The following is a 56630-nucleotide window of genomic DNA, read 5'->3' on the forward strand; positions in this document are numbered from 1 at the left end:
CTTACGGGCTGTTTTTAGACACTAGCACAGGAAGGAGAGGAGAGATGACCTTTGCCACTTCTTGCCACATGGATCACATCAAAATTAATTTGGAAAGGTTTCTGACTAATAAAAGTGATTCATCTATTGGATGAATAGCAAAATAAGATGTCTCATCTTCCTGTCTTACTTCTCACAGAAAAATAGGATGTCAGAGTTGAAGGTTCCAATGCAACTCTGTCATTTGGTAGATGAGGTGCCTGAGGCCCAGAGAGGGGCAGGGACTTGCCCAAGGTCACACAGCACACGAGGGCCAGAGGCAGATTTTGAAGCCAGGCTTCTGTATGCCCAGCCCGGGGTTCTTTTGCATGTCTTTCTTTTTCCTGTCCCTTTCACATCGCCTTTTTTTGGCTCCAGGAAATGGGGGAGGATGGTTATTTTTAGTTTATTTTAAATGAGTAATGCTTTTCCCCCATATATGAGATCCAAAGTGCATCTGGGTAAGAGCTACATGGGATAAGAAATGGCTTCGCAATGAAAACAAAGATTCCTTTGAATATCGAAAGCTCCGGGGTGAATCTTGAACTGGGCCTGAGTGACCAGCGATGAGGGCCCACTCCCCTCGCCTTTCTGGCCAGAGAAGGCTGGGGAAGTTGTGCGTGTGCATGTGTGTGTGACCAGGCTCCCTCTGTAGGGCGCTCCCTCTGAGCACCGGGCCGAGCAGCACAGACCCTAGACCTTCCTTCTTCTTCTCCTCCTCTTCCTTCTTTTCGTCCTTCTCCTTCTCCATCTCCCTCTTCTTCTTCCAAAAATATTTTATTTTAGAGCAGTTTTAGGCTCACAGAAAAATTGAGCGAGAGGTTCAGAGATTTCTCAGGTCCTGCACGGGGGTGGAACATTTGATTCCAGTCGGGGAACTGACCGACACATCCTTACCTGAGTCACCGTTCACACTAGGCTGTCCTCTTGGTGTTGTATGTGTTATTGGTTTTGACAAATTTATAATGATGGGACACTGAACTTCCTCGATACCTTATTAGTATTATTGTGAAATGCATACACAATTTCTCATTTTAACCGTTTTACATGTATATGGTTGTACAGACATTCGTGTTGTCGTGCAAACATCACCACCGTCCATCTCCAAAGCTCTTCCCATTTTGAGAAATAGAAACTCTGTCCCCCTTAAAACTGAACTCTCCATCAGCCCCATCTCAGCCCGGGCAGCTACCGTTCCTCCTGCTGTCTGGATGAAGCATACAGCCTCGTGACCCCCTACTTCACCCTGAGCTCCTTCCTCTCTGCGTGAGCTCCTTGTCCTCCAAGTCTGCCCTTGGGACTCCCTGCTTTTGTCAAAGGCCTTGATTGTCCGCTGAAGAGGAAAAATGACCTCTGGGGAGAGAACCCTTCAGGATGTATTGGCATTCTCTCTTTAATGCTAATCAGCGGCTGATTTCCTGAGATCAGGTTTTGATAGGGGTAGGGGTAACCCTGGCTCCGTAGGAGTAATAAGAGGGAGAGACATTAATGACAGAGAAAAAAAATTTTTTCTGCTCAAAACAATGTTGTTGGGATGATTGTAAGTGAATCTGTGTCGTTAGTGTTATAACATGGTCATGTTCTCAATCTGTGTGTCTGGGTCTCTTGACCTCATGTCTTGTTGGACTTGATTCCTTAGGGAATCATGGCTGAGAGGACCCCTAATGACTGCTAGTGATAATCACAACGATGCTCTTGTATTGGGGTTAGATTTTACACTTTTGGAACAGGCCTTACCTCCATTTTTGAATGGGCAAACTGAGGCTCAGCAGAGTGAAGGGTCTAGAATCACTGGTTGGTAGAGCTGGACCTAGAACCCGAGTCTCTAGCCCATGGCTCTCCCCAAGGCTCCACGTTTTGCTGGCATTTATTAGCTTAAAACATGAAGGGTAACATTTATTTGGAAATGCATGGTCCTCACTCCCTGCCCACCCAACCCCACCTCTCACTTGAAGTTAGACCTGATCTTTCCCCAAGAATGATGGGGAAAGAATGAATAATTTAGGCACCACCCCGATGCCTAAATTAGAAACCCAGGAGTCAGTCATCCTTGACATTTCCCTTTCTCTTGTTCCATATCCAATTCCCAATTAAGTGCTGTGTTTTTTAACTCCTGAATGTGTTTCCAATCCCCCTACTTCTTTGCTGTTCGGGAACCCTGTAGTCCAAGCCTCTGACTGGAGGCTCCAAGCCTGGAGTTGGCCCTTCCCATTGTTCTTCTGTCCTTTCTGTTCCTCTGCAATTTCTTGGGAAATGTGGATTTGAACAAAGCTAAATGAGTTTCTACACTGTAAGATTTCTCAGTCTTTAGCATGTTAACCGTGGTCACAGTGACTCCTGAAGGTGGGGCATTGTGCATTTTGCACGTGCTAAACCTACTCAATCATTCCGCGGCTCCTGCAGCCCATCTCTGCCCTCTCCCAGGTCCGGTCTCCGCACTGAAGCCAGACTGACCTCCAGTGATTGCCAAGCTGATCGTGCTGCCCTCCCCACAATCCCACTGCCACACTGCCGTTCAGGTTCTGGGACACGTGTAGGACACACCAATGGTGCTCCCCCTGCCCCCAACCCTGGCCCCGCCACCAGCTCCCCTTCACCAGGCTTCTGGACCCACCTCCAGCTGCAGTGGTGCTGACTGCTGATGCTCTCAGCTGCCTCTTCTGGGACGCCACCTACCAGGCTGCTCCCCTCCACCCTCCACAACCAGTGATGACTTGGCGGGTGGCTCACAGAAGGATGCGCACCCTCGCCTGGAGGTGTCCAAGATCCCACAAACCTGGTATGTGTCCAAGATTTGCCAAAGGAAAGTTAGAAAGCACTGTGAATAAACAGAGTGCAAATGAAACGTATTTGTAAAATATGGCAGACAACAAGTTACCCTCTAGAACATAATCAAAGCTTTTGCCAGGAAGAAGAGGCAAACATCTTAATACAAAAAAGAACGTGAGCAGACAACTCACACATATAAATAGAGATAATTGCTAACATTTATGGGAAAGTATGTTAATCAAAAACTAGCAGCCTTGGCTGGTGTGGATCGGGTGCCGGCCTGTGAAACAAAGGGTCACTGGTTCGATTCCCAGTCAGGGCACATGCCTGGGTTGTAGGCCAGGTCCCCAGCAAGGGATGTGTGAGAAGCAACCACACACTGATGCTTCTCTCCCTCTCTTTTTCCCTCCCTTCCCCTCTCTAAAAATAAACAAATAAAGTCTTTAAAATATTTTTAAAACTAGCAAAGTAAAACAATAATTGAAAGTATTTTTTTGACTATTAGGTTACCCAAAGTTTATTCTTAAAAGATCATCACACTGGCAAAGGCGTGAGAATCAGGCATTCTCATACATGGCTGCTGGGATGACAGGTCGCTACCGTCATGAGAATATAGCTACCCAGAGCACACTGTTTGCCAGGACGACACCTGGCATTTGGGCACCTGATTATATTTGTTGAACAAATGGAAAACAATTTGGCAATATCTACCAAGAAAGTTTTTCATATCCCTTGGTTTAGTAATCCTACTTCCTAAAGAAACCCTAATGAGAGTGGGGCAAAGATATCTCTACAAGGTCATTCATTCATAAAATCAGAAGACTGTAGACAAGCTGTGTCTACCGTCTGTGGACCATGTAATTTGATTATGGCACAACCACACTGAACAACCTAAATAACTGGTAAAAATGACACGCGTGAAGAACGCTGGGTGTATAGGATGAGGTTACTGATAAATGCTGAATGAAAGAAAAGACAAGATTATATGTACAATACCATTTCATTTTTTGTTAGAAAAATTGTTCGTGGTGGGTTGCAGTGCTTTTTATTTGTTTACCTCTTTATCTTCCAAAAGTCCAACAATGCATATGTATTACTTTTACATTTAGAGAAAAAACTTTGAAACAGATAGTGTGGTTAATTACAAAGTTGTGGGCAACCAAGAAAAGTAGGAATAACTTACAATAGTGCTTTTCCCATTCATACTCTTAACAGATCATTTAACAGTGGGTTGAAGAACACAGTCCTGTGCTTTGACCAGCCTGTTTTTTTTAAAGATTCTATTTATTTATCTTTAGAGGGGAAGGGAAGGAGAGAAGGAGAGAAATATCAATGTATGGTTGCCTCTTGTGTATCCCTCGCTGGGAACTGGCCTGCCACCCAGGCCTGTGCCGTGACTGGGAATCGAACCGCAATCCTTTGGTTTTCAGGCCTGCACTCAATGCACTGAGCTACACCAGCCAGGGCTTGACTGGCCTGTTTTTATTTAAACAACGATGAGAAGTAAACTTTGTGCTGCTGGAGGCACTTTGCATTGTTTTCCTGTTCTTGGTGTATATTTTTTCCATCACCTGAAGAATCTTTAACAATTTCATGACTCCTTTGACTGGAACTGATTTCTCCTGTGGCTCCTGGGGTCTGTAAAAGTCATCAGGATGCAACATGACATTGACCTTTATTCTTTGCCTGGCCCAGAGAATTTCCCTGTGGTTGGCTCAAGGTTTCCAAGAGGAAAGCAATCAAGTGACCTAGTACAATTGCATGGATTCTTGGCCCTGGGCTTATCGTGATTAGGAGGAAGTAGATACAAATTTAGAGCACAGAAAGGCCCAGATGTTTAAGACTCTCACACAGAGACAGCCTTAGCACATCAGGGGTTTTGTCCTGCTCGCCACTTTTCACATATCTGGTTGTACCTACCTTGACACAGAGCAAAGGAACTTTGGATTCTAGCTTCCTCTTCCCAGGGGTTCTTTCCAGTCTTCTAAGTCCATGCAAAGCTCGTTTCCCTGCAAAGTAATGAAAAGACCCAGGGCACATTTGTCAGCTCACGTTAAACCTTCCACTGTCTATCCGTAAGGTAGAGCCCAGGATCCCAAGTCTGGTGGCTGAGGCTCTTCACCCTCAGACCCCTCCCTCCCACTATGCATCCCACTGCAGTGAGAGAACAGCATTTCAGAGGGCAAACTCCAGAACTAAGGACAGACGTGGGCCCTGGGGAGGCAGGAAGCAGTCACTGAGCACACCTCTGCCTGGGATCTGGGTTTGAAGACCAGATAGACTCTTACTGGCTCTGTAGTGATGTTGGAGACGGTATTTCATGCCTCTGTGCCCTATTCATTTCCTCTGTTAAAGGGGAGTATAATAAGAATAGCAAATTCATATGGTCTATGTGAGCTTTACATTGTTCGATGTGTGTAAAGCACTTAGTACAATGCCTGCCATATAGTTAGTGCCTAAAACCCGCAGGCTCTTCTGTTCATTTATTCATTCACTTGGAAAAATTTTGTAGGGTTCTGACCAGGCTCTGGGCACTATGCCAGGTGCTGAAAATTTAGAAGGGGATAATGCACAGTCCCTGGCTTGACCCCAAGCAACCCATAATTCAGTGATGGGGACTCAGCGGGAAGAGGCCAATGTAACAGCTCCAGGCTCCATGTTCCAGAAACCCCGGACCCTTCTCCTTTCCCAAACACCATGCGGATTCATGCTTTGCGCCTTTGCTCATGTGTTCCTATGTCAGAAAAGCTTTCCTTCCTCCTCGGCCATGTGAAGACTTTCCATATGCAGCTTAAATGTGATCAACACTGTGAAGGCTTCCCTGACTCCCAGACCAGGATCCTGACCCTGCCTGTGCTTCCAAGGTGCTTGGTACAAATGATCAGGGCTGGTTATATGGTGGGGTCTTGATCTTGGGTTTATACTTGACCTGTGTTCATGTCCCAGTGTCTGACACAGGGCCAGGAACATGGTAGGTGTTTAGAAAGTATGTGTTGGTTGAACAAATACGTAAATGAAAGGGCATCTGATACTATGATTGAAACTTCTGCATCTACAGGGGAGAGGAGGGGAAAAGGTGCTCCCTGTCTGCTACAGTATTTCAGAGACTATAAAATTTGCTCTTCAGATAGTTGGGTCCCTCCTGTTTGTTAATTCCACCCACAGCTATGAACAAGGCTAAGTTTACATAGTTCTAGGGAGCTTGGAGAAGGTGCTTTCTCCTAGCAGTGTCTGCCGGAGGGGGCTGTCCTGAGCATGGCTTTCAGATTGCAAGCCTTTGAGACCCTTGTCCTGATGCCGGTCTTGTGCCATGACATCTGCGTTTCACTGCATGGGTGACTATTGAGTTGGAAGTGGAGTTACTCAGGCCCTTAATTGCAACAGAAACAATCAGAGGTACTGCATGTGGGTTTTGTGGCCTGGGACACAGGAACTTAACTTAGTTCTGTTTCCACACTTATTTGTTGGGTCATCTAGGATGCTCCCTCTCCTCTCTGGACCCCATCTATTAAATAGTGATAGTAGGCCGTAGGAGTTAGGCTAGTGGGGCCGATGAAACTCCAAAGTTCCTTCCAGTTCTGATAAGTCACATCTGTAAGTTACGTGTTGAACGATGGACAGAAGGCCCACTGACACGGAGTTGCTGGAAAGGGATGTCAGTGGCGCTCTGGAAGACGATCCCAATGCTCATGAGTTCAAGGCCATGGTTTAGGAACCAAAAGTTCAGAAATACTCTGAAGCCACAGATGGCCAAATCCACCCACTGGAGGTTCAGCACATACTTACTCAACTTTATAAATTAAAGCAGACTTTTTTTTGAGTTGCTTGGAGCCTGCATGGCAAGATGGAACTTGGTAGTTGGGTGTATGGGTAGCTTATCCAATTGGGAGAGGCCCTGTGCCGAGCCAGCATTATAAAGTGAGGAGGCGTGTCCTTGGTGACCCCACCCTGGCCATCAGGTTAGAAAGACCCTTGGAGTAAATTTTCCCCAGACACCGAGCTGGGATGATGCCCTAAGGGAGTTTTTAAACTCACCGTGCTATAGCAAGAACAGCAGGGTCAACTGAGAAGAACTGAACCCACCAGAAAATTGAGATATGTCACATACTGTGAAATTCGCCTTCTTAAAGTGTATAAATCAATGGTTTTTAGTATAGTAACAAAGTTAGGCAGCCATCACCACAACTTCCAAACCATATTTATCATGTGCAAATGAGAATCTTGCATACATTAGCAGTCATTCTCCATTCTCCTCTCCCATCGGTCCCCACCAATAATTAATCTGCTTCTGTAGATTTGCTCATTCCATTTGCTATTGACTTTCCATAATGAAGAACTCATAGGACACATGGCCTATCCGTCTGACTTGTTTCACTCAGCATACTATTTCTGAGGTCCATCCACGTTGACCATACGCTTTCCAAACAATTATAAATTATGTATTTATCACCTTGCAGCTATCATAAAGGCAAAACTGTGGTGTGAGTTTGATTTGCTCTACAAATCCCTTAGTAGACTTGGTGAAGGACTAAGTTAGTCTAATTCGTTCCAGGTCCTCTTTACTTCATTATTGCAGTTAAATCATGGCCCTTTAAAAGCACTATACAGATCTTTAAAATTAAAATTGATTGATGTTTTAATTTTTTGTTCCATCTCTGCTGGCAGGTTTAAAAATCTTTTCCCAGTCCAAGATTATTTAAATAGACATGCAGATTTTCTGGTCAGACTTTTGTGGTTTCATTTTTACATTAATAGCTTTAACTTATCTGGAATTTGTGAGTGGTGTGAGGTAGGCGTCTAATTTTATTTTTTTCCATGTGGTTAGTAAGTTGCACCACTGTACACCCTTTTCTCATTGATTTAGAAACAATAGCATTAGAACTTACTTTTTACACATGGTTGGGGCTATTTCTGAACTGTCTTTTGTGCATTAAACTATCTGTCTTTTCTTCTTCTGCTAGCATAATGTTAAAAACCTTGCCCCTTTATAACACCATTTAATATTTGTTAGGATTAGTTTATATTAATACTCATTTAAAAAGTTCCCTGGTTGCTATCATGTTAATTTTTCTCGTTCAGCTTTATTTGCAAAGGCAATGCTATTGTTTTATGTACTATGTATTGCCGTATTGTTTAAACATTGAAATTCTGCCTGAGAGAACAATAAAAGTAAATGGCTGTGTGGCACGTTATAGGGAACTGTAGTAGCGTGTATGTGGGCTGGACACAGGTGGGAAGGGATGGAAGGACAAAGGGAGCACAAAATGCTTGGGAGGCCTGGGACATGGAGTCTGTGTGACACGGTGGGCACAGCGGCAGCGGGAGAGCCACCCCCGAGCTGCCTGAGCAGAGAACCTCCAAGGCCTGGGGCTCCAGAGCCCTGCAGTGGCTGCTGTGCCAGCTGGTCTGCTCCCTCCAGCCTAGGGGAGAGTGGAAGACGCTGGATGACGTGAAACAGAATGGAACCCTCACTGCCACCACCCCAATTTCATTTTTGCATTTGGATGTCTGGAAGAGAATTTGCAGAGCAGTGTGGATAATACTGATGGGAGTGGGCATCCTCTGGTCATGGATGTGAACGGGAACGGCTCTCGTATTTCATTGCTGAGTGTCCCGTGGGGTTTCGTTTTACGTGAGTACATTTGTCACTTGCAGAAAGTAAAAGTCTTTTCTCTCGATAAGGATGATGAGGATGGTGAAATGTTGAATCTTCTCAGATTGTTTTTGTCATCTATCTAAGTTATGTGGTATTTCTGCTTTATGATACCGATAAGATGAATTAGACTCATAAGTCTTTCTAAAGTTGAAACATACATGCAACTTTATTTTTTTTCTCTATCTCCTCAGTTCTCTTGTCCTATACGTAGAAGCTCTGTTGTAACTCTTGGCTTACTCTTCAACTCTCCTTTCAGCATTTGTATCTCCTTAACCATTTCCTTTGAGTTCTGAGAGAATGGCTCACGTTTGTCTTCCTACTTGCTCCTCAGTGTACAAGTCAGTGTGCAAGGGACCAGCAGTATCAGCCTCACCTGAGAGTTGGTTCGGAGTTCAGGTTCTTCCCCTGGCCTGTGTGTCTCAGTTGGTTGGAGTGTCATCCTATACCTGAAAGTCTGCTGGTTTGATTCCTGGTCAGGGCACGGACCTAGGTCGTGGGTTCACTCTCTGGTCTGGGCATGTACAATCTCCGTCCTGGGCATATGGAAGGCAACCAATCCACGTTTCTTCCTCATATGGATATTTCTCTCTCTCCCTTCCTCTCTATCTAAAAGCAATGAAAAAAAATGTCCTTGGGTGAGGCTAAAAGAATTAAAATTAAAATTAAAAGAAATGTGAGTTCTTGGGCCCCATTCCAGACATACTGAATCAGAATCTGCATTTTAACAAGATTCCCAACAGTTCACATGCACATTATGATGTGAGCAGCACTGTGAAATTCTGGCCAAAAAGGGAACTCTTTCCAAGCGCTCAGGGCAATGCAGTATTTTCCCATTATCATAGCAGTTTAATTATGTTAGTGGAAATTTGGAAGGAAAAGCAGTTTAATGCGGGCTTTGGATCACCATCTGGCGCCAGAACCCACAGGGTTTTCATGGTGGGACATGGGGAAGGGCAGTCGGCTACTGTGTGATGACATGAAATGAAGACGGTGGCCCAAATGTCATCAGAGTCACCCACCACCAGGCATCATTAGACTGACAAGAAAGAGTCCTTCTGTTGCATTCAGTGTGGATCTGCCAGAGGGCTTTGCCCACACAAATCTATAAATGCCAACTGGTACCCACATGAAAGCCTCTTGACCTCAGCTGATGGAAGGGGAATGGAGGGGTTCTGGTGGACTGGTTTGGGGTCAGGCACGCATTTCCCTCTTTTCTTGGTAAGTACAATAGAAGAAACAAAACTCTGAGGTCAGGAGGAAGTAGATGCTCTCCGGGGCCCAGCATTGTGCCTGGGGGCTGTCTGGGAGGAGGGGGTGTTTCCAGATCTAACTTACATGAGTCTTAGCACATGGAAAGATAAATTATTTTCAGGAAAAAAAATCAACTGAGTAATACCCATTCCTCCTCAATCACAGCAGGATTGGCAGGGAAAAATCTTGGGAAGGCACAAAAAACTATTGAGCCGATGTTAAAAAGAACTAAAGTCTTTAGGACAAATTGGCTCATTCTTTCTTGCTACCAAACCCTTTATTCTCTGGAGACTGTTGAAACAATACCGGCACATAACTCTCCTTGTGGAATCGACAAACATCCTATCTTTCTTAATAGTTTTGTGAAGTTGTTGTCTCAACAGGAAATTCTGGTCATTGTTACACATTCTTCTTGTTTATTATTAGTAATAATAACCCTTTGCATCACGGTTGTGCTCTGAACCTCTCAAGACTTTTGCACACTAAGTAGGTCATTCGGGCTTTCCTGAGAATCCCATGAGAGAAGAGGGGGAGCAGGCATTAATGCGCTCATTTCATAGACGAGGAAACTGAGGAAGGAAAGGACTTTCTCAGGGGCACAACGTGCGGCAAATAAGTGGCAGCCCCAGACTCCTGTTTTCTGGCTGCGGGGAGATAGGTTTCTAAGACACATTTTCGGCTGAGTGCCTTTGATTCTTAAGCTTTCCAGTCTCCTCAGTTACCTGACCTTCCTGCTGTGCCTGTGCACATGGGAAATAAGGAGAACAATCACATTCTGAAGGAAAGATCCCTCTCCACAGTTTGGTGCTAAAACGCAAGATTTTGTAACCTCAGTGAGGTTACAATCTCCAGGTGAGATTCAAACGGTCAGACATCTCCGGCTCCCTCACTGCAACGACAGACCCGTGTTAAACTTCTGCTGAGGACCTACTGTAGCACTGCATAAGGTGAGGTCCATTAAAAATCAGTGGAAAATACGTACGTTATTTTTATTTCCTAAACGTGAGTTATCTTGCTTGATGGGGGGGATGCAGGCATCTTATTTCTGCTGTTCCATAAACTATTACCCCTCCTCATCTTTTTTTCCACAGGTCTTCCCAAATTTCCCCTAATGTTCTACTTGTTCTCCTCTGCACACGTTCTTTTTGCTTAGGACACCCTTCCCTTCTGTACTCCCCCATCTTCTTCACCCTTCTTATCCTTAATGAGACCCAACTCAAAAGCTATTCCTTTGTGACCCAAAGTTCCAAGTACCCATTATCCTAAAAGCACTTTGAATGTATCTCTGCCTTACCATGAACCTCCTCCCATCATGTCCTGAAATGCATTTCATTTAGATCCATATGTACAGGGATTTCAAGTAGATTGGGCACTACTTTAGGGTAAAAATCCTATCTTGTTCTTTGTCATACCTTGTGGGCTTAGAACCTGACAACTGCTAGAAATTCACCAAGATTTGATTTAATTTCTTCCACCTAATGGCTTTAGTGTGCCAGGAATTCTTTTGGACCAGGTAGCTATCACTTTATTTTCTGCAGTGTAGAGGTTAGGAAAGTCTTGGAGCCAGAGAAAACTGTCATAGCTGATCCATTTAAAGGGCAGGAAGTAGATTAAACTTGACTCACTGAGTTATCTAATCTTCTGTTCCTTTCAGCCCCCCAGGTTAGAGCTGTTTTAGAGTAGGGTTCCTTTATCAACATCCTTCACGACTTTGTCCAGGACCAGTCAGTCTTGAGGAACTCTGCATTTCCTTTGGTACCAGGAATGGCCCCCCAGCTCCCTCATAATCAGGGAACTAATGCTCAATACCTTTCGGCATAGATGTGCTTTGGAAACACTTAAGGAGCTCTGAAAATATTCACACAAAATGTTCATGGAATCTCCTGAAGTCTCTTGGTGAGTAGTGGATGTGCACACAGAGGGAGGCCATGAGAGGCCTGGCAGGAAACGGCTACGGGAGTCTGTAAACTCGCCATGGATTTAAAGGATGAGATCAATACAAGAATTGAACAGATTAGGAAATAGCAACAGAAAAATAAAAACAAAGAGAACCAACTAGAAACTCTAGAACCCCCAAATAATCATATTTGAAAATTTAAAAATTAACAGATTGGATAATAGCAGACTAGACCCCGCAGAGGGCAGAGTGAGCCATAGAAAAGGTAGCTGAATAGGTGGGCGCCCTGAAAGACTGTTTTTCCTCAGGACGTAAGCCAGGTGGTTGAAGTGGTCGTCAACAGGCATGAGTCATGTTCCTAGTATAGAGCCTTGATATAATGTGCAGAGAATTACACTTCAACTCTGTGGTCTTCCTCCCCCAAATCCTTCACTCCAATCTAATCTTGAGAAAAACATCAGACCAACTCCCACTGATGACGTCTGAGAAAATAACCAATGATCCTCAAAACCGTCAAGGTCATCAGAAACAAGGGAAGCATGTCACAGCCAAGAGCAGGCCAAGGGGACATAATGGTGAGGTGCACTGTGGCATTGTGGGTAGAACCCTGGGGCAGAAGAAGGACATTAGGTAAGAACTAAAGAAATCTAAGTGAAGAATGGACCTCAGTTAACAATAATGTACCGTCAGTGTGTCACCACCTGTAACACATGTCCCACACTACCGTGTTAATGATCAGGGAAACCGGGTGCAGGAATTAAGAGCTCTCTTTACTACCTTTGCAATTTTTCTGTAAATAAAAAGTTCATTAAAAAAATAAACCAACAATAGCGAATGCTGGAAAGGACGTGGAGTAACTGGAACTCTCATCTACTGTTGGTAGGAACGTAAAAATGTTATAGTATGCAAAACAGTTTAGAAGTTTCTTATACAGTTAACCCTATACTCATGAAGTAACAGAGCAACCTCACTCCTGGGTATGCAACCAACTGAAATAAAACCGTATGTCCTCACAAAGACTAGTAAGTGACTGCTTACAGAGGCTTTATGCAGAGTTTCCGCTAACTGAAAGCAACCAAAACCCACTGATGAATGGAGAGATACGGAGAACACATCTGTAAAGTGCAACACAACTGAGCTAAGAAATAGGAGCAGAATACTGCCACATACGAGACGTGGATAAATCTCAAAAGCATTATGCTAAGTAAAAGAAGCCAGGCACGACATAATGTATAGTGTGCCATTCTATTTATATGCAGTCTAGAACAAGTAAGACTAATTTAAGGTAAAAAAGAAAAGGTAGAACAATGGTTTATCCTGAGCTCTGAAGTCTGAGGATGGTATTGATGAGAAAGGGCAGGAGGGTGTGTCCTGAGACGATGCAGATGCTCCGTGTCTAGGTCAGAGTACAGGCTACATGGGTGCGCACATTTAAATAAACACATTCCCATGTGTAGTTAAGCTAGTTAAGCTCTAGAAGTTTCAGAGGTATGTAAAGTATACCTATTTTTTAAGGTAAAAATGCTAATGTCCGTGTCCCACCCCAGAGACTCTGATATTAAGGGTTTCAGGTGTAGGCTCTGGGTTTTTCGTAGTGCCATGGCCAAACCTAAAACCACGGCTATTGATATTTGTCTAGTGAGAGCATCCTTTGTCATTTCTGTTTGTTCTGCAAGCGCTTCTCTGGCTTTGATGTGTGGATCCTGGAAGCTGGCTGCATGGGTTTACATACACGCTCAATGGCGGGTCCAGCGGGGGGGTGGCTCCCTGACAAGCTCCGAGATGCCAAAAGGCTCGAGAAGAAGATAGGAGCAGGATGAGCCCCCAAAGAACCGCACCAGCTTTTCCCTTTCTGCCTGTTCTGAGAATGGCCCTGTGTATTCAAGGAGTAGATTGTCAGGATGAAGGGAGAAGTAAACTGGGAGGGGACCAGGGGAGGTATTGTTACGGGGTGGAGGAATTCTTCTTGCACATAGTACAGTTAGGAGTGTTGCTTATCCCTCTTCGGTCAGCTGGCATCACCCAGACAACAAGGTTCACTGGATTCTGCAAACTGTTCGGGTCTTCCTCATGATTTTGTCCCCTTGGTGACTCTGGGCATGCTGTCAAAACAGATCGAGCAGGATGCATGCCTGTGCTGAGCGCACGCCACGCACTCGGCTGGAACTTTGCTTCTCTTTCCACTTCCACATTAACTCTGTAGCTACACCATCTTCTTGTTTGCAATTTTTCTTCCTTTGAAGCTGACAGGCAGCCCATTAACATTTTTAAGGCAAAAAAAAAGCTTTTCTTAAAACTTTATCCAACGTTAATAAAACTGTGCAATAAAAACTGAAATTATAAGTCGTAACAGTTATCCCATGGATGCTCTTTGTCTGATACTCATTTCAGAACACAGGGCCAGGGTTTCTGAGAGCTCTCATTAATAAAGAGAACTTGGACTAACAGTTTCATCTAGGGCACACCAACAAATGAAAGCGTGACGTTAGGCATTCCCAGTTGAAAGGAGTTTTGCGGCTCATTTGGGCCAACCCCCATGTCCAGCGCCCAGTCTCTGCTTGGACACCTCCCCTAACAGGGCACCTACAACCCAGTGTATCTATGAGCAGTTCCAACAGAAAGGTTTTCCTGGTATGAAGCCACCTCTGCTTCTCTGTGACTCTTACGCACAGAAAACATCAGATCCCTTTTCTTACTTGTTGCCCACAAGCCTTTTCTGCAATAAGTTGAACATCTGTAATTGCTTAAAACATGCCTCCCATGATTTGGCTTTGTCTGCACCCTCCGGCTTGCTTTCTCTTTCCCTCATGAGTCCTGGCCCATTTCCATTCCAATCCAACACAATTTACTTAAATCCGTGTTACCCAAGCACCTCCCTGGTGCCAGGCACTAGACCAAGTTCTGTGGGAATGGCAGGAGCAAGTCAGACTTGACCTTACAGGAGAGAGAAGGCTTGTCCACAAAGTCCCTGTGAGGTAGGCTGTGGTACCCTGGGCAGGAGAGAGCGCACTGATCTATTCCCCTCCCAGCCCTAGCCCCAACTTCCCAGACTCTGATCCTGAATACAAGCTGTGCAAGCTCAGGGCCTGGTTGGAGTAGGCTGTTCATCAAATGTCTGATGAATGCAAGTTGGTTGACTAGGTCTCTGTATTCCAGGTTCCTGAGAGAGACAGTCTGATTGGCCCAGCTTGGGTCAGAGGTTCACCAGGCTGTCTGCCAAAGGGACCGGGTCACCTGGTATTGAAAGCCACACTTTCTGGGCTGGGAACAAGGAAAGAGCCATGAAACATAAACTGATTGGTAAGAAACAATAGGCATCTTAGAGATATAGAATGGCTATAACCTCCACAAACCAGAGTGTCTATAGGTATATATCAATAATAATATCTATAAGCATCACTCATGACACATGGGTGCTCTCTCCATTTTATAGCTAGGAAAACAGATTCAGAGGGGTGAGGTGACTTTCCCAAGGTCACTACTTGCTAATGGCAAAAGGAGGGTTTGAATTCAGCCAGGGCTGCCACGTTGTCTTTCTTCATTTCTCAATAATTCTTTCTGGAACTCACTTAGTCATCTGCTTATTTATTTGTTTATTTATTCATTGAACTAGAATTTCTCCTGCAGCAACCACGTGTCTGGCATTCTGTGAGACACGGGGACAGAGCAATTAGCCAGAGAGATGTGATTGGAGGGACACCCACCAAGAGACTGAGAGGATTCGTGCGTTGCACAAACATGGATTCACTGAAGAGATGAGACAGACAGGCACCATGAGTTCTGACACGGTTGCATGGAATGACCCCAGGAGTGACTGCGATTGCAGGGGCAATAGGGTGTGAGACAAGCAGGACCTCAGAGGACTGGAGTGGTTGAAGGGGCCTCCTTGGAGGTGGAACCTGGATCAGGAACCTGAGATAGAGAGAAGAGGCAGGAAGACATCCCAGCAGGCAGAGAGTGGTGCTGATCCTGCCGTCTGAGTATCATTCACTTACATCCACTTACATCCACTCTGCGGGGCCCTCCCCTGGCCTGGGTCACAGCACCCCTCACAAGGACACAGTCTAAGCCTCCTCAGCGTATCTGTACCCACCTCACCCTGTTCTCCACCAATGCATTTTAAATTAGTTGCAAAATACTTTAAACATACCAAGCATGGCAAATAATTCAAGAGCCATCAAGACCTCCACTGTTTTGAATCAGTAGGTATTAACACATCACCATGCTTGCTTTGGTTCTCTCTGTGTTTTACAGAAATATAATAAAATGGTAGCTAAATTTCTATCCTATCCCTTAACCCTCCCTCCACAGAGTAAACATTTTCCTAAAATTGATGGGATTTGTTCCCAAGTTTTTCTACCTTTTCTACTGATGATCCACAAACCCTATGGTATTTTAGTTGGTATTATACATATGCATAAGGTTCATATCCTTTTGCAAGTTGCTTCCCCTGCTCATTGTTTTCCGGATTTGTCCTTGATACATGAAGATAGAGCTCGTTCATTTGACCATCATATAGTATTCCAGTGTATAAATAAATTGAAATTTACACAGCTGTTCTGCTAGAGATGCCTGTTTAGGTCATTTCTACTTCTTCACTGTTACAAATGGTACTGAGGTGAGTATCCTCACACATGTTTCTTACGGTACAAACCAAGACATGGAGTTGCTGGGTCAAGTATGCATGAATCTTCAACTTTTCTAGACATCACGCCATGGTTCTTTACAATGGCGGTGCCAGGTTACATGTACACTTCCCAGTGCATGTGAGCACGGGAGTTTCAGTGGCTCCATATCCTCAGACATGCTTGGTATCGTCAACCTTTTTTTAAAAATCAGATCCAAACTTCTCATGGCAAAAAAAAATGGATCTGATCATGCCCCTTCCCTGCTTAAACCCCCTACAATGGGCTCCCACTGTTCTCTGCATAACACCCAGAGTTCACTTTGGTACATCTGCTTTGCATGAGCCAACCCATGGCCACCTCTCCAAGCTCATCCCTCTGTTCTCTCCTACTCCAATGTGCACGTGTGCAGACACAAACATACGCACTCATGCCCACGTACATGAGCACACATTATGGTCCAACCAAACCAAACCAGATTCCTATCATCCCCTATCCTGCCAAACATCCCAACCAAACGTCCCCAATCCTGCCAGCCCTCTCTTGTCTGGGCCTCAGTATAAGCTTTCCCGTCTTGGTTGGATGTTCCCTTCTCTGGTGCCTCCTTTGTAGGCACCCCACGCCCAGCCTCACGTTGAGTTAGATGCCCAGCCTCATGTTGCCTCAGCACACAGTCATCAGGATGCTGTCTGGTCATTGCCTGATTATTGTCTCCCCGCCCCACTAGACTGCAGACTGCTGGATAGCAGGGCTCTTTGGAACTTCTCACAGGACAGTGCTCTGTGCCAAGCCCATCTGTTGAATGAATTTGTTAAATAATCCACGGGCAGGAGACAGGTCTGGCTGGAGCTGAGGTAACAAGATGGAGAAGAGTTGGAAACCAGACTGGACAGAAAGCGCTGTTCATCCCCTCCAGATCCCCAATTTCCAGGTAAGAAAACCGAGGCTCATCAGGTGGCTGACCCTATCTAGAGTTAGGCATTTGGTAAGTGACAGAACCAGAGCTGATTCCCAGTGTCCCGACTCCATGCCGGGGCTCTCTCTGCCGCGCTTCAGCTGCAGTTGATGGGAGGGGGCTGGAGAGAGGGAGGGAGGGGCTGCCGGGGAGGGAGGGCTGTGTGGGGGAGGGAGCCCTTGGGATCTAGGACGAAGGTGGAGAGCTTGATCCCCAGTAGACATGACGCCAGACCCCTGAGCTGGCGAGGAAGGAAGAGCACTTCGCCAAGTTTCTAGAAGAGGCCCTCCTTCAGGATACGGGGAGACTTGGGTGAGCCAGCCCTTCTCTGGGGAGGAGCAGGCTTGCGGAAAGGAACTCAGCACCTCCCTCAGCACCCGGCTCACCCAGTGGCTTCTTCCTCCTGAGGCAGTTAGTTTCTCAAGGTTCCCTTCTGGTAGGAGGGACATGAGAGCCAAGGACAGCTGGGAAGAAATAGGGGCCTCATGCTAACAGGCAGAAGGTGGCCTGGGGACTGGAGCTGCAGCTGAGAGAACGCAAGTCGGGCTCGGAGTCTCCGGGTCACTGGGCCCCTAGAAGAGTGTTTCTGTAGACTGGCTCCTGTGTGGCCAGGCAAGGGGACATCAGTAAAATAGGGACAAAAATACTTGTACCTCACGTGTTTACGGTGAGGATTATGCAGGATGAATTATGTAAAGGGCTTAGAATAATAATGCTCAGCACCTAATATCAGTCAATCAGATGTAGTTATCATTTTAAAAAATGCAATTATTCTTTTCTTACAGGGATGTTGGGATGAATGGATAATGGGGCAGACAGATGCTATAAAACTGTGTAGGTGCTGGTGCTCAGTCACTTTTCTAGGAACTCAATAAATGAGTGTGGACAATGATGGGCAATCCAGTGGACAGAGAGGACAGTGCGTGACCAGTTGCCCTCCTCCGTTGCTTGAGTTTCTTCACCTGACAGCTGCATCAGACGCTATACAAGCCCATTTCTGGAAAGGTGCTTAGAGATGGCACAAACCAATCTTCCAGCTTCACTCAAGGAGAAACTGAGGCCTGCAGGGTGGAAGTGACTTGTCCAGGACTGCATGCAAGGTGTCATCAGTTGGGCAAACTTCCTCAACTCGGATCTAATGCTTGTCCCTCTGCCCCCTCAGTTCAGCCCAAGCTCAGGACCTGGCTCTTCCAGACAGCTCAGCAGTCGGCTTTTCTTCTCACAGCAGTCTGCTCCCATCCCCAGAGTCAGTGGGCTCCCACCAGCTCTGAGAACCTCAGATTCCAAGAGCTCCTTGCCCTGACAACCCCCTTCCTGTTTTCCCACAGAAGGCAGTTGAACAAGTAATTGAAAGTCGCTTTCAGCTTTGGTTTCCCTTCTAGAGCCTTCCTTTCCCGGACCTCTCTCAGAGAGGTTGGGAGCAGGCCAGCAGCAGGCACAGACTCGCTAACCTTCACCAACGCTTCTTCAGCATCAGGAGAGTGAGCGCATTCCCCTTCCCCTCAAAAGAGTTCCCCACCCCCAGCTCCCTTCCTTCCTCCTTCCCTTTTGCATTTTTACTTTGCTCCAAATCAATGTTTATTTCACCTTCATGTCATACTTCAGGAACCTTCACCTATATGACAATGCATCAGGAAAAAGTCAAAAGCAAAACAAATGAAAAAGTGAAATCAGGATCACTAATGCTACTAAGTAGGGAAACAAATAAATTAATAACTAGCCACCATCCACAAGAGTACAGCAAAGACAGTGCTGTGAGAAGAAACAAAGACAATTGCTAGAGCCCTGACTGGTGTGGCTCAGTTGGTTGAGCATCCTCTCGCAAGGCAAAAGGCCCCAGGGTTGATTCCCAGTCGGTGCACACACCTGGGTTGTGCAGGAACTTGGCCCACAACCCAGGTATGCGCACCGACCGAGTCCCTGGTTGGGGGAGTGGGAGAGGCAACCAATCAATGTTCCTTTCACACATGGATGTTTCTTTCCCTCTCTTTCTCCCTCTGTTTCCCTCTCTCTAAAAATAAATTTAAAAAAGAAAATTGCTAGGAAACTGTCTGCAGTATACCATTTTGAACCAGCAAAGGATGCTCCTGCACACAGTGGAACACAGGCAGAGTTCTTATCCTGTAAGGTAGAGAGATGCAAGTTCTTTTTTTTTTTGACATCATGGGTGGGTAAATGTGTTTGTAATGGCAATTCCTCTATACTCTTACAGAGGGGGCCAAGAACATGTTTATGGATTCTGGGGATGATGTATACTGTAATGCTTTGATTGGGATAAGTGGGCACTCTCGCAAAAAAAGTTTTAAAAAATGAACACAGATGAATAAGATAAGGGTGAATGAGACTTCTCTTATATCTTAGCAACATTTATTTATTTATCTATCTATCTATCTATCTATTTATTTATTTATTTAAATCCTGCCCAAGGACATGCTCATAGATTTTAGAGAGAGGGGAAGGGAGAGAAAGAGGGAGAGAAACATAGATGTGAGAGAGGAACACCAATTGGTTGCCTCTCCTACATGCCCTGAACTTGCAACCTAGGCATGTGCCCTGACCTGGAATTGAGTCAGTGACCTTTCACTTTGTGACATACCAACTATGCTCCAACCAAGTGAGCCTCGCCGACCAGGGCATATCTTTGCAACAGTTAGATGGAAAATAAACCTCACAGTTTTCCTTTACAAAAAAAACCCCAACAATTTAAATGCAGTCCACTATGGTTTTGAAGAGACTTGCTTCTGCTCCCAAATCTTGATTGCTTGATGTAGTTTCTATGAAAACACTCAGAACGTGTCTTCTTAAACAATAAACCACTCATGGAGTGGAGTCATGGAGCCACTCTTAGTAGGTGGGTCTGCATGAGACTGATAACCAACCACTACCTTTGGAGGAAGTTCTAACCTTTCCTTGCACACCCTCCCTATACGTGAACAGCTCCTCTGTCTCCACATGCAGTCGTCCCTATCGCTGCCTTATCACCTTTAGCACTAGCACCAGCCACAGCTCCACCTACATAGGCACTGTCGTCATCAAAAGATTCTCCAATAAGGCACAGGTGTCTCTAGCCAAAGTTGATCAAGGGCACTTCATCTCTGCTGTTTATTCAATGGGATTAGCCATTGTCCTCTTCCTTTGTTTTTTGCATCTTCCCACATAGGCTTAACACCGTGCTAAACAGTGAGTAGTCGCAGCTGTGAGTTAAATGACCTGACATTTGGATACGGTTGCACAGAGTGCAGAAGCCTTCAACGGTATCAAACTCAGAGATGGGCAGAAGGCTTGCTTGCCAAGCTTTGCTTTTATCATTTAAAAAAACCAGAGTGCCCATCTGTTCTGTAAAGGATGTGTACCATAGTGTTCTGGGTTAGCAACCTCACGGTTAGAGTCTGTTTTCTTCTGTAGGTCGGGGATTAGGAGGTTGCCATCTTAGGTCCATCCCTTCCATTTAAAAAAAGAAATGACACCCACAACTGCACACTCCTGGCCATTGAACTCACCCGTCTGGGTCACACAGAAGCTCATTCCTAGGAGCCTAAGTATGTGTCCTTGTTGTACAGGTGGGATTTCTTCACTGAAAAGCAGTTGTGGGAGAAATCAGATAAGAAATGCCAGGCCTGGCCCTGGTTGGTGTGGCTCAGTGGATTGAGTGCTGGACTGTGAACCAAAGGGTCACCGGTTCAATTCCCAGTCAGGGCACATGCCTAGGTTGCAGACCAGGTCCCCAATAGGGGGTGCTTGAGAGACAACCCCATGTTGATGTTACTCTCCCTCTCTTTCTCTCTTCCCCTCTCTAAAAATAAATAAATCAAATTTAAAAAAATAAATAAATGCTAGGCTTGGTAGTGGCTCATTTGTAAGGCACATGCTGACCAATAAACCCAGGCATTATAGCCGTGCACAGAGGGGGACAGGAAGACAGGTTTTTTCTTGTAGCTCCCCTGATTTCTTGGGGAGCTGCTGGGTCAGCCCCCAGGGAGGCCTTGCTGGGGTGCCAAAGTCTCCCATGGGCAGGGGGCTTCTCACCCATGAAGCAGGTCCACACTCACTGTTTGCATCTGAGCCGTGCAGCTGCCCTGTGGGCTGCTGGGAGGAATTGTTTTCTCTGCGTTTCTGATGTGGAACCTGAAGTCCAGAGAAGTCAGAGTTTCTCTGAAAGACTGGGAACTGCAAGTTTTCAACCAAGGGCTTCTGAGTGCACCCAGGGCTCCCTTGCTAACCAGTCTGCTTGGGAAAATCCAGAGTCTCTCACATAGGACAACATTCTGCCTTGGATTTTCAGTTCAGAGGTAGAAACCAAACAAATTGGGAGTCAGCAGCTGCAAAAGGGACAAATCATGCTAAAGACAGACGTGACCATTGAATCATTAAAAATTGACTGTCCTGCTCTGGTCTCCTCCGGTTCTGCCTTTAAACTCCAAGTCAGGCGACAATGCTTCCTCCCTACAGCCTTCTGGGACCCCCCTCCCTGACCCCCTTCCCAGGCCCTCGGATCGGGTGGATTCTGGTCCTCGGGGACCATCTTTCCATGTTCTGCGTGTCTCTACTGCAGTTCTCACACTGTATTGGTGTTTGCTCATTTATACAATCCTTTGGTCCTGTGTTCAGTGGGTTCCTCAAAGGCAGGGCACCCATCCCAGCGGTGCGGCGCTGCTGCAAGTGAGCCAGGGTGGCCCAGGTAGCTGCGCAGCAAAGGTGCCCATCTGGGGCTGGGCTCCAGGCAGTGGTGACTGCAGAACCAGGGAGGGGCCTCCAGCAGCGACAGCAGCAGCCAGAAGCTGAGGAGTGGGCAGTGTGGAAGCTTCTAGGGCAGTGGGTAGTTTTCGAAGAAGTCTGAGAGCCATAGACCTAGGGTTTGGGATCAGGATTCAAGTCTTTTGGGTTGGGGTTTAGGGACTTCAGTCATCTGAGGCAACGGAACTGCTGCAGGGTTGGAACGGGTACCAGGAAGGAGTCAAAGCCCTTCCCTGCAGGTCCAGCTGCTAGGTCCTGTCCTCTGACCACCCTCAGAGAAGGTGGCCATGGAGATCGGGGGCCACCTCAGCTGTGGGGACAAGAGAAGGGAAGGGCAGGGCAGGGGAGGGGAGGGGAGGAACAAAGAAGAGTGAAGACAAGAGAAGTGAAAAATCAGGCAAGACATTAAGAATTCCCCATTTTCCTCACTTCCAAAAGGTGAAAGTGAAGTTTGGAGAAGTTAAAATACGAAGAACAGAAGGCGATGTCTGGTTTGGAAATTGCTGTGACCCAGATGCTCAGGTAAGGGGGTGCCCGACTTTCACATGGAGTTTCGTGCAATTCCTGCAGTAGGAAGACTGTCTCCTTCCTCGTGCACAGCAACCTCCATTCCGCTGCTGCCCAGCTGCCCTCAACCATCACTCTGACCCCAAGACAGGCTGGCGTCCAGAAGGCATATTGAGCAACCAAGCTCACATCTTACCAAACCATCTGGATTTTACTTTCTAGGTAAAAAGTTATCAGTCATGGCCACTGCAGTTAACTTGAAAGACATGGGCCATTGTCATCGCCTCTGGAAGGAAAGCGCCCAGTCCTTGCATCCTGTCCCCAAGTGCTGGGAACACCAGCTCTCTTACTTGTCTTGGAGCCAGGGGAGCAGAAAGGCCAGTGCAGCACAAAGATGAAGAAATAAAAGAAGTGAACAAGTAGTATTTACTGAGAACCTACAAGGTGCAGACATGGTCCTAGGCCTTTCACGTATATTATTATACACATAGGCGTTTGCACACAGCTGCCTGGGGACATTAGCTTTACTCTCCATGATCACTGGAGGTAGAAGTGGAGGCTCAGTTGCACACAGCAAGAGTAATGGAGTTTGGAGCTGAACCCCCAACTCAGGCCTCTTCGAGATCTTTTCATCTTCTGCACAGTGGAGATACCCAGAGAAGGTTGGCCCTGCCTTTTTGGAGCTGGGATGACAACGCCAAAGGCCACTGGAGCTGCTGTCCCAGACATCCCCACTGCAGTCCATTCTCTCTGGGTGACGTCAGCTGGCACATTTGGTGGGCCAGCCCAGGCACCCAGCGGTGAAGTCCCTGTCCTGGCCCAGGGGCCACATGCTGACAAGCGTGATGCCCCTGGTTCCCTGAGAGGGGAAGAGTGAACCCAGCTGAGAAGATGTGCCGTCTGCACAGGTTTGCTGCTAAGAAAGCCGTGCCAGTCGTGGCAGGGAACTGATGAAAATAATCAGCTGTGAACTCCTAAAAAACAAACAGACCACGGTCCAGAGGTCTGAACACCAGCCCCCTCAGCCAGATGGCCGCAGGAGCCTTGCCAGGGAGAAAACATGATCTCCCTCCCTGAATTTCCTCTTTGTTCTGGTCCCTGTGCTCTTTGGAGGTCACTGGTCCCCCCAGCCCTAGTGCACGCCAGCCACCCGGAGTCTTGTGTTCGGGGAGCTTAAGGCAGCTTTCCCCAGATTAACATTTGGGGACAGGGAATCCAGGCAAAGAAGCAGCTCTCTTGTCCCAGCGTGAGTCACCACAGGCTGGAGGAAGCACACAGCTGTCTGCATCTGGGCTTGGAATGCTGCTTCCCCCTCAGGACACTCCTGAGGAGCCTGGGGCCCCAGGGGTGCTGAGCAGGAAGTCATAGGCAGCACCGCCCTTCGTGGGGAAGGCCTTCTGGACATCTCCATCCTCGCCAAGAGACTTTCACACCCCAGCTATTGGGCAACTGAATGCAAGCTTGTTGCCACGCTAAATTGCGATCGTTCCTAGAGCAAGTGGTGGCTGGCATGTCCTGCCAGCCTCAGCCTCCTCATGGCTCCAGTAAGAGCCAGAGCAAGGCCGGCCTGGGTTTGAGTTTGCGTTCTGCTGCCACGTGAGCTCAGGCAACTTCTTCGTCCCCTCTGAGCCTCAGCGTCTACTTCACTGAGTTTCAGTGAAACTGGCCCATAAGGACATTGTATTTCCGAGGCATGTAGCACAGTATCTGGCACACAGCAGGCGTCCAGTAACACTGCTTTCCTCCCTCCCAGCCCTCTGCTCCAGAGCCTTTTGGTACTAATTTCTTCTGTTATTCATTCCTAATGCTTTCACTGATTCATGGTTCAATATTTCATTCCCAGCTTTTGGCAAAACTATCCTCTGCAGTTTTGTCTTGTCTCTCCTCCATCATTATGTTAGCTACTCTGTTTGCTAGTATGTATTTGACTTGCTAAGCTACTTACCACAAACTCTGTTTGGAAGGAAACTAGGCAGCATATAATTGTTGTGAAGTTGTATTGGGCTCATTTAACTTCCCAGATTAATTAGAACTTCCTCCCCCTATAAGATGTAATGCCACTTAAAAAAAATCTTCATAACAACAAATAAGTCTGTTAATAGGTATCTGACTATAAAGCACATTAGTCAGAATAGGCTGGGTTTTGCTGCAGTAACACACAACTCCCAAATTGGCTTAGAACGGCAAAAGTTAATTTCTCACTTGTGCTATACATGCATTGTATGTTGGTGTGATCTGTGCTCTTCACTGGCTTCCCTTACACACTCAGCGCTCTCCATCTGGAATGTCATTGGTCACTGCAGCCGGGAGGAGGAGACAGAATCACTTACCAGCACTTTAATGCTTCTGCTCAGTAGTAACACAGACCACTTCACATCTCATTGGCTAAAGCAAGTCAGATGGTTTCCCAGCCTCATGGAACCAGAGGCATCCAGTCCTATTGTGTCTGAAAGTAGAAAATAACCAGACACAGTAGTGGACAACACCAATGCCAACTGCAAAGAAACTCAATTTTTTTAAATAGAGGAAATCCTACAGACAAGCAGAAACTCTGGGATTCTTTGCCCCACCCCCATTCACCACTAGGGATTTGATAGTCATTTTAAAAGCACATTGTACCCAGACATTCGCACAGAGAAGTTCCCTTAGCGCCTGCCTTTCTACTTCAGTGGCCTTTCATGTCCAGTGTGCATAAGAACTGTTATCTGACCGTGCACGATCCTTAAGGGTTTCAAAAGCTTTCGGACATATGCTTTTTCCCCTGTGTGTGCTGAATTTAGAACCTAAGCTGTTTAAGATATGACTCTCCAGTATTTAATTGATACTGATGTCTGACTTTATGATTTTGAAAACATGTTGTTGAGGTATGATTGACAAATAAAGAGCTGTCCATATTTAATGTATACAATCTGATGAGCTGGGAGGTAAGTACACATCCATGAAACCATCACTACAGTCTGTACCATAAATACATTCAGCACTTGTAAAAGATTCCTCCCACCCTCTTTAACGTCTTGAGTTTAATCCTACAAAAGTTTGTATCACCTTCTCCTCTGTGCTTCCCTTACAACCTGAGAGGCCATTCCATCTCTGAATCCAGTTGCAATTAATATTTGTTTGATTTTGTGTATGTACTTGCCAATAAGAGTTCATAACTAATTTTTATCCTGAACTCTAAAAAGGTGAGGGGATTAGCCAAAGATCATATATGCATAACCCATAGACACAGACAACAGTGTGAGATGGCCATAGAGAAGGGGGGCAGGGGTGGGGGAGGTCAGCATCTATAATAGTGTAAACAATAAAATAAAATTAAAAAATAAGGAAATATAAAGGTCTTCTACATACATTATGTCCTTTAGTAATTTTCACCATAATCCTAAGGAGTTGGTTTATTGATGGAACATTTCCATCATATCAATGAGCTAATGGAGACTCAGAGAGGGTAAGTGACTTGCCTAAAGACACACAGTATTGAAGTCAGGTGTTGGCCTTTCAGTCTGCCTTCAGATCTGTGGCTTTCCCACCATCCTTAGACCACCCTCTGATCTGGACAAGGGGGTCTTGTTTGGAAGGGGAGTTTAGAGGCACTGACCTTCACCCTGGAAATCTGTGGAAAGCACAAGCGGGAAGGAGAGGCTCAGGTCCCACAAACCCCTCTCCATGCCGTCATCCTACCAGGTAGGGCGTGATGCCCAATGGAAGCCCGGCCTCCGCAGGGACTACTCTGAGCGCACCACATCCCAGAAGCTGCGTGTCCAGGAATTCCTGCCAGTCAGACCTTTATTCTCAGAATAAACATTTCTCTGAAGAGGTCTCCACAGCGGCCAATGTCACGAGCCTACCACGGTTCAGTCCCAGGTGGCAAGATGCCCATTGACCTTGGGGCAATGACAGTGTGAATCACACGTTCACACACTAATTGAACTATAAGTGTGCAACATGTGTGAATGTGCAAGCTGTGTTCTCTATGGGATCAGTGCCTGTGTAAGCCTTTCTTGTCTTGTAGGGTCACCAGACAAAAAACAGGATGACCAGTTAAATTTGAATTTAAAATGAGCAACAAATTATTTTTTTAGTCTAAGCATGCTTTACATTATTATTCACTAAATCTGGCCACTACATCTATCTGTAGGAATGTAAATATAAGTGGGCTGGCTTGTTTGCATCTCAGGGAGCACCTGACTGTGTGAGTGTCTACATGTGTTTCTGGGTGTGTCCCAGGGTCTGTGTGCAAGTTGCAACCCGCCTGATAAGGACGCAGCAGGTGGTTGGGAACAAGTGGCCCCACCGCCCACAGCTCATCTCCCGCCAGGCCAATTCTGCTGGAGCAAGAGAGGACAGCATGGGCCTTGAATGCCAGGCCAGGAACGTGGGCTTTCTCACGAGGAGCAATGGAAAGCTCTAGGCTGAGGAGGGGGCAGACGTAGACATGTGCTAGAGATGTCCCTCTGGCTGTTTTGCAGAGGAAGAACTGGAGAGGGCCACACAGGAGGGAGGCTGAGGAGGCTGACGGATGCCTAGATGAGCGAGGATGAGGGTCTGGGCTTGGGCCTCGGCAGGGGAGATGGTGGGAAAGAGGCAAATTGCAGGACTTGTCCTGTGTTCCTGCGGGGGTGGGGTGGGGAGGAGCTGGAGAGGATGTTCAGTTTCTAGCTCGGGCACCTGAGGGACTGTAAGCTCTTTGAGGATGTGTCTTGCTCCTTTCTTCCTCCTCCTCAATGCCATGCACAGTGCCTGGCATGTAATACCTGCTCTATGGGTATTTACGGTGTGAATGCATGCATGCATGAATGGGGGAAATGGGGGATTCAGGAGGAAGGGGAAGGAGAGGTCTGGGGAGAAGTTTACCTCAGTTATTTGAGGAGACCTTGAGCTTGAAGTTGGCAGCAGGACTTCCCAGGGAGATATCAAGCAGGCAGGCAGCTGGCCATCTGGCCAGTTCAGGAGAGAGGTACAGGCTGGAGAGACACCTTCAGGGGGTGAGAGGGGTTAGGGGAAGTGAAACAACCGGCTGGGGGCAGATTGCAACAGGATGCAGTGAGGAATGAGAGGGCAGTGGCGGAGGTAAGCCTTGGGGCAACGGAAGGAGGAGTGTGAGACGGTCAATAATTACCCCCCAAGGGGGTACCCGCTGGCCTGGGAGCTCCAAGAGGGCCAGGCAAGGGCTGATACGCAGAACACTTAACAGGCACTGGCCAATCAGACCAGGCTGGGTCATGATGGGAGCCAGGTGTGGTGGGTTCCCAACTCTGCTGGGTCATAGAGGAGTCGGGGGAAGGACAGGCAGTGGGCCCTGGGCTGCTGGGGCTGGGAGCAGGGCACCTGGGCCTCTGGGCAGCTGCTTTGTAGCAGCTAAAATATGTAAACATATTTTAACAAGCGGGACGGTTGTATAGAGACAATCTGGCTGCAGGTCAGTTCTGGGGACTGACAGTATCTGTGTATTTCATTCTTGGCTATGGCCTTGCCTTAGAACAGCACCCAGCAGTAAGTACATCACGGTTTACATCTAAATCCTAGCACACGGCCTGACATATAGTAGGCTCTCAATACATGTGCTTTTGTAATCTTTTTTAAATATATTTTATTGATTATACCATTACAGTTGTTCTATTCCCCCACTTCATTCCCCTCCACCTGCACACTCCCTCCCCAACCATTCTCCCCCCCTTAGTTTATAACCACGTGTCTCAAGTTCTTTAGATTCTATATTTCCCCCACTATTCTTGCCCTCCCCCTATCTATTTTCTACCTACCATCTATGCTTTTTTCTGTGCCTTCTCCCCCCTTCTCCTCCTCGCACTCCCCTGTTGCTAACCCTCCATGTGTTCTTCATTTCTATGGTTCCACTCCTGATCTAGCTGTCCTCTTGGTTTGCTTTTGTTTTAGGTGTAGTTGCTAATAACTGTGAGTTTGCTGTCCTTTCACTGTTCATATTTTTCATCTTCTTTTTCTTATATAAATCCCTTTAGCATTTCATATAATAAGGGCTTGGTGATGATGAACTCCTTGAACTTGACCTTATCTGAGAAGCACTTTATCTGACCTTCCATTCTAAATGAAAGCTTTGCTGGATAAAGCAATCTTGGCTGTAGGTCTTTGGATTTCATGACTTGGAATACTTCTTTCCAGCCCCTTCTTGCCTGTAAGGTCTCTTTTGAGAAATCAACTGACAGTCTGATGGGTACTCCTTTGTAGGTGACTGTCCCCTTATCCCTTGCTGCTTCTAAGATTCTCTCCTTCATTTTAGTCTTGACTAATGTAATGATGATGTGCCTTGGTGTGTTCCTTCTTGGGTCCAACTTCTTTGGGACTCTCTGAGCTTCCTGGATTTCCTGGAAGTCTATTTCCTTTGCCAGACTGGGGAAGTTCTCCTTTATTATTTGTTCAAATACGTTTTCCACTCGTGGCTATTTCTTTCCCCCTTCTGGTACCCCTATAATCTGGATGTTGGAACATTTAAAGATGTCCTGAAGGTTCCTAAGCCTCTCCTCATTTTTTTGAATTCTCATTTCTTCATTCCTTTCTGGTGGGATGTTTTGTTCTTCCTTCTGGTTCATTCCATTGATTTGAGTCCCAGTTTCCTTTCCATCGCTATTGGTTTCCTGGACATCTCCCTTCATTTCAATTAGTTTAGCCTTCATATGTTCCTCTAATTTGTGACTATAATCAACCAGTTCTGTGAGCATCCTGATAAACAGTGTCTTGAGTTGTGCTTCTGAGAGGCTGGCAATTTCTCGGTTGCTTAGAGTTATCGGCTCTGGGACTTTGAGTTCTTCTTGAGTCATCTTTTGGGCTGTTCGTGCCTGTTACGTATCAGGATCAGAGCCCTAGGTGTTCACCAGAGCAGGGCAACTAAGTCGCTGGGTTGTGATGTTGTATGTGGGGGCGGGGTCAAAGAAGGAAAATGGCTTCCCATCTGCCGCCTGCCGCCTAGGCCTCCACCGGCGCCGCAGCTGCCACCGTCACCAGGCCCATGCATTTCGTTCCACTGCACTCGAGTGTGCCACCGTCATCAGCCCTCCACCACTGGGGCCCGCGTGGTCTGTCTCACTGTGCACGAATGTGCGACCGGGCCACTTGTGGGTCAGTCTGCCCCACACCCCGACTGGGTCCGGGCCACTTGAGTGTCTAGGTCTGGGGCCCTGTCCTGCCCGACCCAGCTCCGCTGCTGGCTCCGCCCCTCTTACCGTCCCCGTTGAACGGTTCGTCGTCATCGGACTTCCGTATAATTCAATTTTCTGGTCTTTGGCTGTGTCTTTGTTCTCCAAACCTTTGTTGTATTCAAACTTGGTTGTGGGAGAAGGCACAGTGTTTCCACCTATGCCTGCATCTTGGCGGAAGTCCAAAAGAGCTGCTTTTGTAATCTTTTCAGGGAAAAAAGATGCCTGCCTCCATAGTTCCAAGGAATTTCCTCTCCTGAGCAGTTTTTCTATTTTAGGGAATCACATTTCCTTTCACTTAGGCAGACACGTCCTTTCTGCCACTGAATTCCTGGGAATTTCAAAGGCACAGGGCCTGCAAGCTTGCTGCAGGCCACCGGATAGTGGGAGCCCAGGCGAACAACGGCCCGATCTCCAGGGACAAGGGATGGCTGCAGTCAGGGTCGCCCCTCTCACAGGCCCCGCTTCCCACTGACACAGCCCCGTCATCAGTCAGGACCCAGGGGCTTCTCCAGGGCCTGGTGCACTCTCTGTGCCGTGTGTGTTCAATGTGATTATTTTTGTCATTACTGTCCCTGAACCCAGTGTTTCCTCAGATTGAATCACCTCTGTGACTCTGAAGTTCGGTTTAGTTTATTTTATCCAAACTTCAGACTAAGACCTCAGTAAGGACTTTGGCTCTCCCGAGCAGGCATGTCTTGCAAAGACCAATTCCAACACAGTCCCTTTCCGGTGATTTTGTAAACATTCACACCACAGAGGCAGGGAGGCTTCCTTCAAGAGCTCACTTATTTTAGATAAATATTTGCCTTTGTGGTTATACAAACAGTCCTCAAATGTACCTTTTTATAGGTGTACAGTCTTAAAAAGAGTTTTCAGAGTTCACTGTATATTCATTTATTTAGTCATTGACTTGTCCTCCTAGAAGCTCCCTCTAGAATGAAGGTCAGTGAGGGTTTGGCCTGCTTTGTTCTCTGTTGTAAACCCAGAGGCAGAACCGTGTCTCTACTGTGAAGGTGTTCAGTGCGAACTTGTTGAACGAATGAATGAGAATCTCTTCCACGCCGGGATGGCTGGCGTTGGGAAGGCAGAGCAGGACCCTACTGTCCCTGAGCTTGTGGTTTAGTGGAAGAACCCCCCAACTCCCCTCAATGTCCGCCTTGAATCCCAAGTATTGGCAGATGATCACGGCTGCCCCTGAGACCTGGCTGCAGTCTCGGGAGCGGGAGGAGGGAGTGGCTGCGATGGGAACGCCGGAGGAGGCATCCCAGAAGGGGCGGTATTTGAGTTAGGTTTGGTTTCAGCGTGAGGAGTTGGCAGAAGGGAAAGAGAAGGAGCTAAGATCCAGCATGGGACAGCTCGGTTTAGTGGTGGAAGTTCCAGGAAGGCCCCCAGGATTGGGCAGGTCCCTGTAATCTACGCTTCAGGAGGGCAGGGGCTTGGTCTGTCCGGTCCGTTTATGTGACACAGGACCTGGCGCACAGCAGCTTCTCCAGTACAATGTATCAGAGGAGAATTACTAAATGGCCTGGGAATAGGAAGAAAAGTCGGGACCCAGAAGTCTTTTTGGAGGTTCGTTTAGCAACCACCGTGGGTTTCATTGTCTCCTTCTGCCCCACAGTGCATGTCTAACCTCCAGCCCTCTCACACCCCACCAAGTGGTTATGCACAGTTTTGGTCAGGATGCCCCTCAGTAATGGGGTGCTCACTCCCTCCCATGCAGCTGGGCCCTCTTTTGAGTAGATGTGATTTTTAGAATAGCTGTCCTTACGTTGATCGCGCAGAAGTAGAGAGGTGACGGGGAAAGAGCGTTGGACTCGGCTTGGCTCCTGGCCCTGCCATTGGCTTGTGTGGTTCTTGGACAGGGCTGGGGTAGCCGGTGATTACCTGTGTGGGCTCAGTGAGCGACAGAACTCAAGTTACTGGACATCTCTGTGCTTTCATTTCCTTAGCTGTAAGGGGGGGACAGTAATATGCAGATTGGCCTCATAGGATTTTTGTGTGTGAATTAAATGCATAACACATGCAAGGTTATTAGTACCTTCTCGATCAGTTAATAAATGCTCAGCAGAAGGTAGCTATGATTTACAGTGTTACTACCTTCTCTCTGGCCTTCAGTTTCTTCCTCTGTATAATGGGAACAAGTGTATAAACCCCCGTTTTGCATGTCTCCGGGGGTTGGTGTGAGGAGTTGAGAGAGACTGAATGTGAGGGGAGGGTGATGGGTCATTTCCATAAGTGTGGCATTTGTCCAGCGAGACCTCACTGGCATGGATGACTCCCCCATCACTCCTACCCACCCCCAGCTCCTGAGTTCTATACCTACCTTTAGAGGCTGGGTTTCTGCTCCTCACCATCCTGTATCTTGACCTCTAAGATGTATATTTAGGACAGGCCTGCAAGGAGAGGAAGGGGGAAAGAAAGAAAGGAAACAGGCAAAGTGCGCTCTCTAAGCAGGTCTGGCCCCTTGTGGGGGCCTAGGTCGTAGGCTCTCTGACCTTTTTGTAAAGGGAGATCACCCAGCCTTTGAAATAACTACTTCCTTCTCTCCTGGCCTTTTCAGATCAGAGAGGTATGAGGGGGTGTTTAGGTTCCGTTCCCGGAGAAGCTGAATAGCAGGCTGAAAGCTTTCCCTGATGTGAGACACCTCCTCCGGGCCTGGCTCTGGGAGATGTGCCTCTGGGCTGCAGCGCTCTTCCTGGGGTCTGCCTTGGACGCGCTGCAGGCCCAGCTGCCACTGACCACGTGGATCTCTTTTAAGAGGTCTGGCTGACCTTCAGCATAGCTGAGGCGCTGTCAGAACTAGAAGAAATGATGACTCCCTCAGTCAGTGATTCCCAGGCTGGGGGCCCGGGTGCTGGGAGTCCTCACACTACTTCTGGTTTTTCCACAAGCTGGAGAGAAATAGTACATAACTCCAGTGTGAGGGCTCATAACAGTGTCAGGTGTACCTGCTTTTCCTCGAAATCAACTCAAGGTGGGCCCTTCAGACCCGAGATAATGATCACAGGTTCCCACTGAGCTTATCTCCTGCCAGGAGCTGGGCAGGGCCCTTTACGCACGTCCTCCGCTAATCTTTGACGTGGGAAGCTGTGTACGTTTCTGATCCCTACATTGCACAAGCAGAAACGGAGGGTCAAAGGAGTTAAGGAAGTTGCCTCAGGCCACGAAGCCAGCCAGGATTCCCATCCAGGATCCTGGTTCGCCAGCTCCAAACCTCAGTCTCTGGGAAATAGCCTCTTGGAAGCTCAGTCGTGTGCATTTGAAAACTGCATAAGGGTAAACATGTTTGTCATTACTCTAGGAGGGTCTCTGTAGGGAAAATTTTCAGAGGCAAGCACGAGATGTTGGAGAGATAATAAAAGGGATGGTGGAATAGTTGAGAAGCAGCCACCTCGTGCTGTTGAAGCGAGACCCAAGAAGTAAAGTTCTTGCCCAGGGTCGTCTTGTGAACCGGCAGCTGGGCCACTAACTTGTTTCACTTCAAGTGGACCCCCGGCCTCACTCCAGAGCACCTCTGGCCAGAAAGCAGGGTTCTTCTGAGCTGATGGCTCACACCTGCCTGTTGCTCTGCCTGGGGGAAGCTCTGAGCTCCCCCTGTCCTGCAGGCCACTCCCGACAAGGGTCAGACCACACATCCTGACTAATTCTCCGCCAGACCCCACCTACCTTGCACCAGCTGCGCAGAGCTTTGGCCCTGCCAGACCACAGGGCTGTGGAGCCCAAGCGGGGGCGGCGGTATTTGTCTTCGGCGAAATCCTCCTTTACCCTCTCTGTCACTTCTCCCTCCGCACGGTGCACACACCTTTTCAGTTTGCAAAGCGCTTCTGCTTCTGTTTCACTTGAGACCAAGGCTGTTCTGGGAGCCAGAGAGGGTAGAAATGATACTCCATATTCCAGGAGAGGAAAAAGAAGTTCCCAAGGGCCAGGTGCCTTGTTCAAGGTCATGTGCTCAGCTAAGAAATGTTACAGCCAGAAGATGGAGCTGAATCAGCCTGTTCCACCTCACAAAACAGCCTCTCCCCTTTAGGAAAGGAGGACCCTCTGGGAGCAGTGATGAGTGAAGTGCTAAGCGGGGTCCTGCAAAGAACTGATATATAACTAACAGCGTCATCACTGACCCCACAACCCAGTAGTGAACTTTAGATACCTGAGTTGAAACAGTTAAACCTGTGTCAACTATGGTTGCAGGCGGACAGTCGGAGAACTCACGATCTGGTGAATAGACATGGATGTTCAAGGGAGACGTGATTTACGTCTTAGAGCCATAACTTTCTCACTGTGACTCCTGAATGACAGCGTTCCATCCGGGCCTCCATTTCTGTACGTGGGCAGTGAAAAATGATAACACCTCCCTTGCTTCTTATAAAAATGAGTAGGGCCGTTATGCACAAATTTCTTTGAGGAATTTTAGGAAGTGCTATACAACTGTTATGCATAACCATGAATTTTTATAAACAAGAAAGGCAAGGTAAATTCACATTTATAAACTAATAATTAATTATTACCTGCTTCCTAAGTAATTTAGTTTACACAGATTGTCCCATTAATTTAAACAACAGCCTTCAGGAGGCTGATACCATTATCTTCTCCATTGTACAGATAAGAAGACTGAGACCCAGAGATTTTAAGTAACAGGTAGCACAATGGCAGGAGCACGATAGAAAATCGTGGTGATTTAGCACCAGCAATTTGTGGATAAAACACCGTTGCTGGGCCCCACCCCTGAGTTTCTGATTCAGTGGGTGTGGGGCGATTATGATTTCTAACAAGTTCCCGGATGACCCTGTTGCTACCGGACTGGGGACCACCCTGTCAGAACTCTGTGCTTCCCAGCGCTTTCCTGGCACCTCCCGCCCTTTGATGGCCGAATCCAGGCCCTTGGAAGCCTATTTGCACAGATTAGCTGGACATCTGTGTGCACTAGATACTTGATTTATGTCGTGTAGACAAATGTACGTTAACAGAAAAAACAGGCAGAGATGCTCAGGAGGCCCCTACTCCTTCAGAAACCAAGTGAGAGGAATTGCTTGATGGCCCTGCAGGTGTTGGAATCCTTGTAGCCGTGCAGGCCTGACCTCAGTGCTGGCCAGGGGAAGGGGAGGCCCTTTGTCTGGGGAAGGCACAGAGGACGGATTCAAAAGCTGCCTCCTTGGCTCCCATCAGTTTTTCCCCTTGAAGCTGCTCATACTCGCGAGTTTCAGAAATAGTCCATAAATGGACAGATAAGGCACAGCCTGTGAAAAGAGAAAGCACAGACCTAGACGCTTTCAATTTAATTAGACTTAATTAAATTTATGTGTTTGAGGGGAAAAAAGAAGAAAATGACTTCTAGAAGAAGAGAAGCATTTCAGAAACCAGTGGTCAAGCTAAAACCAGCTGTTACAGGCAGAAAAGAGTAAACACCACCAACAAAAAACCCCACAGACATAAGAATGTGTTCCAGAACTGTTCCAGAACTCTGTTTGTTGAAAAGACTCTGCTTCCTCAACTAAACTACCTTTAGTTCTTTGTCAAAAATCAGTTGTGCAAATCTAGAATCGACAAAAGAATCTTGACAAAGGAGAATAAAATATGAAGGGTCATACTTCAGGATTTCAAAATTCACCGCAAATGTAGAGCAATCAAGACTGTGTGGTACTGCCACCCAGAGAGACGTGCAGGCAGGGGCTAGACCTGGAGAGTCCAGAGAGAGACTCCCACGTTATGATCACCTGACTTTCTGCAGTGGCGCCAAGGCCATTCAACGGAGGCCAAAACAGCAGCATCCACAAATGGTGTTGGGATATCCACATGCAAAAGGATGAAGCTGGGCTCTTACCTCACACCATATACAGAAACGAACTAACTAAAAATGAACCTGTGACCACGTGTAGGAGCTAAAATGAAGAACGCATTGGGTTAAATCTTTGTGACCTTGGACAGGAAATGGGCTCTCTCTCTGTTTATTTCAGTCATCTTCAATTTCTTTCAGCCGTGTTTTATAGTTCTCAGTACAGGTCCTTCATATCTTTTGCCAGGTTTATAACTAAGCATTTTTTATGCTATTGTAAATGGCATTGCTTTTTAATTTAAGTTTCTAGGTTTTTGTTGCTAGTGTATAGAAATAAAATTGATTTTTGTGTATTGATTTGGTATCCTGCAACCTTACCAAACTCGTTTATTAGTTCTGGTAGCTTTTCCGCAGATCCCATCGGTTTTCTCCACAGACAAACATGCCATCCAAGTGTAAGTCAGTTTTACTTCTTTCTTCCAATCTGGATGCCCTTTATTTCTTTTTCTTACCTTAATACCCCAACCAGACTCTCTAGGACCACGCAGAGCAGCAGTGGGAGTGGCCACGTTAACCTTGTTCCTGATTCTGCCCTTAGCCAGGTGTGAGCAGCGGGTTTGGTGGCTGCCCTTCGGCAGGTGGAACGGGTCCCCTTCTAGTGCCTTTCTGTTCTGGTTTGTGGGGGCTTTTAATCAGAAGGGGATGTTGGATCTTGTCAAATGCTTTTTCGGTATCTACCAATACAGAACATACAGCGATTGTGGAGGGAAGAGCCCACCTCAAGAGTGGCCTCTTTCTCCACTCAGAACAAAAGGAGAGGGGGAAGGAAGAGCTCTGTGCAGTAAAGGAGCCCGTCCTGGGGAGCTGGGCTCGCCCTGCCTCTGCTCTGTGCCTCTCTCCTGGGCCGGCGCTCCTAGAGCCCAGATCCTGGCCTGTGGACTCCAAAGCCAGTGCTCATTCCTCTATATCATACTGTCCAAAGGCTTTGACAACAGGACTCTGCCTGGACAAGGCCCCAGAGATGGATGAGACCTCAGATCCTAATATAATATAATATAATATAATATAATATAATATAATATAATAGCAGCCTTTTACTGAGCACTTTCAGAATATCAAAAACCAGCACTGAGACTAGGGAGAGGTGAGTGAACCATCTCTGGGTGCAGAATTGAAGGAGGTACCTGCAGGACTGCAAGCACCTCACCTGCTTCAACCTCAACCCCTGCAAAGAACAGTGCCAAACACTCCCTTCATCATCCGACAACCCTGGAAGAGCAGATGCGGTTATCATTCCTTTTTTGAAGACGAGGGGCAAAGGATCAGAGAGGTGAAGTGACTGACCCGAGTAATAGGTGGCAGGACTGGCATTTGAAACAGAGCATGTTCGTGTTTGGCCGGTGCTCCTAATCCGTGGGCCTCGACTCCAGTGGGTCAGACTCTCCTGGAAGTTTGGTTAGAACACGGGTGTCTGGGCCCCACCCCAGACTTTCTGATTCAGTGGGTCTGCTGTGTGGGTGGGAGAATCTACATTTCTCACACTTTCCCAGGTGACAGGGATGCTGTTGGTCCCCGGATGTCCTTGGAGAACCACTGCTCTGTGTCATGCTTCCTGCCTGGTGACCTACCCTCGCTCAGCACAACTCAGAGGCACGGAGATCCCAAGAATAAAAGGGAGAAGTCTGAGAAAACACTGCCAGATCCTTCTGGCTTGGGAAAGGAAAGAAAGCATCAACTTCTCAAGACTGGACCGAGACTTTCCACGTCACCCCTGCATGGGCCGGGCCCCAGCGCCATTGCAGAGCACCTCACACAGAATCAATGAGCGGTTATGAGTCCAACGGGGGGATGGACTGGCTCGTCGCTATGGGAACTCTGTGGGGACTTGCTCATTCGAAAAGAATGCCTGACATTTATTCTGAAAGGCTTCTTTCTATAGACCCTCAACCCTTGTGGTACAAAATGGCATCCCCCCCCCCTAAAAATATTTCAATATATTTCAAATGTTTTCTAATTTATTCTTGGAGGGACAGGGGACATCAAATTTTTCAAGCCTTTGAAAAAAGGCTTTGAACAAAGGTCGTTGCAAAATAACAGACGGGTGCGGGGAAAGAGACTGAACACAGAGCTATTCACCACATTATTTTTTAAAAAAGCAAACTTAAATTAGGCTTGACGATTTCTCCAAACTCTAAACATGTGACAGCATTCCAGAGTTGACTCTAGTGTCAGAGGAGTTCGATTTTTGTTTAATGTTCCAAAACTTCGGACCCTAAGACCCCTCCACCCAGCTGCCCTTGGCACTAAAGCTCAGGAGAACAAGCTGGTCTTACTTGCTGTATCAGGAGGCTCACAAGCCCCATGGTAGGAATTCTCAGCCCTCGCTGCACATTGGAGTTACCGGGAAGCTTCGAAAAATCCCTCCGCCCCTGGACACACCCTGGTGGACACATATCAGACTCTCGTGGGCTGGAATCAGGCCCTCAGATTCCTTTCTCGGGTTATGAGATTCGTCAACAAATCTCACCAATCCAGGCAGGTGCTCTTCCCGGGCTATGTCCACGATGGTCAGTGATTACGGAAAAGAAGTGAGAGCCTCACCTCCCTAAGAGTTTCTCCCAGACGCAGCTCTCCCAGAACTCTGGCATCTGTTTCTGCTGTTTTGAGTGCTGTCTCCAAGCGCTTCTTCAAAACCTTCTCCCCAGAATTTATCCGGGGCACTCCAGCCGCGCTTGAAAGTTATCAAGGATGAAGATGCATCCTGAGATTTCATCATCTTCATGTCCATCCAGAGGCATACTTTGTTTTCCCATAAAAATCTAGATTTCAAATAAAGATTTTAAGTGTTGTTTCCTTCTCTTGAAGGGTCAAAGGTAAAATGTCTTCATCTTGTTCCTCACCCCCTTCTGCCTGGGGCTCTGAGTATTGCTGTTTTAGATTTCTTTATGGTTTTACTCCTATTCAAAAGTTTTCTCAATTTTTTTTTTCTGTTTCGGTGTCCTGATTTCATCCTCGCTCAATTCTCTTGTTTGTTTTCTATGTCTATTCTATGGATTGTTGAAATGACTGGTAAGATCAGATACTGTTAGTATAGCATTATCTCAGAGAACTGTCCCGAGGACTCCCAATGACTTCATAAGCAACTGCTTCAGTTAATTTTGAGAAAGAAACTAAACCAATCATCCTGTAGTTTTCTGATGCCTCTACAAAATGTATAGTTCTAAAGATCATAGCAGTCTTCAAGTATTTGGCACATAATCAATAATGTTTATTTGGTTGATAGGAAGGAGTTTCATTTGCTATGTCTGCTCCCCTACAATTTTCACCTACTTCTGGCACACGGCGGGATCCCCACGGAACCGGAACAACACCAGATCCTATTGTGTGCTCTTGCGCATGCGTGCAGTTGCAGGCAACCTCGAAGTTCAGCGTTGTCCTCCCTGTCCCATAGGGCTGGAGCGCTGCAGGAAAAGGAGGGCTATATTTTTACTCTTGTCTGTCCCCTTCTGCTCCTTGTTTATGTGCAAATAACCTTTCGTATTTTTTAACACCATATGGTAAATATTTTCCACGTTCCTATGCAAAATTTCATTAAAAACTCTCCCAATGAATTCTTAATAGCTGCTTACTGATCCAGAGTGATAGTAAGCTTTAATCATTCTCTTACTATTGAACTTTTGGGTTTTGTCTGTTTTTGTCGCTCAGAGAGATAACAGTTCATGTCTCTGGTATAATTATTTCTTTAGGACAGAGAGATGCCCAGGAATGAGAATCGGGAAAAAAACTGGATGAATAGTTTTGTGTGTTCTGCACGTATGGACAGGTTGACTTCTCACGTGTCATACCGACGTATACCAGCACCAGCGATGTGTGCGTGAACTCCATGCCTTCGACTGCACTGCTCCCTCCCGGAGGTTTTCTTCCCAATTTAATATGGGTAAAATTATGCTGTGGTCGACTGGAGATGACCACAGGTTCTTTGCTCTCTCTCCCATTGAGAGGCGGAGTCTAATTCCTGGCCCTTGAACCAGGACTGGCCATAGTGATTATTTGACTGATTCTATGTGGCAGAAGCGATGTTCTGGGACTCCCGAGCTCCTCTGCAGGGAGCCTTGCAGCTTTAATGCAGATCTCTTTGAATGCGTGCTCTGGCTTAGGGCCAGCTTCCACATAAAAACCCCAATGCTGCCTAGGGACTGCCGTGCTAGGGAGGCCAGATGAATGAGTAGTGGTGGACAGATCCAGCCCAGCCCAGCCTGCTGGCGTCCCCAGGCATCGGAAGGTGAGGGAATCCTTGGATGCTCTAGACTCATTTGCCAGCTGAGTACCAAGTGCCCTCAGGGGCCATGAAGAGCAACTAAAATCCTCAGCCACGCTCTGCGTATGGCCTTGCAGTATATTTTGATATCAGGCAGCACAATATCTCCAAGTTTGTTCTTCTTTTTTACAAATTGCTGTGGCTATTCAGGGTCTTTGTGGTTCCATGTAAATTTTTGGAATATTTGTTCTAATTCTGTGAAATACAGCATTGGTATCTTGATAGAAATTGTGTTGAATCTATAGCTTGCTTTGGGTGGTATGGACAATTTAAATAATGTTAATTTTTCTATTCATTAACATGGTATATGCTTTCACTTATTTGCATCTTCATCCATTTCTTTCTTCAGTGTCTTATAATATTCTGAAGATAGGTCTTTTATATCCTTGGTTAAATTTATTACTAAGTATTTTAATGCAATTGTAAATGTGATTATTTTCTCTTCTGATAGTTCATTATAGTATATAGAAATACAACTGATTTGGGGGTATTTATTTTGTATCCTACCACTTTACCGAAATTGTTGGTCAGTTCTAGTCGTTTTTTGGTGGGATCTTTAGACTTCTCTGTATACAATATCATGTCATCTTCAAAAAATGACAGTTTTACTTCTTCCTCTCCAACGCAGATGCCTTTTATTTCTTCTTCTTCTTGTCTGATTGCTGCAGCTAGGGCTTCCAGTGCTATGCTGAATAAGAGCGGTGGAAGTGGACATTTTTGTCTTGTTCCTAGTGTTGGTGGAAATACTTTTAGTTTTTTTCCATTGAGGATGATGTTGGCAGTGGGTTTATCATCATAAGGTCTTAACTGTTCCTTCTATTCTCACTTTGCTGAGAGTTTTTATCATAAGTGGGTGTTGGGTTTTATCAAATACTTTTTCTGCATCTACTGATATGATCGTGTATTTTAATCCTTCATTTTGTTTATGTGATGTATCACATTTATGCATCGGTGGATATTGTACTAACCTTGCATACCAGAAACAAATTCCATTTCATCATGATGTGTGGTCTTTTTCCTGTATTGTTGGATCTGACTTGCTAATATATTGTTGAGAATTTTTGCACCTATATTCATCATGAATGTTGGCCTATAATTTTCTTTCTTTGTACTGTCTTCGTCTGGTTTTGGAATTAGGCTAGTACTGGCCTTGTAAAATGAGTTTGGGAGCCTTGAATTCTTTGGAATAGTTTGAGAAGGATAGGTGTTAGTTATTCTCTGAAAGTTTGATAAAGCTCACCTGTGAAGCCCTCCAGCCCTGGACTTTTGCTTGTTGGGAGTTTTCGGATTCCTGCTTCAGTTTCACTGGTCATAACCTGTCCATGCGGATTCTCTGAACTTCCCTCACTCAGCTTTGGGATAGTGCGTGTTTCTAGGAATTTGCCCATTCCGTCCAGGCTGTCCAGTGTGCTGGCATATCGCGGTTTGTAACATTTTCTTACAATCCCTTGTGTTTCTGTGGAGTCAGTTGTGACTTCTCTTTCATTTATGATTTTATTTATTTGGATCTTCTCCTTTGTTCTTGATGAGTCTGGTTAAAGTTTTGTCAACTTTATTTATCTTTTATTTGTCTTTTTATTTATCTTTATTTTGTCTTATTTATCTTTTCAAAAAAAGAGCTCTTGGTTCATTAATCTTTTGTATTGCTTTTAAAACTGTACTTCATTTATATCTACTCTGATCTTTATTATTTACTTCTACTCACTTTGGGCTTTTTTATTCCTTTTTCTAGTTCCTTTAAGTGTAAAGTTAGATTATTTATTTGAGATTTTTCTTGTATCTTGAGGCAGGCCTGTAATGCTACGAATTTCTCTCGCGGGACTGCTTTCACCGGGTCCCCTAGATTTTGTGTGCTGTGTTCTCATTTTCGTTTGTTCATGCTATCTTTTGATATCTTCCTTGATCTCGTTGTTAATCTATTCATTGTTTAGGAACATGTTACTCAGCCTCCCTGTCTTTGTGTGTTTTTCAGATTTTTTCTTGTGATTGATTTCTAATTTCACACCATTATGGTCAAGAAGGTGTTTGATATACTTTTATTCCTTTTAAATTTATTGAGACTTGTTTTGTGTCCTCATATGTGCCCTAGCCTAGAAAATGGTCCATGTGCACTTGAAGAAAGGTATATTCTGCTGCTTTGGGATGAAATGTTTTGAAGATGTCAGTTAAATCCATTTGATCTATTGAGACATGTAAGGGCATTTTTCCCTTGTTGATTTTCTGTCTGGACTATGTAGCTATTGATGTCAGTGGGGTGTGTTAAAGTTCCCTACTATGACTGTATTACTGTCGATCTCTCCCTTTATGTCCATCAAGATTTACTTTAGGTATTTAGGTGATCCTAAATATGAATGAATAAATGTTAGAGTGATCTCTTTATTATTATATAGTGTCCATCTTTGTCTCTTTTTATAGCCTTTATCTTAAAGTCAATTTTTTTATATAGATATTGCTGCCATAGCTTTTTTTAAATTTCTATTTGCATGAAATATCTTTTTCCATTCCTTTACTTCTAATCTGTGTGTGTCATTCTGAAGTGGGTCAGTTGTAGACAGCATATATGAGTCTTGTTTTCTTACCATTCAGTTACCCTGTGTCTTTTGAGTGGAGCCTTTAAGCCTTTTACATTGAAAGTGATTATTGATAGGTACTTATTTGTTGCCATTTTATTTTTTTAACTATGCACCACTGTTATTTTATTTTATTTTTTTAAATATAGTTTATTGATTATACCATTACAGTTGTTCTATTCCCCCCTTCATTCCCCTCCACCCGCACACTCCCTCCCCCACCCTTCTCTCCCCTTAGTTTATAACCACGTGTCTCAAGTTCTTTAGATTCTATATTTCCCCCACTATTCTTGCCCTCCCCCCTATCTATTTTCTACCTACCATCTATGCTATTTTCTGTGCCTTCTCCCCCCTTCTCCTCCTCCCACCCCCCTGTTTCTAACCCTCCATGTGTTCTTCATTTCTATGGTTCCACTCCTGATCTAGCTGTCCTCTTGGTTTGCTTTTGTTTTAGGTGTGGTTGTTAATAACTGTGTGTTTGCTGTCCTTTCACTGTTCATATTTTTCATCTTCTTTTTCTTATATAAGTCCCTTTAGCATTTCATATAATAAGGGCTTGGTGATGATGAACTCCTTGAACTTGACCTTATCTGAGAAGCACTTTATCTGTCCTTCCATTCTAAATGAAAGTTTTGCTGGATAAAGCAATCTTGGCTGTAGGTCTTTGGATTTCATGACTTGGAATACTTCTTTCCAGCCCCTTCTTGCCTGTAAGGTCTCTTTTGAGAAATCCGCTGACAGTCTGATGGGTACTCCTTTGTAGGTGACTGTCCCCTTATCCCTTGCTGCTTCTAGGATTCTCTCCTTCATTTTGGTCTTGGCTAATGTAATTATGATGTGCCTTGGTGTGTTCCTTCTTGGGTCCAACTTCTTTGGCACTCTCTGAGCTTCCTGGATTTCCTGGAAGTCTATTTCCTTTGCCAGACTGGGGAAGTTCTCCTTTATTATTTGTTCAAATACGTTTTCCACTCGTGGCTGTTTCTTTCCCCCTTCTGGTACCCCTATAATCCGGATGTTGGAACGTTTAAAGATGTCCTGGAGGTTCCTAAGCCTCTCCTCATTGTTTTGAATTCTCATTTCTTCATTCCTTTCTGGTGGGATGTTTTGTTCTTCCTTCTGGTCCATTCCATTGATTTGAGTCCCAGTTTCCTTTCCATCACTATTGGTTTCCTGGACATCTCCCTTCATTTCAATTAGTTTAGCCTTCATATGTTCCTCTAATTTGTGATTGTAATCTACCAATTCTGTGAGCATCCTGATAAATAGTGTCTTAAATTGGGCTTCTGAGAGGCTGGCAATCTGTTGGTCGCTTAGAGTTATTGGCTCTGGGACTCTGAGTTCTTCTTGTGCCATCTTTTGGGCTGTTCGTGCCTGTTACTTAGCAGGATCGGAGCCCTAGGTGTTCACCAGAGCAGGGCAACTCAGTCGCTGGGTTGTGATGTTGTATGTGGGGGCGGGGTCAAAGAGGGACAATGGCTTCCCGTCTGCCGCCTCCCGCCGCCACAGCCACAGGTGCCGCAGCTGCCACCGTCACCGGGTCCACGTGTTTCTTCCCACTGCATGCGAGTGTGCCACTGCTGTCAGCCCTCCACCACTGGGTTTGTCCCCCGGGGCCCGCGTGGTCCGTCTCACTGTGCACGAATGTGCGACCTTGGTCAGTCTGCCCTGCACCCCGATTGGCTCCGGGCTGCCCGCGCGCCTAGCGCCTAGGTCGGGGGATCTGTCCTGCCCGACCTAGCTCTGCTGCTGGCTCCGCCTCTCTTACCATCCCGTTGAATGGTTCATAGCTGTCGGACTTCCGTATAATTCAGTTTTCTGGTCTTTGGGTGTATCCTAGTTCTCCAGAACTTTTGTTGCATTCAAACTTGGTTGTGGAAGAAGGCACAGTGTTTCCACCTATGCCTTCATCTTGGCGGAAGTCTCTTGCCTTCAATTTTAAATGATAGCCTTACTAGATAGAGTAGTCCCGGTTCTAGGCCCTTGCTTTTTATTACTTTGAAAATTTCATACCAATTCCTTCTAGCCTAAAGTTTTTCCATTGAGAAGTCAGTTAACAGCCTTATGGGAGCACCCTTGTAGGTAACTGTCACTCTTTTGGTGCTTTTAAGTTTCTCTTTGTGTTTAACCTTTGCCATTTTAATTATGATGTATCTTGGTATGGGCCTCTTTGGGTTCATCTTATTTGGGACTTTCTGCACTTCCTGGACTTGTATGTTATTTTACCTTCACCAGGTTAAGGAAGTTTTCAGTCTTTATTTTTTACACACAAGTCCTTATTTGTTCTTTTCTCCTTCTGGTACCCCTATGATGAGGATGTTAGTTTGCTTTACTTTATGCCAAATGTTCCTTAAACTATCCTCATTTTTTAAAATTCTTTTTTTTCTGCTGCTCTGATTAAGTATTTTTTCTACCTTGTCTTTCAATTGCTTATTCAATCATCTGCTTTATCCAACCTACAGTTTATTCTTTCTAGCGTATTTTTTGGATTTAGATATATCCTTCATTTTTGACTGGTTCTTTCTTATGTTTTCTATGTTCTTTTTAATGCTTACCATTTTGTTGTTTAAGTTTTGAGATCATACATTCTTCCCCTAAAGTCCTTGAGCATCCTTATAACCATTGTTTTAAAATCTACATCTGGTATCTTGGTTGTTTCCATTTTATTTAATTCTTTGGGGGTTTTCCTTGTTCTTTCATTTGGGGCAGATTTCTTTGTCTGTCCATTTTGTTTGCCTTTTTGTGTTTGTCTCTGTGTATAAGGTAGATCTGCTATGACTCCCAAACTTGTAGGTGTCTGAGCCCCCCAACAGGGCTCAGTGGTACGATCTCCAGGTTACCTGAGCTCAGTGTTTCAGGAATGTTTCTTGTGAGTATGTGTACCTTCCTGTTGTATGTTGAGTCTTGAATGTTGTTGGCTCTTTTGTGGGTGGAGTTAATCCATCAGATAGCTAACTCTAAGGATACACCTCAATCACTGCATATGAGTCACTCTAGAGGGGCTTCCCCTGATGGTGGAGTTGTTTCCAGCAGGTTCTGGTGCCTGCCAGGGGCCCCCTTTGGGTGTGCCACTTGTGTGGCTAGTTGGGTTGAGCTCTGGTGTTGTCTGATGCCAACCACTGGTTGTATTGGTTTGGGGTCCACTTAGGTGGTGTTCTGGTACAGGCTGATGTCAGACACTGTGTGTAACCAGTCTTGGGCTACCTCTCTGGAGCTACCACACTGTTCACTGTCTATGGCTACATCTACTGGGTCTGAGTGTGCGTAGAAGGGGCCAAGCTAGGAGCAGATCTATCAAAAGTCTGAGCTCCATTAGGTCTGCTTCCCCCTGTCAGCTACACCACCTCCTCCTGAGGTTGCTTGGTCTTCCTCAGAGCTTCAGAAGAAAGACTGTAGAGTGGGCCCCAACTGGCCATGACCCAGAGACCCTTCCACAGGGCATGAGCTCATAGGGCAAGGTAACCAGGGTCAGGAGGATGGGGCTAATAGGCTTCCTACTTGGGGTCCATGCAGTCAGGTACTCAATGAGTGGAAAATGGCCCCCTACTCCAGAGCCATACCTCTCAGTCTCTTCCAGAGTCTCCAACTCTAATTCCCTCTGGAGGAGGGTATGGCTGGTTCAGGTTGGGTACTGCCAGTGTTCCCTCTGCAGGAGCAAGCTCAGTAGGGTGGAGCCACCCTACTGAAGGATGGGGCTCTAGGAGGACAGATCAAAAGAGTCTCCACTGAGGGTGGAGCCAACCAACTCTTCAGTAGTGGGGTAGCACTTTGCCTTTCTCCTGCCCCACAGCCAGCCACACAACCCAGCACCGGTTGGAGACAAAAACCTCCAAAGAAGACACCCTCCAAAGGCCCCAGATCCAAGGAGCATTCCCTTCCCCTCATGGAGCTGAGCTCAGCAGGGCGAGGTCATCAGGATTTAGGAGGGCAGATTCAGGTTCTCATTGCAGGTGCAGCCAGCAAGCCTGTAAAAGGTGGGGCAGACACTCCTTCCCCTTCCTGGCAAGAGCCTCTGAGGGAGACAGACTCTGAAGTTCCCAGCTCTGAGCAGTCTCTTCTCCCACCATGAGACTGAGCTCAGCAGGGTGGGTTGGAGAACCCAGCTGCTGGAAAAGGGTGGTCAAATAAATCTCCCATTGGGAAAACAGCACAAGCTGAACTTGCATGGGAGATAGGAGTGCCCCTCCCTTCCCAGCAAAGTACTCACACAACCCAACACCCACCTATCTGAGTCCTAGGAAAATGCCTCCCAGGGAGACATGCTCCCAAGGTTTCAGCTCTGTGCAGCACTAGAATTCTCCTGCGGGACTGAACTCAGCAGGGCAAGGCCACAGAGAATGGAAGGGCAGGCTGATTCAACAGCAGTGGGAGGAGGCACCAGCTGTGTGCTTGAAATGGGGAGGAGTGGTCATCTTTCCAAAGGTGTACAGTTTAATCCCTGAGTCTCTTCCAAGAGCTTCTTTAGAAAAAGAGCATCCTAAAGATCTGGGTGAAGCCAACAGGTGCCCCTGCAGAACTGAAGTGCAGAAGACTGGTGTCACCAATAGTTTGAGGATGGGTTAGTGAGCTCCCTGGGCTGGTGCTGTAATAATAGGAGTGCCTGACCCTGGGAAGATGGCATTCGGGTCTCTAGCAGACTCCCTTCACTCCAAGGTGGACTGAATCCCCAGATTTCCACCTCTTTGTAGCTAGGCAGGCTCCACTTCCCATAGCTAGTTCTGGATTGGGGAATTCCTGTGTGGGGTTGAGCCCCAAGGTTCTTGGGGAGGGAGAGAGTTTTGTAGCTGAGAGATCCCTCTGGCTTCTCAGCTGCCACACACGTGTGTGTGTGGGAGAGGGGCAGCCCTTTCCACATTTCTGCTCTTCGTACCAGTCTTTATGTGGCTTCTTATGTAAATCCTTGGTTATAATATTTCAGTTCAGCTAGCCTTCAGTTGATTATTCAGGTTGATTGCTCTATTATTTAGCTGTAAATCTGGTTTGGCATTGGGATGTGAGTGCAGTTTCCATCTGCTCTGCATCTGTTACTGGATGGATACTGGGTCCAGAACAGGTCTACCTAGGGCTGGCCAGTAGTGTGTGGGTTCTTGACCTCATACAGAAAAAAATTCACAGTGTAAGTCCAGGTCATTTTTGAGTACATGTATTAGAGCTGGGGACAGTAAAACAAGAAAGGTCCTAGGATAGAAGCTACAGAAGAGAGACTAGGCAGGGCTGCTCTGGCTCACTAGAAACGTTATGGGAAAAAGTGAGCCAAGGCGGGGCCATCATCAGCTCACTGGAGAATTAGAGAAAAGGGGGCCCTGGAGCCAGATTCAGGGAATTAGACCAGGACAAGCTGCTGCTGACTGTTGCTCCCCTGGTTGAAAGTCTTGTGGGAATGCTTAGAGTTTAAGAGATGCCTATAGGGGGAAGAAGAGGGTGAAGGGAAAAGCATGGATGTGCTCCTGGGAGGGAAAGTGTGCACTGGGACCTTAGTTCTGGAGGGATTTTTTAACCTTTATTTTTATTGTTGACACTATTACAAAAGTTCCTGTTTCTCCATCTCGCCCCCACCCTCATTGCCTCTGGCCATCACCACACTGTTGTCTTGGTCTATGGGTTATGCATATATGTTCTTTGGATAACTCCTTCACCTTTCATCTAGTCCCCCTTCTCCCCTCCCCCCTGACAGCTGTTGGTATGATCCATGTATCCATGCCTCTGTTTCTGTTTTCTCACCAGTTTATTTTGTTCGTTAGATTCCACATGTAAGAGAAATCATATGATATTTGTCTTATTTTGACTGGCTTATTTTATTTAGCATAATAATTTCCAGGTCCATCCATGCTGTTGCAAAAGGTAAGAGTTCCTTCTTTTTTATGGCCATATAGCATTCCATTGTATAAATGTACCACAGCTTTTTTATCTGCTCATCTACTGATGGGCATTTGGCCTGTAAGGGGAGTAGCAATATTCCTAATAACACTGCTTTGAATATAGGGGTGCATGTATTCTTTCAAACTGGTGTTCATTTTGAAGGTTTTTAAGGCTGGGAGTTTAGGGGAGGCAAGGATCCTTAGGCAAGGATCTCAGTAGAATATTCATCAGCTTTTCCAGGTGCCCTTTCAGGGTTGTGGTCTCTTCTGATCAGTGAGTGCCAGAGCAGGGGGTCGTTAGTCATCACAGCTGGTCCTAGCATTATCCACCGGGTTTTGCTGCTTTGCTGGGCCTGGAACTGAAGTACAATTGAGGCCTAGATGTCATCTCTGGGAAAGGTCAGGGAGTCTAAACTGCATGACCAGTGATATGTCAGGGGAGGAAAGGCCACCCTGGGGGCAAAGTATGACACCAACGCTGCCCATTGCTAGACACCTGGGCTTTTTACCCCGTTGACCTTCTGTATCTGGGTGTAAAGTGCTGGGCCAGTTTGCTCAGTTGTTGGTCTCAGTTTCCCTATTCCACTTGCTAAGGAATTTTCCTAGCTTCTCATTATCCTGTGTCACAGTCTTCTTGGAATCCAAGACTGAATTTTTCTTTTTAAAGGAGAGATATAGTAATCTTAGAGAAATTGGAAAACAAGCTAAAACTCCATGAGCCTACCTCTTTGACAGTGTGACAACTATATTTTTATGTTCTCTTCCTGCTTTTACAGATCACGTGTGTGCAACTATTTTTCCAGACTTTTTTCACACAATATTTTATCACAAGTATTTTCTGAGCTCCTTCATAAACTTCATACCCATAATTTTAAATGGTTATAGAATATTGCTTCAGGGCTTATACTGTAATTTATCTTACCATCCTCCCTCCCCTTTTTGAATATTTGGGCTGTTTCCAGTTTTTCACTGAGCAACTCTTTGATGACTGTTTTTTGCATATGGCTTTTTCCATATTTCAGGGTATTTTCTTAGGCTAGCTTCCCAGAAGTGGATTATTGAGTCAAAGTGTATGAACATTTTTATGGCCTCAAAGTATCTTTTGAAGAAGGTAGGTGTTCCATTTCATGAGGCCCACAGACATGAAAGAGGAAATTTGGCTCCAGAAAAAGCCCTTGTAACACATGTATGTAACAGTTTGGACAAAGAGCTGTTCTGATCATTTTTGAAGTCATTAAAGCTTGACCTTTTGAATGAAAAAAAATAAAGTTACTTTTTATTTTATTTTGATGAGACTCTTTCCTGAGATGCTTTACACATCTGAGCTTTTCTACAGAGAATCCACAAAGCACAAAAAACAATGTAGGCTTGTCTTGATGATTCATGTAATCAGCATAGCCATCGGCCGTTTCCCTGGGCTTTCCGGAATTTCTGACGCAGAGGGCCTACCTGCTCCTTCACAGAAGAGCCACAGGCTGGCAGCTTTTCTGAGGGTCTACCCGACCTCTAGTTTCACGGCTCTGCATCTGAGTTCTTGTCTGCTGAAGACACCAATGCCAGCTCACATCTCTCTTCTTGATTCGCAGACCACAGGCAGCTGCTGAAACTGGGGGTCTGAAGGGCTGACCCCAACCAAACAGCAAGGCACGCACATCAACGCATCCTTCTTGCTTTGCATCACAAACACTGAGGTGGTGAAAATGCTTATTAGGATTTCCCTAAATTCTCCTTAAACTTAGACCTCCTGCAGAAATCCCATAATAGTCCTGTGGCTTCTCAAGTGAAGGTGAAAGCTCTCGGTTGTCACTTCATGTATCACCTGGACAGTGAGGCAGGTGATGCAGTCACGAACACTGCCTGGGCGCCTCACTGAGGTGCTGGACGGAAGTGGGAAGCAGTGGATACGACCGTGAGACCAGAGGACCTGGGTCCAAGCTCCAGCTCTGCCGTCTGTTAACCTACCGCCCTTGAGAAAGAGACCAGCCTAACCCTCTCAGCCTCAGTTTTCCCCTCTCTATTTGGAGATAACAAGGCGAGTCCTGACATCTCTAGGATTGCCAAGATGACAACGGGAAATAGTGGTGAGGAAGCCACTAAGGCCCTTACATGTGTAGATTGTCGCAGGCTTGTTTAGATCGGATGAATGCACACCGGCCCACGCCAGGGCAAGCCACGGTTGTATTTTGTCAGCTTTTCGGCAGGGAAACAACTGAAATCTCATGGGTAGTTAAGAGTGGGAGCCTTGGCAGAACTGGCACGTTTGAGGGGTCTCCGCATCAAAGGAGGTGCTGAGCTCCTACAGACAGAGTATGTGGGGCTTCACTTGGGGGCTCTGTCTGGGAGAGCCCTGAGTGACGGAGCCCAGGAAGCAAGAGAGGCATCAACCAAGATAGGGAGGAACTGTCCCCGAAAGTGGGGTCCTTTCAACCATTTAAAGGAACATGTTGATGTGGTGGTTATTGAGTCTGGTAGAAATATTAGAGGAAGAAGGGATAACATTATTCAGTTCGTGGCTGACTTTAGTAGCCCAAAGGCAACTGGTTGTCCCACCAACCAGTGTCACAGATCCTGCCCCTTATACCTGGCCCTGCCCTTGGCTTCCTGGGTGTCACCTATTCTCACTCTTCTGCCACATCAGAACCTGGCCTGTTCACACATGGTGAGAAGAAAGTTTGGATTGATTTGAAGAACCAAGCTGCCCCTTTGACATAGGTGCCAGGCTGCGTTTCACAGAAGATGAGAAATATTTGTTCAAGGCCTTTTGGCTTAATCCAGGGTCCTCAGCCCACTCTCACCCCACTCCCACTGAGTTCCATTGTCCATTGTGGTGCAAGAGCCTTTAAATGGGTTGCATGCCTCTGTTCCCACTGCGGGCAAACACAAAGTACGCGACTGGCCTGCCCCTGAGCAGGGTCCTGTAAAAACTACAGGCCTCAGCAATGGACAATTGTTTGTCTCTCCCTGGTCTTCTGGTTTGGGGAGACAGAGCAAGGCTAGTTCAGCTCATCAGAAGTCACTGGGGCCTTCCCTTTGGCCCTGAGATTTTTTTAAGTCAAGTAGTGTGGGCGAGAGCAGACAAGTGATTCTTACAGTGAGATTTACACCATATTCCTACTCTGGTGCTGATTAAGAGTTTTGAAATTATCACACCTCATATAGGTTCTGGGCTGCTTTCTCTCCAAAATCTTGACTTCTAAAGACCTTAACTCAATAGAACACATGACCTCTTGCTCTTTCAAGGGTGTGGTGACTTCTAAAAACCCATCTAAGAGAGGCCTCAGCAGTCTGTCTGAGTCAGAAACTGCAAATGCATCAGCGTGGGGGTCTATATCTGAACAGGGAAGTATCCTAATGCAAGAAGTGTCAAGCTGGAGTTTAGGAGCCAGGTACCATGAAAGACACATGTGGAACTTTAGGCCAATGGCAGTGGAACTTCAGTGGCATAAGATGGACCAAAGCAGCTTCGAAAATTCCAGTTCCCAGGTTCCACCGCAGACATTCTGACTTGGTAAGTGTGGGGCAGAGGCAAGAAATCTGTGCTTTTAATGCTCTCCCCACAAAATGATTCTGATGCATGTGGGCAACAGGCTAAAGCACACAAATCTGACCGTGGCTCACCAACACTGACTGGCAGAGTGACACTCCTCGGCAGCACTCAGTGAGGCGTGCAGAGGCTTTGGGACGTTTCATAAACATGGAGTATTCACCTCCTATTGCCTTTCCAGTTTGCAGTGGTCTTGACTCTGGATGCATGGGGAAGGTGGGCAGGAGTCCCAACCAACAGAGAAAAGAGCATGGATGGCCAGGCAGAAGGGCATTTGGCTAACGTGGCCCTGGGAAAGCCCCTTTCTCTCCCAGAGGAAGGGCATGACGGGAGGCTGGCTTGAAGATCTTTTGTCGCTCTTCCGGATCTGACACTTTAGGATTATAAATCCAGGCCTTTTATTTATATTGGATGGGCAAAACCACTAAATAATAAATTAGAAAAATGCTTAGTGAGCTGTGTGTCTGAATAATTTAATTTGATGCATTCAGCAACTCTGTATTAGAACTATTTTTCATCCATGACATTGAGGCACAGGAAAATTAAATAACTTTCCTAAGGTCACACAGCCAGGAAGGGACAGTCCATTGACTTAAACAGATTGTATAGGTTTGATTTTGGATGCTCTATACTGCTCATATGCCAGGCATTGGATGAAATCCCCTCTGACACTTGGAAATGACCTCTGCCTCCCCCAGTTCTGTGAATTTGGGAAGCCCAAAGGCATCCTCATTATCTATACAAGTTCTGAAAAACCTAACGAGCTTATGCTTACCTCTGATGCTGTGCTCCTGCGTGTACTACGTGTACTATGTTCTGGCTGTAGCTCATTACAACATCCCCCTGGGCAGCCTTTGTTCTGTCCTGTTAGCCAAGACACAGAATTCATCTCTCAGCTGATATCTGCAAGACCCCACTTTGACAAAGCATTTGTGTGTTTGGGACACTTAATTGGAGGCTTCTGTTATTGTTGTTCCTGAGGAAAGGGGAATTGTGGGAGTGATTTTATTCCTGGAATACCAGCAGCTCCAAATTGGACTTTGGATTTATTCTCAGATCAATGATTTCAGAAATCATAAAGTTGCCACACCCGTGCTGGAAACTTTTCACTGCCTGCTTTGTCAGACAGGGCTTCTGGCTTCTATCTGGATGGTGTCTGCAAGCTGTTCTCTCTTCTTCACCTGGGTTTCAGAAGGCAGAGCTTGAGGCAAAAACTTCTGTGCTATTTTTTTTTAAAGAGTACAGCCCCAGGCACGGGAGAGGAGGGACTGAGGCAAGAAAGGGAGGAGGAAGAGCAAATAGATCTCAAATGTAAATAATTTCTTGTTCTTGTGGAATTTTCTTTCGAGAAGCACCTTTTTTTTTTTAAGGTGGTTTAGCTGGGGAGGAAGGGAGAAACGTCTCTTCACTGGTTTCCGCCTCTCGTTGTTCAGCAGTTTGCCACATACTATTTTCTTTGCATTTCCAAGCTGCCCCTTTGCAGGCACCAGAGGAATCCTGCTGCATCCCCGGCCTCAGGAGCAACAGCGCAGTTCGAAAGCAGGAGGGGAGAGGAACTCGATATGGGCATAAGTTGAGGCGGGCCAGGCTGTGCCCATGGTTGGATTGGGTCCATCCTGGGTTGATCTCTGCAGCGATGGCGTGGCTGGAGCAAACAGTCACCTGGAGGCAGGTCATGCTGCGAGCCTTTGACGTGGTCAATTAGAGCTATCTCCCACAGTCCGCCCCCTGGACCCCTTAGCTCTGCTCAAGCCCTCCCAATAGATCCAGTTCCTATACCATGATGTAGGGCCTTTAATTTTGTGAGAACAAGATGTTTATAAGAGAAGAGGTACAAGGCCAATTAGCTAGAGAGTTGTTTTCAAGAGCACACCAAGTGAAATCTCCAGTAAGATTTTAGGCAACATTTAGGGACACATGCTACTATTTCCCAGCTGTAGCCAGTCCTGTTTCCCTCCTCCGTTGCCCACTCTAGATTTCCTGGGTGTTGTGCTCACACACACACTTGTGATGGTCTGAGCTATTTACCTGGGGCAGAGGGCGACCTGGACCTTGACCCTTTAAGAGTCTGGTTTCTTAGTTGCCTTGCTTGTTTCATTAGCCCATTTACTATCAGTATGGAATATAGAGGCACCAAGAAATTACCCCAGTCCTTTTCTATCCCCGTAAGGTGGTTGCTGTTACATATCTCAGGAAGTCAGTCTCCTTATCCCTGCTTACGTAGCCCCCCTTTTTTGTCTGCTGGCTTACTGTTGTGAGCAGCTCCAAGAGACCAGGTGGGAGCCTCAGCTTCAAGTTCAGGGGTCTTACTGTGTCCTCTGGAAGAATTCTTCCCCTGGAAACTGGGATCTCTACCCGGAAGAGCCAGGGTTTCAGTGGGTCCTTGGGAGAGGGAGTGAAAGGGCTTGATCCTGCTACCCCTTGGCTCCCAGACCCAGGTATTCTAGCTGTTGGGACACAAGGCCACATCTGACCACGGGTCCATGGTCTGGAGGAGAGTATCACAGCCCTGCCTCATGTTCCACCTCAGCTGGTGTCTGAGCTGAGCCTTTAACAGGCCCTTTCTTCATTGTACAAAGACAGCTGCTTCTGGGTGGTGCGATACATGCTAAACCCAGTATGTTCCTTGGTCACTTACCTATTGTCACAACTTGTTGGTCATAAAGTGGGTCCCTTCATCTGAGACAATATTGTGGGCCACCATACTGGTACATCGAGCATTCTGCAGGCCTTGAATGGGAGCGTGGAAAAGGCACGTGATCAGGGCAGGCAGACCCATGCCAGGTAGGTATCGATGCTGGTGAGGAAGAATTGAACTGCTCAGGAAGGGGTGTGTCGGAGTCAACTCGTCACCACGTGGCTGGTTGGTCTCTGTGAGGAACAGGGCCATACTGAGGGCTCAGTGTTAGTCTCTGCGGCTGGCAGGCTGGGCGTGGCAAGCGGGAGCTAGGTCCGTGTTGGGGGCTGGGTGCATGCTGTTGGCCTTTCCTTACCATTTACCCCTGCCATCGTCCATCATCACTCTTTTTAAGGCCCCGCCATGTTGGCTCTGGAGCAGCCAAAGGGAGGGGCTGGTTGCCGTCCACAGGATGAGTCATCTACCCATCTGGTCCCTGCATGTCCCCTCTGTGGTGGACAGTCTCCAGTGAGCATTGTGAGATACAAAGACCGACACGCCTTACACACATTCTCATAGGTCAATAAACATAACACTTCCCTGGATCTCCTGTCCCCAGTCATCCCCGTTCTTATCTTGCAAGGTCCTGGCAAACATCCAAGACATGTGTCCATGGCTCAGGCATCTACGTATATCTGTACCTCAGACCACGTGTCCCTCCTTCAAGGTGGTTGGCCAACTACTGCTCATAGTTCTACTCACTGGGGGGATTTTCTTCATGGTTGTCTTTTAGGGCCATCCCTGAATCGGCTGCAATACGACAGTCTGTTTCCAACTAGCACCAACGTATTGCACCGACTGATCTGTGAAGCAGCTGAGGTCTTTCCTTCTCTGCTTGTTGACTGTAGGAAGCCACCACGAAGGCAGAAGCGTGACTTGAAGAGGAGTGTTGGTGCCAAGTGGCAGGTGACGTGGGTGTCTGGGCTACCTGCTCACGTAATGTGTCTTCTAGACCTGCTTCGGCCTTTTCTCAAATGAAAAATTAGGGTAGATTTATTTAGCTTCTCACAGAACCCTTATATTAGCTACTTGACTTGTGGAGTCTGGTAGAGAGGTCAAGTGGAAGTCCTTGAACCCACCTCCCTTCCTCCATCTCCAAGAGTAAATAAAAGCACTACCACCTCCCAGGAAGCACTGCGGAGATCAGAGCCACTGTTAAGACTTAAATGGTGCAGGGGTGATGGGTCCTCTTACATTTCTACTGATGCGCTTGCACGGACTTTGCAAAAGCCAAGTGGATTGTGGTGAATCATAGCGGATTGCCATAAAGTTGCCCAGATGGCGGCCTCAACTGCAGTTCCATGCCAGATGTGGTGTCTTCACCGGCACATAGCAACACGACCTCTGGCACGTGGGATGCAATGTGATCTGGTGAACACAGCCACAACCCCTATCAGTGGGGAAAATCAAAAGCAATTTGCTTTCTTATTGCAAAGAAAATAGTGTATATTTACTTTTTTTTTTGCCTCAGGGCTATGTTAACTTTCCTAGTCTGCAGGGACCTTGTCATCTTGACATGCCACAGATCATAGACCTGGCCCCTTATATTGGTGACATCAGGCTAATTGGACCTGGTGAAATGAGAATGGCAGCTACCTATGCACTCCCAGTGCATCTGGGGGGAAGTAGAAAGAAAGATGTATTTGGGGGCTCCTGTTGGCTAAAAATTTGCTTCTCAGGTTTATTTCCACTGCACTTCAGGCTGGTTGCACTGTGTGGATGTGTAGGGTGTCAGCTTGTCTTCTTCCCTCTAGCATTGTCAGATTTTCAAATTCATCTTTCTCTCTTCTGCGGAAAACAAACCCCCGCTCTGCTCAGCCCTCCTTCCCCTTTGCGCATCCGAACACATCAAGGTGCTGATCAGAACGAGAGGTTCCTTCCTGGAAGGCAGGTGCAGGTTTAAATTGTTACTGTTTTCTCTTGATTACCCAAAAGGCAGCCCTCTTCTCTGTTTATTCCAGTGCATTCTTTTCTTGCCGGCTAGTTAAGTCTGTTCTGTTTTTTCTGCTCTTGAAGTCAGATGAGAGTCTAAGCTTTGGGAGCCTCCTGGGAATTTCTCATCAGGAGTCCAAACTGGAGGTATTGTCCTCACGTAAGAAAGCAATAGGTTCAGACAGATGTGCGCTACGTGCCTGGTAAACTTCGTCCCCAACCAAAGTTTGGAATGCCTCTCACTGGTTTGTGTGCCTCTTCCCGCTGCTTGAGACGGTCTGGAGAATGCTTTTGGAGACTTTTTCTGGGACACTTGGATGGGTTGTAGGAAAATGGAACAGCCCACGAATTTAGCTGAGCCCTGGAAGAGGACGGAGCTCCGT

At 46.5% G+C, this 56630-nt stretch overlaps 1 pseudogene; it reads right to left on the reverse strand.

The window, feature by feature from the left end:
* Nucleotides 1-19972: 19972 nt before the first annotated feature.
* LOC118979852 (eukaryotic translation initiation factor 4E-like) lies at nt 19973-26077 on the reverse strand (annotated as a pseudogene).
* Between the last annotated feature and the right edge of the window lie 30553 nt (nt 26078-56630).

Source organism: Sturnira hondurensis, unplaced genomic scaffold (assembly GCF_014824575.4).
Source record: "Sturnira hondurensis isolate 20B ecotype Veracruz unplaced genomic scaffold, ASM1482457v3 Scaffold0022566, whole genome shotgun sequence".
NCBI lineage: Eukaryota > Metazoa > Chordata > Mammalia > Chiroptera > Phyllostomidae > Sturnira > Sturnira hondurensis.